We start from the raw sequence: 72,089 nt of genomic DNA, 5'->3' as shown, positions 1-72,089 counted from the left end.
ATAAGACTCAACCTTGAAGAAGAGTCACTATGATGATCCATAACCAACCAAACATGATATTTTTAGACATAAATGCTTAACTAAAAGATGAGAGTCGATCCCTTATTGGACAAAGTAACTAAAAGATGAAAGTCGATCTCTTATTGGACATAAATGCTTAACTAAAAATTATATTACTAATATTTCACAATTTTAACTACATAAAATTTTAATTCTTTTCTCCTATATATATCTCTCATTTGAGTAAATAAATATTAAAGTAATTTTTTATTTATAAAAATCAAATGCATATATAAATAGATTTATAATAACTCACACATATCACTTAATCAATTAAATTAAAACTAAGCTAGACCCTTAATAGATAGCAAAGTAATAATGTGATATAAATATAATGCAACTTCATCACTCTTATTACTAATCCACACACATATCAATTAATCAATTAAATTAAAACTAAGCTAGACCCTTAATAGATAGCAAAGTAATAATGCGATATAAATATAATGCAACTTCATCACTCTTATTACTAATCCATTTTTTTAGCGGTTGTCCATGTGAATTTGAAAACTAGATTTGTCAAAGTTATCAATTTATAATATGTTTGGATTGTCGTAATTACGATTGTCGAAAACTATATTTCAAGAAGCAACACCATCCAAACACGCGCTTAACCATACAAGAAATCTTAGTCTTGATCGACTTTGTCTCCCAAAATATTTGCACAATGGGGTTAGACATGTACGGAATTTGAACCAATAACAATGCCAGTTCTACCGTGCACAAGTTTATTAGGTTTGGTACCGTGCACAAATTTTTCAAACCCTTGAATATAACAATAAAATAGTCAAGGGTAAAGATTTTGTGGTTCTACCATGTACACCAAACATTGGATAATAGTTTTTTTTAATTGATAATTTTTTTATGGCAAAACTCTCTCCCTCTTTCTTTCGTCATTTTCTCTGTAATTTTCAAATTCCTTGCAGCGCAACCCTTTCATCGGCCCTCTCCTCCTCCGCATCGACCCACCATCGCCGGAAAATTTCACCACCACCACGCCCATGACCTTCTCTATCACTGCCAACCACGCTCATTGCCCTCCATGGTGGTGTTCGACAACTGGAGAAGTGAGTGAAAAAGGATGTAGCTAAATTTGTATCTAAATGTCTAGTGTGTCAACAAGTTAAAGCAGAGCATCAAAAGCCCGCAGGCTTATTTCAATGAATTGATATACCGGAATGGAAATGGGAAAGGATTACTATGGATTTTGTGACGAGGTTACCTAAAACCTCAAAGGGTTATGACTCAGTTTGGGTGATTGTAGATCGATTGACTAAGTCAACACACTTTTTGCCTATGAAAACTACCTACTTAGCAACTCAATATGCCAAGATTTATTTAGAGAGGATAGTATCCTTGCATGGAGTTCCATTGTCTATCATATCAGATTGGGGCCCTCAGTTCACAACTCAAATTTGGAGATCTTTCCAACAGGTCTTAGGGACTAGACTAGATTTGAGTACTGCTTTTCACCCTCAGATTAATGGTCAATCAGAAAGAATGATACAAATCCTAGAAGATATGTTACGTGCTTGCATGCTTGATTTTGGAGGTAGTTGGGATCAATACTTGCCTTTGACAGAATTTGCTTATAATAATAGTTATCAATCTAGTATTCAAATGGCATCTTTTGAGGCCTTGTATGGGAGGCGTTGCAGATCATCGATTAGATGGTTTGAAGTTGGAGAGCTTAGGTTGGTAGGCCTAGATCTAATTCAAGAAGTTATTGAGAAGGTCAAGATAATTCGAGATCACTTGCTGACTGCTCAGAGTAGGCAAAAGTCTTATTCAGATCAGAGACGTCGACCTTTAGAGTTCAGTGTAGGAGAACATGTATTTTTGCGTGTGTCTCCCATGAAAGGTATCTTACGTTTTGGTTGGAAAGGTAAGCATAGCCCCAGGTTTATTGGTCCTTTTGAGATCCTAAAGAGGGTAGGGCAAGTGGCTTATCGTTTAGCCCTTCCGCCAGATCTACCGAGTGTTCACCTGGTATTTCATGTGTCGATGCTTCGAAAGTATGTTCATGACCCTTCTCACATTATTCAACTTCAGTCGGTGCAACTTGATGAGAATCTCAGTTATACAGAACAACCAGTGGCTATAATGGACAAACGTGTCAAACATTTACGTTCTAAGGATGTTGTATTAGTGAAAGTGGCTTGGAAAGGACCAGCTGGTGAGGAGATGACTTAGGAACCAGAAACTATTATGCGTGAGAAGTACCCTCACTTGTTTGAGACTCAAGGTTAGTCATAGATCAAATTTAAGGACGGATTTTTTTTTAGGGGGGAAGAATGAAACACACGTTTAAATAAAAAAGGGGAGAAAAAAATAATATAATAAAACCCACCCCCCTCCAGCATTTTAAAACTCCCGAGAGTCCCCCCATTTCCCAAACTTTTTTTTTTTGCAGCAACCCACCCCCTCTCAAACCCTATCTCTTCTTCCCCAAAGATTTAATCTCTCAATCTTTCGCTCATCTCCTCCCATGGTTCCGAAATTTGCAAGCTATTTGCATCCTTGGGTCTTTCCAAGCACGAGAAGGTGGCTAGAGAAAAGGGGAACACTACTCATTTTCTTAGATTTTTCTATTTGATCTCTTTAAGGTAAATATTTACAACCAACTGTGTTAGATGAGTATGTTATTGCACTGATTAGTTATGGGCTGTGAGAAAAGGGTTAGAAACTAAGTATTAGGGAGTATTGTAGTTTTCTCAAAACCCTAGGTTTGCTAAAATTGAGGATTTTGTCTAATCCATTGTTCTATTATTTTAAATGCTTAGATTCTGTGGAAAATACAGTGGTTGCTCTTCCTAACAGCAGTGGAAGACAGTGATTGCATTATTTAGGTGAGTAGCTAATATACTTAGCAATGTTTTTAAAGTTCATTTTGGAGAAGCAAGTATACTTCAGAATATATATATCTTTGGTGAGCTTTGAGATTTATTTTGAGATTTTGATAATATATATAAGGATGAATGTTGAAGTATTTGTTTAATTTTATTTATGGTGAATTCATGAATGATATTGTCGTTTGCTACAACGAAGAGATAATGTAGCCTATGAGTTGAATTCTCATAGTATAATGACATGTGTCGTTTGCTACAGTGAAAAGATAATGTAGCCTATGAGTTGAATTCTCATAGTATAATGATATGTGTCGTTTGCTACAACGAAGAGATAATGTAGCCTATGAGTTGAATTCTCATAGTATAATTATATTGTCGTTTGCTACAACGAAGAGATAATGTAACCTATGAGTTGAATTCTCATAGTATAATCATATTGTCGTTTGCTACGACGAAGAGATAATGTAGCCTATGAGTTGAATTCTCTTGGTATAATTATATGTTTCGTTCACTGCAACAAAGAGATAATACAACCTACGAGCTAAATGCCATAGTTATATAATTACCATTCACCACAATGAAGAGATAATGTGATCTATGTGCACATAATAGAATGAATGTTTGATTTTAAAGTAATTATTTTGGATATCAGGTTATGAGAAGTTCTGGAAATTATATTGTTTGTGTACATTGATTTCTAAAAGCAAGTGTATTTTGTTCATTGTTTATTTAATGTCATTATAACATTTCTTGGGATGGAAAGACTTATGTTAAATGGTGCTCTCTTTCCTGTCCGCTTTGTATATTATGCTCTCACTAAGTCCTTGTGACTTACCCCTTATTTTATTTCTTTTCTCAGATACACAGTAGTGGAGTAACTGATTTCTTGGGATTTGCTGACACACCCAGGAATTTGATTATCTTTTTGGTAGATCCTCATTGTGTCTGATGGATATTTTGTTCATAACTCCAGTATAATGCAGCTATAGGGGCCAGGATAGTAATAGATTTAGAGAGAGTTCCTTTATTTTGAAATTTAATATTATGTGTTCCTTTACAGGTTATTGTGTATAGGGTAAGCTGGTCAGACTAAGGAAGTCATAGTCTGTGCGTCGGTCATGGCCCAAGGGTAGGTCGTGATAGTGAGAGTAGGCAAGGAGGACACCATTTTTAAATCGAAAGATCTTCTAGCGGCGGTCACAGATCTGGTTATGGTGGTTGCACCAGTGGTGGTGCGAACCAGTTATAGGAAACAAAGAATAGGTCGTTGTTGTACACGGTGACAGGAAAGGGCTGCTGGCGGTGTTTCATGGAGTTTTCCGATGACTAATGTTTTCTTTTTTGTGTTTTTTTCCCTCTATTTATTCTCTCTTTGTTAGCACATTGTTATTGTGATTTTCTGATAGCAATACCCAGATAACAGACCCAATGACTAAAGCCAGCAATATCAGTTACAAACCAAAGAGGGAAGTGAACAAGCCCATTTACCTAAAAGACTTTGTGTAAGGAAGATGCGTCCAACAAGGCTCCACTACTCTGCCCTGATTTCGTTATAGCAATTCCATCACGTGCTTAGTTTGTTATTTCCAATTTTGCAATTCTATTATCAATTTGAATTTGCAATTCTGTTATAACATATTAGAGTAAGATAAAGCTTTGTAACTCTATAAATATAGTGATTTCAGTAATAAAGGGCCTGAGAAAACTTATCTGAATTTTGAAATTTCCTCTTCAATCCCCATTATCTTAACAAGCATCACAGGCCTTGGAATCTCGTTTTGCTCCGTCATTCTATGATGACCCCCAAGGAGCTTTGTTCAAACTCCAACAACATGGCACTGTTAGTGAATACCTCACTGAGTTCGAAAGGCTCGCAAATCGCATCGTGGGTCTCGCCCCTTCGTGCTTGTTAAGCTGCTTCATCTCTGGGTTTTTGCCCGAACTTTGTCGCGAGGTTCAGGCGCTTCGCCCCCTTTCGCTTCCTCAAGCGGAAAAAATTGTCAGGCTTTAGAAGGACAAACTCTTAGATTACCATCACGGCCAACGCATGCCACCAGTCGCACCAGTGCTTCCTCCTTCGAAGCCTGCGAGTCCTTCGCCCTCTACCCGCCTCCCCTTTAAGTGCCTCACCATTGAGGAAATGGTCGTTCCCAGAAACCAAGGGCTATGCTACCACTGTGACGATAAGTGGAGGCCCGGCCACCATTGTAAACCGCATTTGCATTTGATTATCGTCGATGAGGATGTAGTTGTTCCCGTTGACTCCACCCCTTCGGATTCACCTTCCCCGTTCGCGGTGGACCTTTTCTCGACTCCCTACATTAGCCTGAATGCCATGGAAGGCACCTCGACCCCAAAGACCTTTCGCCTTTTGGGGCTTCTTCGCAACCACCAGGTCGTGATATTGGTGGACGGCGGCAGCATGCATAATTTATCCAATCGTGTGTGGCCAAGTTTTTGGCCCTACCTTCATCGTCGACAACACCACTTTGAGTCATGATCGACAATGGAAATACCTTGGACTACGATACTTCATCTCTCCAGGTTCCTCTCATAATCCAGGGCCATTCGTTTACTATTGACCTTTTTCATTTACCTATTTGTGGTGCAGACATAGTTTTAGGGGTCCAGTGGCTTAAGCTTTTGGGCCCAATAACAACGAACTATACTACTTTAACCATGACCTTCTCCAATTTAGGCCAGCAAATAACCTTGCGCACTGACGCTCCTCTCATCCCTTCCTCAGCTTCAGCCCACCAAGTTAAGTGCCTCGCCCAAACACAGAGCATATCCACCTTGTTCCATATCACCCCAGTGCCAGCCCAAACCTCATATTCTTCCTCCCCGCACCACCTACTTCCCTCCACACCCTCTTCCATCAGTTCCATTCTTGCCCGTTACCCCGACATCTTTGTCGAGCCCACTCACCTACCCCCCAACTGTACCATCCAGAACCACATCCATTTTCTTCCTAACACAAACCTTGTCAATGTCAAGCCTTATCGTTATCCTCACTTTCAGAAATCCGAAATTGAAAAACAAATCTCCACCATGCTCGATGCAGGTCTCATCTAGCCTAGCCATAGTCCATTTTCATCGTCGGTCCTTCTGGTCAAGAAGAAAGATGGTACTTGGCATTGCTGTGTGGATTACAGGGCCCTTAACACAATCACGGTCAAAGACTGTTTTCCTATGCCAACCGTGGACGAGCTACTTAATGATTTAGGCCATGTTGCCTGTTTTTCGAAGCTCGATTTGCGCCAAGGTTTCCACCAAATACGCATGGCCGAGCAAGACATCTTTAAGACAGCCTTTCGAATACACCAGGGTCATTACGAATTCAAGGTTATGCCATTCGGACTCTGTAATGCGCCCTCTACTTTTCAGGCTGCCATGAATGAAGCACTCTAGCCATTTCTGTGCAAATACGTGGCGGTGTTCTTTGATGATATTCTCGTTTACAGTCTCAATTTGGTTTCGTACGCCGATCACTTAGACTCGGTCTTATCCACTCTTTTAGACCATCAATTTCTACTCTAGCATTCTAAATGCGTCTTTGCACAGAGTACCCTCAATTATTTGGGCCACATAATTTTGGCCCAAGGTGTAGCACCAGACCTCGACAAAATTGCAGCAATGTTGGCTTGGCCGATGCCCACTTCGCCAACCGCTCTTCGCAGGTTCCTCGAACTCATCGGATTTTATAGAAAATTCATCAAGGGGTACGCGACACTAGCCGCTCCACTCACGAACCTTCTCCAAAAGGACCAATTTCAGTGGTCACCAACTGCGGATAGTGCCTTCCAGAATCTCAAGTTGATGATGACTAGAGCCCCTGTTCTTGTCACTCCTAATTTCTCAATTCCATTTACGATTGAAACATATGCTTCAAGCTTCGCCATTGGGGCTGTGTTGATCCAGGATAAACATCCCATTGCATATTATAGCAAAGTTCTATGTCCGAGATTGCAGAGAGCTTCGGCCTATGTCTGGGAACTTCACGCCATCACCTCCTCGGTCCGAAAATGGCGCCATTATCTATTGGGTTCTCCCTTCACTATTCTCACAGATCATAAGAGTCCCAAAGACTTTATGTCTCAGGTGATTCAAACTCTTGAACAACAAACATATTTATCAAAACTTTTGGGATACGATTATATGATTAAATATAAACCAGGCACTACCAACGTGGTTGTCGATGCTTTATCTCGCATCTCACCGTCGGAGGGTACATGTTTTTCTTTATCAGTGCCCCACTCTGATTTTCTGGACAAGCTTCGTTCCACCCTTTTTTCAGGATGATAAATATGTTGATCTTTTAAGCCAAATCCACTCTAGCCCGGCCTCCCATCCTGACCTTTCCTTGCATAAGGATTTCATTATTCGCCAGGGCCACATTTGGCTTCCATTTCCTACACCTTTCACTGACATACTCTTAGAAGAATTTCATTCATCTCCTCTCGGGGGCCACACCAGCATCTCAAAGACTCTTAATCGCCTACGCCAGAACTTCGATTGGCCTCATATTCATGTCGATGTTCGTCGTTATGTTTCGTGGTGCCTCACATGCCAGCAGACGAAATATGAAACCAAGAAGATTGCTAGACTACTTCACCCTCTGCCAATACCGTCCAACATGTAGGAAGATTTGTCCTTGGATTTCATTATAGGACTCCCTTCGTCTCACGTGTTTACCGCGATTTTGGTGGTTGTCGATAGATTTTCAAAAGCAGCTCACTTCGGCGCTCTTCCAACACAACATTTCGCGTATAAGGTCGCTCAACTTTTCCTTGATATGGTTTGCAAACTTCATGGTTTTCCATGAAGTCTAGTTTTCGACAGAGATTCCATTTTTATCAGCAGTTTCTGGCATGAACTATTTTGTTTAAGTGGCACAAAGCTCTGAATGAGCACGACTTATCATCCACAAACGGGCGGTCAAATCGAAGTCCTCAACTGGATTTTGGAACAATACATGCGCTCATACGTTCATCACCGTCCTTCCGATTGGTTTCGATTCTTGTCCCTCGCCGAATGATCCTACAACACAACCATACATTCGAGCACAGGTGTTTCGCCTTTCGAAGTGGTTTACGGAAAACCACCACCCACGATAACACGGTACTTATAGGGAACTTCTCCCATTGATGTTGTTGATCATATGCCGACAACCAGGACCGAGCTGCACACGACTTTGCAACGCAGATTACGCAAAGCCCAGGAGGCCACGAAAACTGCAGCTGACAAGCACTGCCGAGATGTACAGTATGTCGTTGATGATTGGGTCTATGTCCGCCTTCGTCCCTACCGCCAGACATCGCTGGCTTCCAAGTACACCAAGCTTTCCAAGCACTTCTATGGTCCCTTCCAGGTGCAGGAACATGTGGGACCTATGGCTTACAAACTTCAGTTGCCTTTTTTATCTCGCCTTCACCCGATTTTTCATGTTTCCTTCTTGAAGCCTCATCAAGGACCATTACCAACCACATCAGCAATGCTACCACCCATCGCAGACAACCATAACCCTCTTGTCTCTCCGTTATCCATTTTGGATTGGAAGTGGGATAACACTTCTTCTGCCTTAATTCAAAAGGTTCTCATGCAGTGGGATGGTCTAGTGCCAGAAGACACCTCCTGAAAATCCTAGGATGACTTGCGTGTTTCTTACAACCTTGGGGGCAAGGTTGTTTTCAGAGAAGGGGGTGTTGATAGCAATACCCAGATAACAGACCCAATGACTAAAGCCAGCGATATCAGTCACAAACCAAAGAGGGAAGTGAACAGGCCCATTTACCTTGAAAGACTTTGTGTAAAGAAGGCGCCTCCAACAAAGCTCCACTACTCTGCCCTGATTTCGTTATAGCAATTCCATCATGTGCTTAGTTTGTTATTTCCAATTTTGCAATTCTGATATCAATTTGAATTTGCAATTCTGTTATAACAGATTAGAGTAAGATAAAGCTTTGTAACTCTATAAATATAGTGATTTCAGTAATAAAGGGCATGAGAAAACTTATCTGAATTCTGCAATTTCCTCTTCAATCCCCATTATCTTCACTTAGTCTCGTATCATTTTCTTTTTTAGCAGCACAATGTTTCTCTCTCTGTTTTTTTTTTTTAAGAAGAGAATACAAAAGATATATCTTTTTTATTTGTTAAATCTAGATAGGTGTTATTATTTAAATAAAAAAACAAAACAAAAGGATAATTAGCAACATTACCCCACTGTAAGGCCTTAAATTGAGTTCATCTATTTTTTTAATCACAGATCCCACGGCCTAACACACTTGTGCACGGTAGAATTTAAAGATATCTTCGTCTCTTATTTATTTTTTTAATAATTTTTGGGCTCTGATTCCTCATTCAAGCCTGAGCGTGATGGGCTTATATAGCCCAACGAATTGACGTCAATAAGCACTTTGCTACTTGTATTCCTTTTAAACATTTCAAAATTCAGAACAAAATTTTTCTCTCGTACTTTGAGTGTGATCATATAATTTTTCAATCAAAATTGAAATTTGAATTCAATAACTCGCATTATAAGCAACAATGTTACATGGTGAACAATGATAATTAAAGTACTAGACTTGTTGTTTTTCTAAAATATAACACAGAAAAGAATGGTTGAATACTGTTCACTTGCTCTATCCAACAGGGTACCCTCCTCTTAAAATGGACGTTAATCGTCTGATTCGTTCTCTTTTTGCCCTAGAAAAGTGCCCTTTGAATGGAAATGATAATAAACTTTGAATCCCAGAGGAATATTATTCGGTTGGGGACCATACACTTTGAAAAAGAATGTACTATAACGCAATAGAGGACATAGTGCACAAAAACCTCATTCAAATCGATCAGGGTGCTGGTACCTACCAGTACTTCTAGGATAAGTTACGTGTCGAAACCCTGCATGGCTTGTGAAGATTTCCATGCCATCTTGTTGCTAAATTTTGAGTTTATGTTGTCTTTCTCTTGCACCTCCATTAACAAAATAGGCAAGGGAGCTAGCTATAGTCCTTGCTGCCAAGCCTTTGTGTCCATCATGTCATATGTATGAAGTTAAAAACATATAATGATTGAAGTCACTAGCAAGTTGCAATTTGTTAAATAATTGGTGGGGGATAAGTGTATATACTATAGTATATAGCAATGCATTATTATTCTCCCCCAGAGTGTGTTGTGCTCAGGAACCAATGAGATTTGGGAATTGGGAATGAAAGAAGAGGCCAAAAGACACTTGCTAAGGAATAGGAACTTTGGCAAGAAATTCGTGTCCTTGTAGTACATATCGCACGGGTAACACACCATAACAGTCACGTTAAGGGGGCAGAAGAATTTTGAGTTGCGACACGTAGAACATTTTAGATCTCCTCATGCTAACTTTTTACATCACACTCACACCCCATTGTCCAGTTCTCTTCCCATCTTTTACAAATTTTCTTCACATTGATCATTCGTATTTCACTTTTGGTAGTGTAATTGTGTTGGTATGGTGATATATAGCATGTATGCTGTCATAGGACAAGGTCCAATCACACGTGAAACTTACCTATGAACTTATATAGAAAAAGTTACACTTATTTTTAGTTTATTAGAAATATGAGGGTAGGTCACATTGACCAAACCACGTAAAGTCTGTGTTTCCTTTCTTTCCGCTTTTATTTTTTGTTTACACCATAACAATTAGCATAAGAGCCGTAGTTATTAAGGTTGATTTTGTTGTTGCTCACGATGTCTTTGTATAAATTAGATATTGAGAAATTCAATCGATTGAATGATTTCATTCAATGGAAAATTAAGATGAGGGCAGTTCTAGTTCATTAATGATGTGCAACAGCGATATACGAGAAGATAAACTGCCTACGAGTATGAAAAAAGGAGAAGAAAAAGATTTTAAACAATTGCTATGATATTATAGAAGATGGATAGAAAATTCCATAAGAAATCCCTAACTATTCGGTTATACTAGAAGCAACGTTTATACACCTTGAAATGATGTAAATCATGCAAGTAAGAGACCACTTTGATAATTTTAACCAAATCATCTTAGATTTACAAGGTGTGGAGTTAAAACCTGATGAAGATCAAGCTATTAATTATTTTGTTATGCTCCTTGCCAAAATGGTAGAGATATAATCTCTATTAGAACTGGAATGTATTCATTCATTTAAGAAGAAAACAAAAAAAAGGCAGACTCTTTATAATAACACATTTCATATATTTGTGAGAGAAGGGGGGACGTTAAAAGGAATTGCCTACTTGTTGGAGACCGTCTTTCATGTTCATCTCCTTCATTCAATCGATGTATTCCTTTTTTTTTTTTTCTAGATCAAAGATCACGAGTGTTCTCTTATTCACTTGGTTAAAAATAAATCTCACTTACAGATAGGGGTGAGAATAGACCAGGTTAGACTTTAAAAGACCTGAACCTGATGAATTTTTTAGGCCTGAGTCTGCCCTGTACAAAGGCTTTTATTTTGACTCGACCCGACCTTCTTAAAAGCCTAGCTTGACCTCATAGCCTTTTTAAAAGGCTTCTTCACATTAAACCTTTAATATTTCTTTTATAGTTGTTTTTACCAAAAAAAAAAATAACGCACCTTCTATAATAGGCTAAACAAGGCAAAATTATAAAATTGGTTCCCCATTTTATCTCCAATTTCGGATTTGGTTCCCGAGTTTTTTATCTCACGAATTTGGTCATCCTATTTTGTAAAATCGTGCAATGTTGGTCCCCATGTCACAATTGGACGTTGACTTTTACAAATGAATGTTGACGGCCACGTGTCATGATCTTATTGGATGATCACTGTCACGTGTCATATTCTAATTGGTCAATGAAAATAACAATGCATTTCATCTTGCATGGAATTAACATTCAGTCAGAATATGACACGTGACAGTCATCATCCAATAAGAACGTGACACGTGGCAGTCAATATCACTTGCTAACAGTCAACGTCCAATTGTGGCCGAGACATGATTTTACAAAATAGGGAGACCAAATTCGTGAATTAAAAAACTGGGGGACCAAATCCAAAACTGAAGATAAAGTGGGGAACCAATTTTGCAATTTTGTCATATATTAATAATATAAACAAAAATTAACAGATGATATAAAATAATCCAAGACAACATATTAACTATTACAAAAGAGAACCTCATTCATGAACCATGATGGCAGTTGCAATTATTTCCCTCATCTTTTCGTTAGAGTATCTAACACCAACACCTATAATCATAAAAGGGTTATTTGAATTTGAAGGCATGAGTCATTGTAATCTTATGCATGAGTCATTGTAACCTTATGAAAATCAGGGTTTGTATATTGGAAGACCCACATCCAAATAGAATCCTCAACATCAGGGTTTGCATATTGATGTCCCAAAACTGCATTACCTCTGTAATGAAAAAGCTATCTAAATATAATAGTTACAGTGACATGCAAAAAAATATTGATAGAAATCATATATCACCAAGTAACAAAAAACCAACGTGAACAGGCCTAAATCAAGAATCATAATGAAACTTGTTAAAGGAATAAGAAGATGAAAGAAAAAAAGACAAGATTTTGAAGTTTTACCTCTATGAAAGCTTGAAGTGAAAAGGATACGAATTCTATTTTACTTCAATAGTGAGAAGCGTACTAGGGGAAGGAAACGTCAGAAGGAATAGGAAAATAAGCCAATAAAAATATAGAGGAATATAAAGGGAATGAACTGAATCTCTTACAACTAGTAAAAAAATCAGCACATGACTCACACTACTTAAATTGTAATTAAAGTCTTACTTGATTATAAGAATGAAAGTTATGGAGCAATAGTGTGTAATCAAAATCAAAGTCTGCTAGTTCAAAAAAAATATTAATTATAGTGTGTATTCTGTTCAATGCAATGACACATATATATTGGTATCCAAAAAAATAATATAAGTATATATACATATATATAAGTGTCTTTCAGACTTATAAGACTTTTTAATAAGCCTAAGTCTGGTCTATTTAATTTAATAGGCTTTTAAAAATGCCCGAGTCTAATCTTTTTATCAAATAGGTAAGTCCATACCAGACTTTATGTAGGCCTACGTCATAAGTCCCTGTAGGTCTGTCTGACCTATTCTCACCCCTACTTGCAAATAAATCTCACTTGCAGTGTATAATCAAACACGATTATCCTACTAAATAAATGGTACAACCCACATGCGAGCATCAACCTTATAGATTATCCATTTTTTCAGATATTTTATCAACATATAAAAATTACTGCACATGCATTTCCTGATTAGCTTCGTACAAGTGAAAATAACACGTAAAAGGAAGTAACTATAATTTCCAAAATTGAGATTGTGTTTGAAATAATAAAAATTAAGTTAATTTTTTTAATATTAAAATTAACTCTTTCATTATAAAAAAATGAAATTTGAATTTGTTCCTGACTTCAGTCCAGCCTATATCCGAATCAGCCCAATAGGCCAAATTCCCCCATATGCCATATATGACCCACAAAAAGAGAATCCCTTAACTAACTACCATACGAAGTCATCATCTCCTTATCAGATAATCAAACACCTTATCACCCTTTTCATTTAGGAATTAGGATTGATCAAAGACTCCCATAGTCCCGTATATACAAAGATCATACATGTAAAATACATTAAAATGAACTAAAATTCTATATTATTAATTTATTACCTTTATTAAAAATAGGTTAAATGACAAGTAATAAAAGCAAAAATGTCAACCCAAACAACTAAAAATAAATTAAATCTTAGGAGTACAATTTTTGACCGAATTTCATCTGTACATGACTGAAAAGGTTTCAAGATTAAATTATTTTATATTTTACAAATCAAACAAGTACCTGAAATATTTAATTCCAAAGAAACTCCATAAGAGACATCAGTGTAATTACATCAAATCAATGTAATTTAACCTTGAAATATACTAAATGAAAATCAATTTGAAAACAGACACGGACCACAATCATATTTTTGTAGCTATATAAAAAGCCGTTATAGCAATAAAGATAAATGAAATTAGTAACACTGTACAAAAAATATATTCTAACTTAAAGTTACAAGTGAGATTAGTGTGCCCAATACTGAACACGAATCCAACAGTTAATTTAAGTCGGCTCTGTCAGTATAAAGTTTCTTGATGACTAACCAGAGGAATTCTTTCTAACTGCATATGCACGACATGCTGCCAAACCAACAACTGCCATAGCAGTTCCAACTGTAAATTCAAAACAGACAGCTATTTCAAAATCAACACTTGAACAAGACAAAAACGGATATTTTTTCAAATTTGTGGTTTATGCATCATGCATCACGCATCAAGTTCTGGTGCGAGGTCGCTAAGAGAAACACACCTGAGGCAAAAACAAGAGAGTGCTGAAGAAGCCGATGACATTGCTTTCTTTTCCTCCCAATCTCAGTTTCTGGAATGCTTAAATGAGGGTGCTCTGCAGCATTGACAATCTTATGGTACACGTTACTTGAATCGCCTAATTTCATACTTACATGAATAGGTGCCTCTATTCCCAATTCCTGAGTAACCTATAACAAAATTAAATAGCAGGTTTAACTATGAAATTATGCATAACAATAAAATATATTCAATGATGTCGCAACGCTGAGTTGATATTGAATACCTTAACTGAATCTTGTAATGCCCTTGGATATGGAGTTAAATCATCCTTAGCAGCAATAAGGAGACAAGGAACTCTATAACCAGTTAGATCTCCTTGTTGAGCAACCTTCTCAAGCAAATCTCTGGATTTCTTCCATGAATGTTCATCTGAGCTGGAAAACAAAGAGAAAAAAGCAAAACTAAGTTACAGGAGCAAAATGCCAAAAATAAATAACCAAATACATAACTACGAATTAAACTAGATTATTTCAATTAAGGAAAATTTATTCCACACAAGGTCTTGACAGGATGGACATGTAGTAGAGCCTCAAAATCTGGTATGGTGATACTAATACAAGCATCTAAGAATCACTTTTTTATAATATAACATGAATTTGCTAGAGACAACAGCCTTGCCTAAAAACAAGTACATACAATGATGCAAAAGCTTTTGGTTCCTGCTTTAAATATAGCATGTGTACAAATCGCCTCAGATGAAAATTTTCAATTAAAGCCATGCCCATATTGTTGAGAAGTCCCACATTGCCTGCCTCATTTCTCAGGGCACAACTTATATATCTGTTGGGCAACTTCACTTAATTCCAATTGGTTTTAAGATGAAATCTAACACATATAAGCCATCTTGGTCTCACTCATGCACCTCTCTTTTCTCTCTTCAACCATCCCACTCATCATCTCTATATTCCACTCTCCATGATCCCAGCATAACTCTCAGAAAATTCTGTTACTTTTCCTTACAAACATCTCTTCAATACATTATTTTTATTGACTACCCATAAATATGCAGGTTACAGCAAAGCAAGAATGCAAAACACCATTCCAACAGTTTAAATGTAGCAAAGCATATTGCAAAACATTTTGCACCATACCTGTCATACACAAAAACAGCTACATCGCATGCTGCCAAATAATCCTTATTGGACAAAACATTTGATATTTCACTCTCTGGTATCTCCCGCAACACAAGAGTTTTTCTGGTTCCCTATAAGTAGCAGCAAACACCAGCATCATGAGTATAAAGACTGCATATTGTACCCAATTTCCTCCACAACATCTATGTGACTCCCATATTTACTAGTAATAGAGCATATTAAATTGAGGCAAATCATGAGAGAAAGACAATATCATTTTTCAAAATTATTTAAATAATAGTAATGCTTTCCAATCATGATACTCACCCCTATTAATTCAATGGAATTTGCTGCAAACCTCTCAACTGTTGTTGGAGTATAATTGTTTGAGAAAGGCCTGTGAAAAATATAGGAGTTAATTGTTTCTTTGAAGCCAAACAGATATAAACAGTAGGAGAGGATGAAATACACTTACTGATAGATCAAAATATATTTAAAGACAAAGACTATGGAGATTGGTTCAGAAGCACACCTTCCCAATGATGAATCCAACAGAGCAGACTTCCCAGCATTTTTAGAACCAAAAACATAGCATTGGAACACATTCCTTTCTGTTGCTTGCTTCTTGCGATCTACTGCTCTTCTACGAGTAACACGAAGAGCAGCAGCAGGATTACCACTATATCCAATGTAAATCAAATTAGCCAGGCTACATGGTGGATCAAGTAATGTCATAAGGGCCCACTGCATCATACAATTTAAGAGATACATTAATAACTCATTCTGAAGAAAAAAAACAGCATATGTTAACCCCACCTGTGCCAGGAATCCATTAAGAGATATGTAACCCATGTCAGTTCTCTCGGCAGCATCCTTGTATAGAGCATCATCCCATGGACTGCAATTCACAACCATGTACCAAACCTAAGATGGACGACATCAAGTGGAAAAACTAACTATAAATCATTTCAAGATTATCACAATTGAAAAAGAAGGAAACAAAGTGAATAATATACAAAGAACATACCACATTTGAACAATAGATAAAATTAAAATCAATACTACTAATACTATCAGATATGCTTCAGCTGAAAAATTGTAAAATAGTAATGTTTACATAGATAGCATTCTTTCTGCATAGGATTATGAAAAAAGGTTGTGTTCTGAGCTCTTATTATGCAGTAAAATAATTAGATGCTTCATGCTGCACAAACATAGACTTTGGCAAGGACAGTAAAAATAATCCTTCTAACATAGAATCTCCTGAATTGCCTTCCCATATCCTGAATTTTGTTAGTGATGTATTCAATATACTAATTGTACCAATCAACCCTAGGCCCTATTTAGATAAACTTTTCCTTAAGCATTTATAGAAGAAGAAAATACGATAAAATGAATTGAGCTTTTCCCATAAGCTAAACTCAACTTATGCGCTTAAGTTTTATAGAAGTTTTGCTCATCTAATTTCTCCAAAAAGCTAAGATGCATAAGTTGATTTTAGCTTATGGGAGAAGCTCTAATGGAAACTGAGTTAGGGGCAGACAGAAAGTTATGACAGTTATGTGTACAAAATAACATTTTAGAAATCAGTTCTGCATTAGAAACTTAGATAACTGTTTTAGATAACAGTTTTGCATTAGAAATTGCAGAGTGGTAGTTATGTGTAGAAAATAGCTGTCAGTAGTTATGTATTAGGAGTATATATCTGATAGTATGTTGTGTAATTAGTACTGTGAATTTATTAGTAATTTGAGGACAGAGAAAACTCTCTGTAGTAGACATTTGTCTCTGGGACACCAATTGTATTGTTGTATTTGTGTAATAAGAGACTTCCATCTCTGGCACAGCAAGTGTATTGCTGTATTGTGAGTGATTTCAGTGTTCAACATTTATATTTTATAACTTTTATCAATTGGTGCTCTATCAAGCTCAATACAATTTACCTTCTTATTTTCTTCTCCTACAAGTGCTTATGGAAAAGTTATTCCAAACAGGACCCTAATTAGATTTCTAAGCTTCTTGATATACAAAAATTGGTTTATACTGAATTACAGATAAATCTGGTAAAGGCAGTATAAAATAATCCAGCAAGAGCATGTTCTATAAAAAAAAATACTAAATAAAAATTCTTACTCATTCTTTTCTCAAAAAGAGAGCAAAAAACTGGCTCAAAAGCAAATGTATTTAGAGATAGAACACAATATGCAAATAAAATACTTGATGGGTATATCTATCAATATTTAATAGTGTACTAACCATCTGGAATCTAAGATATAGAATTAAAGTAGCATAAGTGGTTTCAGTTTAAAAAAATATGGCTGCATAAAAAATTAACAAGAACAATGCTCAGCCAAGCCCCCACCAAAAGAAAAACCTCAAACTAACTGGTTTTGTGGAATCACAACATACAAGAATAAGAATCACAACACATTTTTGTAGGCTCCAATTTCTCTACTCTCTAGTAATTGAAACTATCTATTCCCCAACAGTAAGACCAAAAAGATTTTCAAGCACAAGCAGTAAGCAAAATGACAATGGCATTTGTAGCAATGGTATGATGGGTTAAGATTTTCTTTCAGGAAAATAATTGCTTTTTTTCTTTCAAAAACTCTCTCTCGAAGCTGTGAAAATAAAAGGGTTATTTCCTTAAAATAAACTAATCTAAAATACAGTGACAATCTACTCGCAATCAATTAAAAAAAAAAGGCAAAAAAAAAAAGAAGAAGCTACAAAAGTCCAAAAGAGCTGGATTAAAAGAAAGGGAAAAAAAAGCCAAAATCCCTACATAACAGGGCTACTAAAAAACTATAGAGCCCAGAAACCAAAAATAAATTTCCGTTGTAGTGCAATTAGCACTACCAACTACAGTTGTAAAAAATTATGACTGCCAAAGAACTCAACTGAATTCCAAAAAGAATATGACTCACTAGCACTAATACCCAATCAAACAACTACTGCAGTTTATACTTTATAGGTTGCCCCTTCTTTTTCCCTTGTAAAGTAAGTTTAATTCCTTTCAGTCTCTCTTAGAGAAATCATGATATAAGTATAAAAACAACAATACAACATCAATCACAACATCATCACAGAATTGCACAAAATCTCCAACCAACAACTATAAAGGGCTAAGGCTTTTAAGAGGCAAGACATTTATGACTTAAACTGAACACTTTACAGGAAAAAGGTCTATTAATTCTCAGTGAGCATAAGAACTATGTTATACAGGATGTTTTCTTCTCTTTGCAATGATTACTCAGTTTTGTTGAATCTACAACTTATATTAAAAGTTTTAGAGACAGTCAACCAATTCTAGAGTTCTACATCCTCAATATGAAAAAGTAATTTAGTTATGCAACTAATGAGATACTGGTTATATAAAGGACAATCAAAAGATGAGTTCACCTTTTTATTTTTCAATACGTGGAAAGTTTAGGCAGAGAGAGGTAGCAAATTCACCTTTCTGGTGCAGTGCAAAATAACTTATCAACTTCAGCAGGTTGTAGGGCTCGATCCTAGAGAGTATCAAGGTTCAAAGAAGTGAATAGGAAAAAAAAGTATATTAGATATGGAATACCACCTAAAAAGAACACACAGAAGTAGGAGGTTAAAGTGAATAATAGAGGTCAAGGAAGTGATGATGAAAATATTACTACATACTTTATCTGTATCTAACAGTCGAAAGATACCATTTAGAAACTCTACAGCTTCACCTGTCAGCTCCACACTCTGTAAGATTATGCATACAAAAGTAAATACTTCATATCATTTGAAAGTTTAACAGGAAATTTAAAATAACTTCACCACAATTAGAAATGACTTGATGACCTAAAATGTTGGGAAGTGCAGTATTTTGGAAAAAATGCATGCTGTTATACTGTATTGTGCTTCTTTGAAAACCATTTGACTCAACAAACATGCATCATAAAGTCAATACCACAAAATATTAGCATCTCTCTCTCCATCTCAATATCAAGCAACAAGAAATAAAAGCATTCCCTCTGTTCTGTTTTTGTTGTCCTCGTAGAAGAAAATTTTGGTTTCTATTTACTTATTCTTTAATTTTAAAAGTTCAACAAAACATTAATTACTATTTTCTCAATTATACCCTCATATTTACCTTTCCTTAATTATTTTACACACCTATTAAAAAAGAGAGAAGCAATGGTAGAAGGAATATGAGTAATATATGAGAGAGAAATTAATTAATAAGAGAGATAACAAATAAAAGAGACAAAAGGCATAGTTAGGAAATTAAAAGCAATTTTAGTACAAATGAGAATATTAATTATATTTCTTAATATGTGCACTATAACCTGAAAAAAACAAATATGAAGAAACAGAGGGAGAATGCTATATCATCTAGAACAATAAAATAATTACAATCCAAAGCTACAAATTGCCATATTTGTACAAGACGAATGCCAGCAGGCAGCAGATAAGGAAAGATTTGGAAAATAACGACATCTTGACATCTAAGAGTCATTTTTCATAACAGGTATAAAATCCAAACTTGACTTCTGCAAATCACCAATCCCAGAGACATAGGTTGTTCACGGCTAATATTTGCAAACCTACTAGTGAATAGCTAAAATTACACTAAACAAACAAGTATAACCTATACGTAACATTCTAGTCTTCCCAATTTAATAATCTCATACATTTTCTGTTATTGTTAATACCAAGACTGAATAATGTACAGTTAATTCGTAGTATCACTACTCTAATCTCTTCTATTTAAACCAGACAGGAGGACAACATAGAACAAAGAAGCTATCTATGACCTGATCCAAAGCACGCTTAGATGGAATAGGAAGGAAATCATCCATGAGTTTCAAATTATTATCATATCCAAAGTCTCTTAGAACAGCCCATAATGTCTCTGGACGCCCTTTTTTGAGGAACATATTGTGGACATAAATAAATCCTGGAAAAGTAAGACCATGTGAGTTGAATCCTTCAGGTACTTTCTGCTGTACAACTGTTTTGACTCCTGCTATTTCAGAGGATTGCAACGGTGCATTAAAGCATCTAACCTGTTGATATATTTACACGTTTTGAATAAATAGGCCACACTTGGAAACAATAAATATTCAAAGCATATTAAATAATAAAATAAGGAAATTTAAAAAAATCCAAATTCAACAAAAACCTGAAACTCATTTAGTTCTGTGTCATTGAGGGCTTCATCCATGTCACGATCACAAAGAACAAATATTCTTCTCAATGCCCTAACACATCGATCCTTTAAAGCTTGACTTTCATGATCATACAAAGGATCCACTGGATGAAGTACCGCTTTTTGAGCAAAATAAAAAACTTCAGGGACCTAAAAAATTTTAGAATTAATATTAAATTTCAGACACTCACATTTTGCAAATAATAATAACAATATTATCAAGAGTATGTCCTTATATAAGTAAACCAAAACAACTGTGATATTACATAGATTCATGAATTTCTTACTTTACACTTGACTTACTTGTAAAGGAGAAATGAGAACTCATTTAGCTGTTGTTTATTTTATTTTTTTCATCTTTTTCACTAATTGTATTTGATGATTAATGATCATTTTGGCCTTCAATGAACCATAGGCTTGTATTTTGGCTATGCGAAGAGCTCTTGCTGTATTGCAGAGTTTCTCTTTGCCTTGTATTTTGTTTCTGCCTGATGTTTGTTTCACAGCTTGTGATTCATCATCTGGGCCTTTTATATTAATAAAATATATTCTTTGCCTTCCAAAAAAAATAGGCTTGTATTTTGGCATAAGGGAAAAGTATTAGAAGCTTACTTTACTTGCAAGATATTGTCATAATGAATGGCCTTGAAATACTCTATATATAGCAGTGGTTGATAGATCTTGTTTACTAACAATGTTGTTAAATAATCACTATAGCGCTATTGCATTGCAAAATTCCAAGGATCCCCGATCACAACTCTGTCCGCTATTGCGACCACTATGGGTGTTGTGGTTGTGGCAAGCATCCTACATCCTCTTGTAATCTCTGGCAAGTCTCCAGCCAATTGAACTTTTTGAGTTAATATTATGCTAATTTTTATTCACTTTTTTTATTTGCATACAACTTTATTTTTTATCCATATATAACTGATATACATCATGTTTCAACCACTATGCAACTTTGCTATTTGCCAGAAACACTATTCGCTTTATGACATACTGGATTATTGACTTTCTGCCATTTTTCCGCATCCACAATTGATAACACTGTTTTCTAAAAACACGATACAACATCCATACATCGGTAAGCATCACCAAGTAACAATAACGGCAACGCAGCAAAGCAAAATACCTGGTATTGTGTAGCAGCAGAGCATTCAATGCAGGTGACAATTTCCTTGAACTGTTGCAGGAGCTGTGTCATGACGCGCTCCAAGCTCACTTCCTGGCTTTCATCCCTAAGATCCAGCTTGCAACCAACCACAATTACAGGCACCTTCACCTGCATCAGTGTACCACCCAAAAAAATAACAATCATAAATAAAAGACTATTTGTTTACCACTCACACTTCATTCCTCATTGAAAAATGCATAAAACCACCAACCTCCAACTTCTGCAGCTCCGGGAACCAGTAAGAACTCAACCGCGAAAATGACGCGGTGTCATTGCAAGCATAGGTTAACACCACAACATCAGCTCCTTTCAATTCCTCATTACGCTTTCTCTGCTTCTCCAAGCTACACAGAACAAAAGCACGCGTTCATTCGGAGTATAAATAATCAGAGACACTTCAATCTAGCCATCAACGATCATCACAATTAAGAATATGAAAAACGCATAACTTAGTTCAGTCAAAAGATGCGATTCAGTTAAACATAGGTCGCGACTTTAATTGATGAATTGTTTCGTGAAAGAACGATTGCTTCGAGAAAATTTCAATGAAATTAATTGTGGAATTTGAAAAGTGAAAGAGGAGGACCTGGAAGGTGTGTCAACGACGGTAAGAGGAACGGCGTCGGGGTACAAATCGGGGGGCAGGAGAGTAGGCGGAAGGACCGGCGGAACCGCCTCGGCGAATGACTCCGTCGCTATGGCGGCTATCAGGCTTGATTTTCCGGTTGCGCGGTCGCCGGCGACCACCACTCGAACTCCACTGCGACCGCCGAAGCTGCTCGAGTGATTCGCCATTGATGCGATGCCAGGTAACAGAACGTGAACGGGAAATAATAATAATAATAATAAAGCATCAATAATTAAAGGATCCAACAATGTTTATAAAAATGGAATTTAATGATTAAGTAGCGAGTTTCTCTTGTATCCTTTCATCAATATTATGGTTAAAAAAGTATCTAACCTATAAAAATTAACAAGAAAAAGCAATATCTTACCTAATAACCTATATTCTATCCTCCATATTTTTTTTTTACTATTTTATTATTTAACTAACATTATAAACTCCAATATCATTATGTTTTAACTGCATATAAAAAGTATTCATATAAAATCTAATTTTAAAAATAAACTCCAATATACTTCTTTACAAATAATCTATCCTCAATATTTTTTTAACTATTTTATTATTTAACTAACATTATAAACTCCAATATCATTATGTTTTAACTGCATATAAAAATTATTCATATAAATATAAAATCTATTTTTAAAAATAAACTCCAATATACTTCTTTACAATCAATCATAAAGCTTAAGAAAATTATGAAAAATTAGTTAAGTGAGCCAACATTTCTGTGTGCCCCGCTGATAAAGTGCTAAAAGTTACTCTATCACTACTCTATCGTTGCTCCTAAGCAAACACCATACAAAACTATAGAAAACCCATGAAGAAAATAAAATAGCAACTCATATTTTCATTAATTATTTTTCTCACGAAGGAATACATTTATATAACCTTAAGATGTTAATCAATGAAAATTATTTATCCATACATTAACATTTCATTATTTATAATAAAAATAATTAAGATTATCAAACTCACAATTTTAAGTAAACTCATGAGTTTATTAAATATAAAAATATATTAATATTCTTATATATAAAATCATAATTAAATATTTTAATCCTAAAATAAATCAAAATAATAAACTTTAACAATAATTCAATAAACTTAAAATAATTCATACTCAATCAAATATAAATTCATACAATACAAAACATAAGTTCCTAAAATAAAAATATTTTAAAAATATAGAAATAATTCAAATAATTGTTCATCAATCCTGTAATTAAATCATCTCCAATATCATCACCATCAACTTCATTTCCATCATCTTCAAACTCTTCCGAGTTTGATTCGATTCTACCGAGTTTGATCCGAGTGTCAAAAAATGATTATGTGTATGATTCAGCTCTCATTGGGATGTGTTAACTTATAAAATGATACAGTTTTATGATTTTAAACTAGAGTTTAATAACCATAAAAATAATAATATAAATATCAACATGAGGGGGTTCCCACCCTCCTCTCCATTTTTTGTCAAATTAAATTTGTGAGATCATTTTGTAGTTAATTTGTAATATTTAAATATCAATTTGACAACAAGTTATATTTTTAATGACCAATTTGACATTATGGTGTAAAGTTTAAGAATCAATTTATCATTAAATTGTCTTCAAGACTAATTTGTCACATTTTTAACATATTCAAGGATTAAATTCAAATTCTTTATCTTTCAAGATCTACTTTCTAAGACGAATTTGATTATTTACCTATTTTCAAAATTCAAATTATTATGCAAATAGATTTTTTCTCTTAAATTTATTTTTTAAATTATAAATAAATAGTAATATTTTTTAGAAAACCATATCTCATTATTATATTTGATCAAATTTTAGTTATTATATGATATTTTTATCTCCTAACTTTTTAAATTATAAAATTAATAGAACTTTTATCCTCTTTAAGAAATTTTATTAAATTTTAGTTATCGTGAGTTTTTTTCTTTCTTAATATCTAATTGTTAAACTCTATTTTTTTTTTGCAATTGGATGAGTTTTTATTTTTCAAATCTCATATACACAAGTATCATTGGATTGATTGAAGATTGTTAGACCGCATGCAATAATTTTTTTTTTTAACTTAATGTCTTAGTAATAAGATTACATTTTGGAATAAGATGAAAGATAATTTTTTTTATTGAATACTTATTACTATACATTGAAAAGAAAATTTATATTGTTGAAAGTAGTAATTAATGATTATCTTGCAACATATTTTTTTAGAATAATTCTTTTTGCGACATAGAAGAAAGACGTTACGCGTGTTTTTTTTTTTTTTTGATAAAATGTAATGTGCTTTAATAGACTATTAATGTAATTTAGCGTATTGAAACATCAAATTATAAATATTTTGAATAAAAATTAATAATATATAATTATTGGATGTATTTATTTGGAAGAAAAAAAAGTTATTGAATGTATTTTATTTTTTGTGTTTGCCTCCCTCCCCGATCCACTCTTACTTTTAACCACTTTAATTTTAAGATATATTTGGGTCTCTTAAAAGCCAAAGCAAACACCGCTGTTTTAATTGATTTTCGAACCAGCAGTGTGGATGAAGAGCATCTCCCATTAACCATGTGTAACATAATCTTTCAGTTCTTTTATGTTTTTATTTCTCACAGGTATTCTTTTTCATGATAATTGTTTTCGAGACAGATTAAACACTAAATGTCGATACTTTTTCTATTGAAAATTTCACCTTGATTCGGCACATTGTGGAGAAGTAGCCTCTTTTACTGGACCAAAAGTAGCCTCTTTTACTAGACCAAATTCCTGTCATTAAATTATTTTTATTTATCTATAGTTTTGGTTACAGAGTTTGGTTGGGAGAACTGCTTAATTTTATGTAGTTTTGAATTTTAAACTCATCAGAGATGAGAGTTTTGGTGACCTAAATCACTTGAGTTTGGATATCTGTAATATAGTTAGCTCGGTTTCTGATTTTTCTCAACATACTTGACCAAAAAATAAGAACCCTGCTTCACCAACCATAATCTGCATTAAATACATTATGAATAATGAAAGTTATTAAAAAAATTACTACTTTGTATATTCTTCTGGTTTGTTCTCAATTGCTCATTAATCGCATTGATAACCTGCTTCACACAAATCCTGCACATTAAATAAGTTAGAAATGAATAAACAACAAAAAATTAAGCTTGACCTTTGTTCTTAATCAAGCATTTACTTTATTTGAATAAGGAATGGAGTAGGGGTATTGTATGCTAGTTTGTATCAGAAGCACGAGCCCCCACATGTCAGCATCATCAATCCATCATATCCCTCGAGCTCACCCACCTGTAATCACTTTTATGTCTTGTTGGGTGAAAGAAAAGGGAAATTATACCCAAAACAAATAAAAAAATTGCTAACCAGGTGAAGTGTTATAAGAATGGAAAGTGATTCTTTTGGACACTTTTTTGGTGTACGTATATACCTGGGAGAGATAGGAAATTATAATAAATAACTGATTGATAATATTGATGATATATATATATATATATATATATATATATATATATATATATATATATATATATATATATATATATATATATATATATATATATATATATATATATATATATATATATATACTTTGGATTAAATTTATCTCCTAATAAAGTTTTATTTTGGGTGGACAAAAGGATTGGCGCCCCTAAGAAAATTATATCAAAATCCACCAGGAAAACACGCAGAAGTTATGTCAGCAAGCACCGAACATAATCTTATTTTTCAGTTATTAAATCCTTCATTTTTTATTTTTACCAAGTTTAATATTAATAAGATTAGTAAATATTTATTTGTTTGGATGCAAAAATAAATTTCTATATATTAAGTAATTTTATTGGTTGGATAATTGATCACACTTTTTTTATGAAATGGATTGAATTTATATTAATTCACATACAACAAACTAATTCGATTAAATCTAACATAGCTATTCAATCTAATAAATACATTATGTCAAAATTCAGAAATTCTGGAATTCAAAATTTCCTTTCCTTCCTTTTATCAATTTTAATCCTTTTTCACAAAAAAATGAAAAAATGAATGGATGTCTTTTTTTTGGGGGTTGCAAAAGGAGAAAGAAAACCAAAAACTTAAAAACCCGTCAACCCAAGGCATGTCTCCTAATAAAGATGAAGATGAAATAAGCTCAAGTGCAATTCTAGTATATACATTTTAATACATTAAATATTCTGATGAAAACTTTTGTTGTTGATAATAATTTCACGTAATTTGAATAAAATTACTTTATGTGAAAGATACTTGTGATCGATCTCTATAAAAAAAATTATAATATTTTTTATTTTTAAATCTTTAATTAACATGTATCTTAGGATAGATGCATGTTAGTTGTGAGCATGTAATACAAAAAAAGAGGACAGAGAAGCCTTTGAATTGATGAAGTCGTTATGATTGTTTTATGCTTATTGCTTCTCTTACAAAGATGTTGAAAGGATTTGGTAAAGTGGTTAAGAATAGTTGCTATAAGCTTCCACATACGTACATATACAAGGGCTACTGTACAGATAGCATATGCACCAGTTTTTCCACCCTCAACAAATTATGCATCAGATCAGTTTTGTTCCCTTTTGAAAATTTAAGCTAGCTTTGGATGATTACCAACAACTTTTAGACAATGATAACTAAATTATTGTATATTAAGAACAATTTAACATCCAAAAAATAATTGTTAAAAAATAATCCAACGAGGCAACGATAAGAGGCTTTGACCAAAATAAATTATCATGAGATTATATGTGGAGCAAGCAGCAGAGCATATTATGTGAAGAATAGATGGAGAGGTTTACCGAACCCAACCTACGTCTGATAGTTTTCTAGTTAATTAGCAGTACTGCAGAAATGTCCCTCATGTTATTCCACAGTACCAAGGGGTTGACATGAAATTAATCATTTGAAAAGCTAACATAAAAAAACAATCATATATATATATATATATATATTAATTTCAAAAGCTAACATAAAAAAACAATCATATATATATATATATATATATATATATATATATATATTAGAAGTTAATTAGCACTAGAGCACATGTTTGGGAGAATTACTTTTCAAGAAACAATCATATAACTACTTTTTTTTAAACTTTCTTTCATGAATATGATATATACACTAATTAATTAAGAATCTTGATCATTTTACAAAAAAATTTCATTTATTAACAAAGACTTTCTTTTTTAACCTTTTTTCATTCTCTTTTTTAAGTATGCTGGATATTTGATAGTAGTATTTTATAAGTATTGTAATAAAAGAAATATAATAAAAATGATATGAAATGATTATTTTTTAAATTTTAACTTCAACGTTGATGGTGAAACTTTTTATATCTTAACAGAAATTTTAAGATCAATCATAATAAACCTGCCTTCATATATTAATTTCTTTCAGGGTGCATAGAAAATTAATTGCAAGGCAAGATAGTAATTAATTAAAAGAATTATGGAATTATACTTTTTAAGACATTCTTTTAAATATATTATTGGTTGAAATTTATTAAAAAATACATTTTTTAATCTTACATATTATCTTATTTAATAAGTCTCTTTCTTGATATTATATTTTTTAATTGTTTTTTAAAGGATTTTTTAAATAATTTTAACTAGTATATTGAAAAAAATGTATAAAAGATTCTTTTTATAATATTTATTTTAGGAGTGTATTGAATTAGAATTTTAAAAGATTATTTTGAAGTAAATTTTTTTAAGATTTTAAATGATTTTTGTAAGAATGTAATGATTTTTAAGATTTTTGTAAAAGTTTTTTATTTTATGATTAAGATTTTGTAAAGATATGAATTCATGAAATTGAAAGGGTAATGTAATTTTTAAGATTTCAACGGGAATTTTTCTCACTTAACATTTTAAATAAAATTTATCATATACAAAAAATCATAAACATGTTACACAACAAATCAATTTCATTCATATATTTACTAGCACAATAGGATTATTTTCCTTCAATCATCAATCATGTTAATTTTATAAAATTATATATCGTAATATCTACCTGTAACATGTATACTTATAGTCATTTCCTGTTAAGTCAAAAAAACATTATGTCTTAAAGACAAATCAATACTTTTAATTATATGCAAATAAATATAAATGGTAAAAGTTGTGTATGATGTATTACATCTGTATTTGTGCATTTGTATTTTCAGATGATATATTCATAAAATGATTTGGTATAGCAATAAAGTAGTGCATTTGAGACATTCATTTAATACGTTGTGTTTAAGATTTTTTCATGCAGAAAATATTCTCTTAGGATCTATCAAAGTTCTATTAAGAATGAATGAAATTCACAGAATGAAAGATGTTGATCCTCATCAAAAGGTGCACTTGTTGTAGACCTATTATGACAAAAGAAGTGACTTTTCTATTAGAGTACAAGGCATGCTAGCCTATTAGCATGGACTTTGTATAAAGAATGGAAATACATTTAATGCAAATATTAAATGTTTCAACTAGCTCAAGACTTCAAATGAAGAGCATAATGTAGAATTAAATCGTTGTGAGATAACAAATACTTAGAGATGAAGACTATGTATAAAAAGTTTCGAAGAAATAATATACGAATCATTTACGTGAACATATTCTTTCATCATTTCTTGTAAAGATACTAAGCTCTTAAAACACCATGTATACCTCGAGAAAAAAAGATTAAAAGAATTGAGTGATATATTCATCTGCAAGATGATCACAAATTTAGCCCGTGTGCAAACTTCTAACAAATCTTATTAATTTGTTTAGAGCTAACAGTGATTTTGGTAGGACAAAGAATACTGAGTTTAAGTCAAGTTTGGGATAGAGCTTGCAAGTGTAAGTGCCCGAAGTGACAAAAATATTTATAAGTTTGTTAAGTTAGTGGAAACTTGGTGGGTTGTCAATAATTGAACATGGTTTTGAGTTTGAGACGAACCAGTATAATTATTTGTGTGCTTCTCTCTTTTGTTTTAATGACAAAGAGTTTGAATTTGTTTTTAAATCTTATACATCAGACGATAAACATGTTTTTAGTTTTATAAAAAGTTTTAAATTTATGAAAACACAATTTAGTTCCCCTTCTTATGTTATTTGCTTTTACATTCTCACAATAATGATTCCATAAAACAAAAACACATGTCTAACAATTGTTTCAAATCCCATTTATATATTTATTCACCTATACATGAGTCAACTTCTCACATTCATTAAAATTATATATTTCTCATATTCATATATATTCATGTTTATTTATATGTATAAACATGTAATCAAGATGTCTCAATTGCAAATTCAAAGAATTGAGAAGATATCTCATATCACATGTTTTACGGCATGTTATCCATTGGTCAAAAGAGAAAAAAATATGAATGTCTATTAATTTCAACAAAGAGACAATAAATTATGTATAATGGAAAAAGAAAAAACATATCAACTGGCAAGAAAATAAATAAAGAAAGAAAGTCTGCTGGAATTTTAATGGTTTATGTGAGATTGTTTGATGTATATTTTCTACTAAAAAATCTCATGAAATTCATTAAAATCTACCCTAGAAAAGAATCTATCAAAATTTGTATACTTTTGAATATTAGAAGACTTAATTGTAAATTTTTTAATTGAATATTAATGGATTTTATAATTCCTTAAAAAATCCTAATGATCTTTATTGAATGACACAAGACTTATTTCTGTTATTTAAAAATCTTGATCGAATATCTCAAAAAAAATTTATATAAAAGGGTCTTTTAAAATCGTAATTGAGTATAACCCCTTAAATTATTTTTTGAATTAATTATTATTTTATCAAAATATTTTTATTATTTTTTATATTTTTTTAGTCAACAAATAATAAGTGATGCAAATTACTAATAAGGTAAACTAATTTTCTCTATCATAAGAATTGAGGAATATAAAGCCACAAATGCATAATCACTACTGTTTTCTATCAACACATAAGCAAGTTATTGAAAGCGCATAAAAGAAAATTATTATTTATTTTGTGCACTCCATGACACGCAAGTAATTTTAGTTGAGTTGCAGGTGGGAAGCTGGAGTTTAAAAAGCCTCTCTCCGTCTGACATTCCAGAACGATTCATCACAATCATCAATATTAGTTTTGTAATCTTTTGTGTTCCGCTCATGGCTTCTGTTCATGATATTGCTGCTCATGAACTTGGTTTTGAAGAAGGCATTTTCTGGCTACCTTCTCATGTTATGGACGAGGCATGTGACTCCAAGGTTAGTAATACTACCTTCGGTTTCTCTTCTTTATTTCTTCATATTCATCATACACACTCTTATATGGGTATAATGATAATTTCTATTTTTCTATACAGATTTGAGGGGTAGCATATAGTTTGGTTATAATTATTAATATTTTAATAAATGTTATATATATTTGAAATTTGAAGTCAAATGTTTGATTGAATTGATATAATGCATTTGGCTTCACTGATTGGATTTTGTGTAATTTAATTAATAAAATAATAACATATTCTTCTTCGGCTAATTAGTGTAATATATATCTGAGCATTCCTACAGATACATATGAGGAACCGCCACCAAAAACTGCTGCAACACTACAGATATCCAAGGGAAACACAGTCACAGGTACTGTTCTATGTAATTCAATTCAATTAATCACTCTCTCTGCCTCTGGTTGTGGCTTCAGGAGATGCAATTAATGTTTGCGTAGAAGTTTTGGTAGGTATAATATAAAATATCCTTTTAGTTAGGTTTAGGTATTAATCAGGCTGCAATAGCTTTAATAATATGTACTCTAAAAGTGTGAGATGACAAATATTCCAAAGCTGAGTTAGGCACACTTTATATACAAGTGAAGTTACTAATTAAGAATGCAAAAAAAGTGTAAGGCTACTATTTGAAGTTATCATTATATGTGGGATTTTAATTAATTAATCACTTTAGCATAAGGAAATCTAGCTACCTTAGCCGTTGGTGGGTCGAACAGAAAATATATGTTTTTGCACTTCGATTATTCATAACTTGAATTTTTAGGAGATTTTTATAAAATATTAATAAGCATAAAAAACTCATTATATTATATTATCAAAGTTTTAGAAATATCTAGATACATAATGATTCATCAAACAAACGCGCTGGAATCTAAATTCACAGAAAAATAATGATTTCATAATTCTTCCTTAATCGAAATCTCTTTATTTCTTAACAGAATCTTCTTAATTCTTTAGATGCAGAGAAAAAACATTATATGTAACACCTCAATATATTATTTAATTATTTAATGGACTCATCATATAAGATAAAATTAATTAATGATAAATAATTAATATAATTAAATTATAATTTTAATCTACGTTAATTATTGAAACAGAAAAATTCCAACGACCTTTTACACACAGTTTTCCTTTGAAACAAAAAGGGTCTTTAACTTTGCACGCTGCAGATATTCCTAGCCTTTTACCCTTTTTTAATTTTTATTTTATCCTTGTACTTTCGGTAACATTCTTTTTGAGTTCAAAACAAAAGGCCAAATATAAAGCAGATCCTAATTAATTGATTTAATTGATATGGTTGATGGCGTGGCTCAAAATTCAGCTCCCTCTAACATGACCCAAACAATAATAAAATTATAAAACGGATGGACGTTAACGTGTCAGTTGAAAATTGTCTCAATCTAGCTGGTAAAAATTGAAAAGGAGGACACTTATATTATATATAATAGGTTAAAATATGTTTGTAATTTTTAATAAATATATGAATTTTATATTTATTTTTTAATATATTTCTTTTTCATAAAACAATAATTTTATTTTTAGTTTGTGAAACTTTTTTTTAATTCCTATAAATTAAATTTTTTTCTTTGTTTCTTGATAAAAAAAATTCATTTATTATTAGTTTCCTTTGAAAAAGACTAATAATAAATGAAAAATATATCAAGAAACAAATATTGAGTTCTTACATTAAAAAGAAAATGAAAATTTCAAGACTTTAAATATTTTCATTCGCTATTCAAACCTTTATATTTTAACTCCTTAACCAAGATAATGAGCTAGTGCCTTAAAAAAATTGGCGCAGTGTCTAATTGTAACTTCCTCTGTGCCAATATCTGGTGTATATCTGGACTTCTGCACTACGGCACTATGCAATATCCACACATCATATAGGCAAATAGCAATTAACTAATACGGCGGAAGGAGAGGGAAATACTAAACATATTAGTATTAGTATTATGGGTTTAATTAATGAAGTCGCTTTCAGATTTGGAGTTTATTTGCTGAATACTTTTACTGATTATTTCCATTTCATATATTTGATTTTTCTTCTTTTATTGAAATTACAATATGTATATGTACTTCAGTACTGCTCAAAATTTTCTACAAGATCTTCATATGATCAAAGGCCGAAACATGCCACTGGTGGACCTGGAATGCAAGCTGTTTTCTTAGTTTCGGGGCAAGGATCATGTGGTACTGGCGTGTTCTTACCCCAAAAAGCAGGCACAAAATCAATCAGGAAACCAGGTTAATTAACTTTGCACTTTTGTATTTCCTAGTAATGAGATGTATGTTTGTGACAGTATGACTTTTTTTATTATATATCCATATGTAGTAATAATTTAATGATTAGATCGATCAAATTCATATGTTATTTAAAGTTATTTTTTTTAGAACTGTTATTTAAAGTTATTGAAATATATTGGTGTGAGTTACATTGATATCATTTTAACCTTAGGATTACTTTGCAGCGTGCGCTCCTGTCCTTCTTCCAGCTCGAGTAGTTCAAGCTCTAAATCTTAAAGTGCACCAATTAGGCCTGCAGATTTCACCTTCTCAAGGTCTCGTATCCTAGCTAGCCCTTTATTTAAGAAAAGAAAAATATGTTACATATCGTATTCCAATAATATTAAAATGTTTTAAAATATACATACAATTTTCAGCGCATGGAATGTATACCCTAAATTTTAAACTTATACGATACGATATAAAAGGAAAGTTACAATGTTCTATAATGCCATGATCTTATTGCAGCTCCCAAATATAGCCCGAGAAGCGGAGAAGTATGCACCAGTGAGTCAACAAAAAAGAAAACGAATCAGAAAGATGCTCTCAAGCAATGCAGTGTTGTTGTTTCTCATGAGAGTCAAAGTTCTTCTCCTGAGATATTTCTTCCAAAGGAATGGACATACTAACTAGCTCTCAAGAAAGAACACAAAAATTGAGCTGATGCTGTATATGTATGCAGTAAGTTATAGGCAATTCCATCATAAAGCCGGGGTGTTAAATTATTTGTGCAGCTATATTATGATAGGAGCCATGGCCCTGTAATATATATTGTTAATTAATTTATAATAAAACGAAGCACAAAGGTCCCGGTTCAATATATTGCACACTTTCTGTTAAATTTTTTTTAGGTCGCACATTCATTTTAACATGCTCTTAATTGCGTGTAGAAGCAGCTTATTTTTCCCAGGGGAAAAAGAGGAAAACATTTTGTTTGAGTCTTTGAGGTGAAGTTGAAGAATTGATTTTTGAGAAGAAAACTTATGATAATAACAAAGTCTTATGGTGTTAAATAAAGTCAGTTATATTGATCACTCAACATCATTCTATTTGATTAAAGATTAAAGTTTCATCAGTGTTATTTATAATGAGATTCTTATTAATCACTTCCTTCAATGTGCTTTTTAATTAGTCTCTTTTTCTTCCTCTTCACAAGATTATAAAAATCATATAATTTACTATTTTCTTACTAGTGGATGACAAAGTATTTTTTACAAGTATCCAAATTACTTTTAATCAATTTTATGTTACTTTTTTTCTGAATTGGTGCTACATCAATTTTTTTATACAATCAGAGATGAATGTAGGAGGGGACACCTAGGGGCTCTAGTCCCCCCTCTATCAGAATTCTTATAATACTCCTATGTTACTACTGAATACTCATAATGGGTCAAATACTTTGCATGAATTTGTTGCTGAAAATTGGGTCCAAAGTTTAATAACTAGAGTCAACAAATTATAGTATTTAGAATATCTTTAATAGGGGTTCTTGAGTTCAAGAACTCTTATCCCTTAGATCTATCACTATTCTTCTTCAAGATTTTTTCATGTTAGGGTTAGGTTCTAGGAGAAGAACTCCTGTTTTTCAAAAAAAAAAATATTTTTAATGTCATTTGAGAGAAAATAAAGGTTCTTTTTTTTTTCTGTGCAAGTAAAATCCAAGAACTTGAATTGGGTTCTACTACTAAAGCAAAAATGATAAAAGTTCTTGTATTCTATGTGACATCATGAGACCCATAAAAAGTGATCCAAGAACTCAAAATGAGTTTTTCCACTAGAGATATTTTATGTTGTTGAAAAGCCTTTGAATTCAAATACGCATGTAGAGATCTGTTCCAATTTTTTATGAATATTAGAGCTCATGCATTGTTTTGTGCTTGTCTCTTGCATACTGTGGATTTAACATATGTTATTATATATATATATATATATAAGAATCAATCAAATTATTGTAACTTTAACTTTTCACTATTAGAGCTCATGTATTAATTAATTATTAATATTCTTTAATAAAAATGACATCTCTATGACTTTTCATTAATTGTTATTACTTAAACTAACTATGTTTTGTGTATTGTTATAAGTCTTTATTTATCTATTCATATACACAATTATTAACATTATATTATTTATTGTCCTAGATCAAAGACTAGGAGTATTCTTCAACTCGCTGGATAATAGATTAATTCCACTTGTAATGTATGGTTGTCGCTAGCTTAAGAAAATTTTACACGCAGTAAGAATTGAACACAAGTAAATAGATCGTTCTCTCTCATATTATTAACATTATATTATAAACATATTTATATATTATATATAATTATTTTAACATTTGATGACTTTTAGTTATTATAATTATATTTGATGAGTTTAAATCCTCTTCTTGATTTTTCATACTATTATTGTGAGTCCTGGTTGATTGTTATTATGCTTGTGAGATCAAAAAATCTTTTAAAAACTTGAAACAAAAAAATTAGTACGGATTATCACATATAAAAAAATTAGCAAGAATCTTTTGAAATAAATTAAGACATTTGTTTTCTTCTTGTATCATTTAAAATAAAAATCAATTTTAGTTTTAAGTGTAAAACTAAAAATAATTTTATAGAAAATATTATATATTAAACATTTATTTGTTATAAGCTAAATATTTAAATAGTTAATGTATGAAAAAATCCAATCCCCCCTTGGATAGTTTCCTGGATCCATCCTTGTATACAATCATTATCTATCTTATCTTTTCATGTGTAGTCATACGTTTATCTTTTCATTTTCATTTCTATTACTCTCACCTTTATCTCATGTCATGAGATGTAAACTTAACCATAAGGATATTTTTATTGTTTGAGTGACCAACATAGATACATCGATCCCTTAACATAGCACATATCACCTAGCCATTGGAGGAGTCTATAATTGATCCTATACAATTCCAACACCTTTCAAATTCTCAACACAATAAACATGTATGTGTGTCATCAATTCCATTAACACATAGGTTACAGTTTTTTTTTTTTTTCTATATAATCACCAGTACGCCAGAGAATTCCAACGTAACTTGGATTTCTACTCAACACACCAAGATTTTGTTAATCGTCTCTTATACTTAATATCATTCCAAAACAAGTTCTTTAACTTTCAAGAAGACTTTTTAAAAAGAAAATTAAGGATTGCCATGATTTTTTTGGAAACATATAAATTCAATTAAGAAAATTAAGTTTTGAACATTTTGCGCTTAGTGAAACCATAGCTCGCTTAGAGAAAACTTGAGGCAAAAAATACCTCAAATTCTTAGGAAAGTTTTCACTTGGTGAGAGAAACTCTCACTCATGGAATTCTATAAACTTTCAAATTTGTTCAAGATAAAAACTTTTATTCACTCATCAAAAACTAAAGTTAGAGATGTACTTAACTTTAGGGATATTTTTGCTCAACAAAGTTTGAGCTTGCCTTGCAAAAACATAAGGCCAAAAGCACATTTGGCTTCCAAGTCCCTTTTCACTTAACTAGAATACTCTTGTCATGTGAATCCCCAATGATTCTAAATTTTGGCTAAGCAAAATCGGGTGACTCAATGTGTACTTACCAAAATCTGGAGTTGGCACATGTCTGGGGGGACCTAGCCAAAGTGAGTTCCTGGACTTCGCACGTTAGCTTTTACAAAGGTTTTTTGTTAAGAGAACAAGAGAGGAGATCTGTAAAATAAAGGACTCTGACACTCAAGTAAGTATATGAGTTAGGAGATAAAGCATGTATATACGTAACTGTAAGCTCGAGTGAGCATTCGAGAGTAGTGCACAGGCGTGTTTGCTCGTGTGTTGGTGTGTGTGGGATGTGTTGAAAGTTCGATGGAACCTGGTATTTATAAGAGTGGAATAGAGCTACGAGTCCTTGTTTGTAGGGGTTGTTATGACCCTTGCAGATAATTATCGACTTATAGATAATAGTTGATAGCTTATAGATAATGTCAAAGATAATACGTAGCTTAAAGATAAAAGCTAGTAGATAATTGTACCTTGTAGATGATGTGTAGTTTGTAGATAATTCAATACCTGTGAAGAGATAAAGAGGTTCAAATATATTCAAATATTAAGAGGTTAGAGATAACTTGTCAGTTAGGGATCTCAGTTGTTAAGGGTCGAACGTCTGTGCTCCTGTGTCAAGGCTGACATGGAGGGTTGACACGTGTCTCGGAATGCCACGTGTATTTTATGGACCTTGGATAGTACATAAGTCCCCCAAGCTCTAAGTCAGCTTGCGAGCGAAAGAGGTTGTCCAGTGTTGAAGATTGTCTAATGTCCGGGATAGTAGCCTTAACAAGTAGGAGGGTGACGACTTTGTCAAGCCCCCAAGCATGGACAAGTGTTTGTTCGATGTCGGGTGTGGTAACCTCGATAGGTGAGAGAATTGCAGGTCGATGTGGTTTGTTAAGCCCCCAAGCTTGGACAAGTGTTGTTTGGGTTACTTTTGTCAAGTTGTCCGAGGTGGACATGCTTTTGATTTTGCAAGCTAGATCTAATGTGTTAAGTGAGGGAAGCCTCTATATTTGACAATTTTTCCCTCTTCTGACCGTTGGAGGGTGCATTGTAGACAGACGTTACGTTCTGTTTGCTACCGAAGAAGAACAAAACATACAAAAATTTTAAGAGAGTACAATTCCTTACAGAAAGAAAAGGCTAGAAGTAGGAGAAACAATCATTAGTAGTCATTTCTTCCTTCCAATCCTTTTCTCAATTACTCCCTTCCCTATTCATTATCCTCTTGCAATTGTAAAGCCTCCTATGACAATGAAAGATTAAACCCTTTTTTGTTGGGAGCTTAACAACCAACTGCTCTTGATGTAGTTACTTTTCATATCTATTTATGAATATTACTTTTTCATTATCCTTTTCTATGTTTAATTTCATTGTTTATGTTTTGATCACCCATTTGCATGGTAAATTTTAAGGATAACATTAGGAAGTGTTATTCTCTAAAAAAAACTGGAAATGGGTATCTAGATAATTCATCACTAGGGATAGGTTGATTTTTTTAGCCTGTTATGCATCTCTATTCTTAATGAAATTTAACTATTTTTACCTCTTAAAGGAATTTGGGAGAAAAAATAGATAAATTAAGTCTTTCACTTGAGGGATCATGATTAGAGTATATGAGTAGATGCAGATGAAAATTTGAATAAACATAATAGAGAAAAATCATTAACATTACATCAAGAGTAGCTCTGGTAGGCTAAGCCCCCAACATTCTCATCCTCTAAATTAACTTCTACAATAATATTGGCTTCTTTCATCTTTTCTGTTTTAATTAATTTATTTATTTTTATGTTTGTTTTTCTCTCTTATTTAATTTAAATTAATTTTATGCCAGTTATTTTACTATTATTTTCACAACCTTTTAAACCAATTTATTTATTGCTTGAAAATTATATATTCACCTACCTAAGTACAAACAAAGACCCTATGGATTCGACACTTGGACTTCCATTTTACTTTACTACTTAGGACAATTTGGTACATTTGTCAATCATTTAACAATGACGCAAGAAGCAAGACCTTGTTGATGTAGAGGTAAGATCGTGATGGTCTTGTAAAAAGTAGATGACATAAAATCATCTGAGGTTTGATTTCAACCTAGTTAAAGGTCTTGTCACCCATTTGGTGGGGCTTCCTTATGCTTTGTGGAGCTTCTCCCCTGAAGCTTGTGAGGAGTATGTTTGACTTGTCCCTGGTTGAAGGTCTTGCCAACTAGTCTGGGGTAGGTCGCTTAACCTGTGGAGTTTCTCCTCTGATGGTTATGAGGAGTAAGCATGAGCTGCACATGATTGAAGGTCTTGTCACTCAATCTGGTGATAGGTTATTTTGACCTGCGAAACTTCTCCCTGATGATTACGAGGAGTAAGTATGACTTCCACCCGATTGAAGGTCTTGCCAAATAGTCTGGTGGTAGTTTGTTTTGTTGAACTTTGACCTTTGATGGTGGTGTCATAGTTGCTATGAGTGAGCGAACCAAGGGGGTGTCTTGGGTTTTGTAGGCGTGCGTACCAAGGGTAGACCTTGGGTTTTTTGGTACCAAGGGTGGACCTTGGCTTTTTTATTATTCCTGCACATATAAAAATTAGGAATAGAAAAGATTGTCAAGGGCAGACCTTGCGTACCTTGAGTTTTAGTGGAGATGAAACTTAGTAATAGAAAAGACTCATGATAACTGCGAAATTTGAGTTAAACTGATAGTCAAATTTGGCTAAGAATGATTAGAATTTCTTTACTTTACTGTTGTTTTTAATTAAATAATGAAGAAACTAATATCATTGTAATTTTTTATTAGTAGAAGTCAAAAGAAGAAAATTTCAAGTGTTTTGGAGGAAACTTGAAGAAAAAGCCTTGAATAAAAAATTGAGGAAAGGACAAATTGCTTAGTGCACAAGCTAGGCTCAGCGCACACCCTCGCTTAGCGGGCAAGCTCAGGCTTAGCGTGAAGAAGGCCTATGAAGAAGCCCAAATGCACGCTTAGCACGAAATCCAGTGCTAAGCGCGTGACCGCCTCGCTAAGCCCATACGTGTCGCGCTTAGTGCATGATCACCTGCTAAGCCCAGAAAGGACGCACTTAGCGTGAAGTCAGCGTGAAAAGTAAGCTACCTTAGGCCTATAAATGGAGTAGGAAGCAGAAGGGAAACACACACCAAGTCTCAGAGCTATCTATTAAAGATATCCAAAGCCTAAGCATCTCTAATAAGGGAAACCCTCTTTCTCTAGTCATTCCTCCCTTATTTTCTTTCTTCTATCCATATCAGCCCCTAAAGTGTAAAGCATCTCATGACCATGAGAGGCTAAACCCCCTCTATTGGGAGCCTAGCAGCCAACACCTTTGTAATATAACTTATCTTATTATCTATTGAATGTAATTTTTGTTTCTATTGTCTTTTTTCTGCTCTTCATTTTTATTGTATGGTCTGATCATCCATGCATTTGTTTTAGGTGTTATATATTGGGAAATGATAATTTATAAAAAATTGAGAAAATGCATCTAAACAACCCATTGCTAGGGATAAAGTGACTTTGTTTTGTCTTTGCATACATCTTCATACTTCATGCAATATACTATTCTATCTTTGCAAAGGGATTTGAGAGAAAGAATAGATAAATTAGGCTCTTCATTATGAGGGATCAGGGTTGAGTATCTTAGTAGATGTGGGTAAAAATTGGGATAACATTAAATAGAGAAAAACATTAATATTGCATCAAGGGTAGTTAGACATGTTAGGCTCCAACATATTTAAATTATGAAGTTATCATTTGCATTTAATCTTGTTTATTTTATTGTTCTTGTCCTTTTAATTTCAAATTCTTTCCTGTTTCTCTCCATTGCAATTCTTTATCTCTTGCTTACAAATTGGATATTCGTTAACACAAGTACAAACAAAGTTCATGTGGATTCGACACTCGGACTTCCATTTTAACTTTACTACTTGTGACAAATTGGTACACTTGCCAACGAGTTAACAACTTAGCAAGGGTGAACCTTGGGTTTATCGAGCCTTGGACCAGGGACGTATTTTGCCTTAGGTTTTGAAAAGCTTGTAGAGTTCTGTCAAGGCTTACCAAGGATGGGCCTTGGATTTTGTGAACCTATGAGGATCACCAAGTGTGAAGCTTGGGTTTAACGAGTCTTATATGCAACGTGTGTGTTGTGCTCTTGCATACATGTCACTCATCGTGGGTGGCATGTACTAGAGACGTAGTTAACAACTTAGCAAGGGTGAACCTTGGGTTTATCGAGCCTTGGACCAGGGACGTATTTTGCCTTAGGTTTTGAAAAGCTTGTAGAGTTGTGTCAAGGCTTACCAAGGATGGGCCTTGGATTTTGTGAACCTATGAGGATCACCAAGTGTGAAGCTTGAGTTTAACGAGTCTTATATGCAACGCGTGTGCTGTGCTCTTGCATACATGTCACTCATCGTGAGTGGCATGTACTAGAGACGTAGTGTTGTGAATCAGTAGGATCCACTAAGGGCAAACCTTGGGTTTTGCGAGCCCTTTGGAGGATAGACCAGAGAATTGTTCAACTTGGGTTTTGGGCGCCATGCTCTTGCATACATGTCACTCGTTGTGGGTGACACGTACTGGGGGCTTAGTGGTGTGCTCTTACATACATGTTACTCACTGTGGGTGGCATATACTGGAAACTTAATGGCATATTCTTGCATACATGTCACTCATTGTGAGTGACATGTATTGGAAACTTAGTGGTGTGTTCTTCGTACATGTCACTCGCTGTGGGTGGCATGTATTGGAGACATAGTGGCGTGCTCTTGCATACATGTCACTCGCTGTGGGTAACATGTATTGGAGACTTAATGACGTGCTCTTGCATACATATCACTCGCTGTGGGTGACACATGCTAAAGACTTAATGGTAGAATGAGGGCTCACCAAGGGTGGTCCTTGGGTTTCAAGAGCCTTGGAGCTATGACTATGGATGATCTTGTCTTGACAAAAAAATTATGAAAAGGAAAGGGTGTCGAATTTTTATTCAATGTATTTGATTAAGTATAAATTCCCTTCATTATCCTAAATGTGCTTCGGTAAAACTTCTCAAGCCAAAACCCTGATTTTTCTATTTTTGGGACAAAAGACTTGAGTAGGAAAAAGAGTACAACATTGGGTTTGCATTTAGGCTTACTAAAGTAGAACTTCAGGTGGGTGGCGTTCCATGTTCTTGGAATTACTTTGCCATTTAGTTCTCGTAGTATGCATGCTTTGTTGTCAAGGCTTGTTATGGCCCTGAATGGGTCTTTCCAGTTGGGGCCAAGCTTTCCCGCTTGGGGATCTTTTCTAGCTTTACCTCGGACTCGCCATACAAGGTCACCAGGTTGAAATGATCGTGGTTGAACCTTTGTATTGTATCTCCTCGTTGCTCAGAGTTTAGTGGCTTCTTTCCTGATTCTTGCCATGTCTTGGACTTCATATGTTGTTTCGAGTTCTACCTTTATATTTTCTTCATTTTACTATTGCTGGAACAACAGTCTCCTTGTCGATGGTTCCCCAACTTCAATGAGGATCATGGCGCTTGTGCCGTGTGTGAGTCGGTAAAGAGTCTCGTTGGTTGTTGTTAGGGTAAACAATTGTAGTCCTAGAATATACTGGGGAGCTCTTCTTTCCATAGACCCTTAGACTTGTCAAGTCTAATACACAGGGCCCTGAGGATGACTCTGTTAGCTGCCTTTGCCTGACCATTGGTTTGAGGATGTTCGACAGAGGTGACAAGGTGCTTATGCCTAGCCTTGCCAAGAAGTCTTCGTAAGTCTGGGCTTTGAGTTGAGTGTCATTGTCCGTGACAATGACATATGAGAGGTCGTACTTGCATATAAGGTGTTTCCAGATGAGAGACCCCAGGGTAGGTTTTATCGCGGTCCCACGGTGGGCACCAAATGTACTCACCAAAATTCGGAGCTAGCACACATCAGGGTGGACGTGGCTAAAGTGGGCTTCTGGACTTCGCATGTTAGCTTTGAGAGTGGTCTTTGTAAGAGGACATAAGGGGGAACCTGCAAAATAAAGGAGTCTGACGCTCAAGTAAGTATATGAGTAAGGAGATAAAGCATTTATATGCAAAAATGTAAGCTTGAATGAGCGTTCAAGAGATAATAAGTGCACAAGCGTGTTTGCTCGTGTGCTAGTGTGCGTGGGATGCCTTAAGAGATCGATGAAACTTGATATTTATAGGAGTGGAGTGGAGTTGTAGGTCCTTGTTTGTAGGGATTGTTATGGGCCTTGCAAATAATTACTAGCTTATAGATAATAGCCGGTAGCTTATAGATAATGTTAAAGATAAAAGTTGGTAGATAACTATACCTTATAAAATAATGTGTAGTTTGTAGATAATTGAATACCTGACAAGAGATAAAGAGGTTCAAATATATTCAAATATTAAGAAGTTAGAGATAACTTATCAATTAGGGATCCCGACTGCTAAGGATCAAACGTCCGTGTTCTTATGCCAAGGCTGACATGTAGGGTTAACACGTGTTTCAGAGTGTCATGTGTATTTTGTGAACCTTGTACAATACACAATGAACTTCAAAATTTTAAGAAATAACTTTGTGACCAAGAGCCTTTTTTTGCTCAATAACCATTTAGTCACTCAACAAAAAAATGTAAAAATGTGCTTTTTGCTTGGCAAATTTTATTTGCTATGTAAAAATCAAAGAAATGATTTTGGATGATATCTTATCTTGTCAACTAAAGCTATAATTTTTATAATCATAATCTGTCGTATATGATAAATTTTTTATTTTTATGACAGTTTCCTAAAAAATCATAACAATGATTATTTTTAACTGGTTGACAATATGAGCTTTTTATACTGATGAAAATTAAACTCAAACATATATTTGAGATACTATAGGGTAAACTATGATGTTTTGTCTCTCCAAATTTTCCAAAGTTAAGTTTTAGTTTCTCTATTTATTTTATTTTTCCAATTTTCGTCCCATCTAATTTTGAAATGGCCATATTTAGTTTGAAAAACTATCTAAATCATTTTTCGTCCCTCTATAAAGCGTTATCTAAAACATCTCGAAGGATTAAAAAAGGGCATATTTCAAATTTAGAGGGACAAAAATTGGACAATTTTTTTTCAAAGAGACTAAAATTAATCTTTAAAAATTTTAGAGGAACGAAAATCATATTTTACCGCATACTCTATCTAAATTTTTCTTAATAAAAAACAACTAATTTACAAATAATTTATTATTTAAATCTTAAATAACTGAAAGCATATTTAACATTGAGTAGAAAATATTTCACTAAAATACTTTTAATCCTTTAATATAATCCAAAACATGAATGAAAAAAAAAGTATTTTAACCTAAATATTTATATCTTACACCTTTTTACTAATCTTTTTTTCTATACACATGTAAAAAACATTTCCCTCGAGCTTCAATGATATGATAAAAGTTGTCCTAATTTTATCATAATTATTTTTTCCTCCAATTTATAATAAAACTTCACCTAGAAAATAAAAAGAGTACATATGTGAGTTCAACTCCTCATACGACTCCTACTAAACCAATCACCCCCGCCACGTATGAAGCTGGCTAACACATCGCGTCATGGTCCAATGAAAATATCCTCAGAGATCGTGTAAATATAGTGCTCGAAACAGAGGATCCATGTCACGGATGAGGGTTTAATTATCGATTTTTAAAGCACAAAAAAGCCCCGTCTTCCTCTTCCTCTTTTCCACTCACTCCCATTTTTCCAAGTCCAACCATGGAAGCAACGCGATTCTCCCCTAATCACTTTTATCCACACCGCTTCCAAACGAAACCCAACGCACTCAGAGGTAAGTTCCCTGCTCTTAACGCTAATGAGAAAAAAAAGAAAAGAGAAGCTATTAATACAAAGCATTGTAGCCTCTTATTGAACGTTAATTATGCAGAAAGAAGATACGTAAAATGTATCAACGGAATTGGAGCTAGGGTTTCCCTTTTCACAAATCCTGCATTCAACGCATCGAACCGGTCTTTGTTTCCGAAGCTGAACCGGACTCTCTCCGTTAGCTTCTCCGACCGGCTCCGAGGTGATTATGCACGCGTTGATGAGGAAGTTGTTCCGGCGACACGCGGCGATGGGGGGGAAGCGGTTATTTCGTCGTCGTCTCCGAGTGCTAACAGCTCGGGAACCCTGCAATTGAAACCTTTGATGTTCAGGAACAGGTTTCTGAACTTTGCGCGGTTGGGTTCTGTGATTAACGGCGCCGCGGAATCGTTTTTTAAGAGCGAGATTCGGAGGAGGCTGTTCGTGACGGCCATGTTGATTGTGATTAGTCGCGTCGGTTATTTTATTCCTCTTCCCGGGTTTGACAGAAGGTTGATACCGGAAGACTACTTGAGCTTTGTCGCAGGATCATCCGTTGGTGAGTTGCATTGCATTGCATCATTTGTTGCTGCCAGTTACTCACACGCACTTTGATTTTAACTTTGTAGCTCTTATTACAACATGTGATCACGTTTTGTTTTTGCTCATTGGCAAATAGGAATTGAGTGATACTCGTTTTTTAACTCATAATTGAATGTAGAAACTAAAGAAAAAGAAGAGAGAGGATAAATGTTCGGGTGAATTTGGTAAGAGAAAAAAAAGGCTATGCAAGTGTAAAACAGTTTTGTACTGTCATTCAATCATCACATGATGTAGGATAAGTTTGTTGTCTTTTACAATAATTCAATGATGATTTGTGATTGAATGACAGTGTAAAACTTAAATTTGACATATTTGATCTCAAATTGAGTGTTAGCTCAAGGTAGCTTGTGAGAAGCAAAATTTGGACTGTTGTCTAGTGTTTTTGCTATAGAAAGTAGTGGAAGGATGATAATCTCATTCCAAAATTGATTGTAATTGTACATGAGATACAAATAGAAATCCTAAGAATAGATAGAATATCTACAATTTGAATTTAAGTAAATTCAAATATAAGATACATAGAATTTGATAACTGAGTTAGGTCAACAGTCCAATATTTGCTAGAGCAATTTTTTGCTTGGATATTTTTCTGAGTTTATACATGTGAACAGTCATTCATGTAGCTTCTGGCAGATGAACTTGGTGACTTCACTGCTGAGCTCAAGCTATCTATTTTCCAGCTTGGAATCAGTCCTCAGATAATAGCATCCATTATTATGCAGGTATGCCCCCTTTGTGTACTGATCTTGTTAGACAGATATTTGATGCAAAAGTTTACTTTCTGTTACTTTGAAGACCAAAGGATGTTCAACTTCCTTTAATTATATCTGATTTTTAATTCTTTGATAATTTTGCTAGTGTGTTCATAAAAGTATGCGACATATATCAATATATGAAACCAGTTGTGCTCCTCTTTTAAAGCAAAGTAGATCTTTGGAAGTGTTGCTCTCTGTGCTTTAGATTATGTAAGAAAATAAGTCTTCTGTAAATAAGTATCTTTGAAAGAAGAATGTTTTTTCTCCTTATTTTTACTGTGAACTGTGAAGTACTTGGTTGTAAAGACTAAAGAACACTGGGGTTCTCAACCAGATACCCATTTTTCTTGTGTATGGTTGATTTCTTTTTTGATGTTTCAGCCTTCTATGAACTGAATTTATACAAGATATTCATGTGCAGGTACTCTGTCATGTTGTCCCTTCTTTAGTAAAGCTACGGAAAGAAGGTCTGGATGGGCATGAGAAAATTAAGAGTTATATGTGGGTCTATTTATCCATCTTGAGCAGTGACCTAATTTCTAGCTAAACATTGTTTTTCTATCTCCCTTTATATGAGATTTAAGGAATTTCAACTAATGAACTGTTCACTTGTTCCGCACATTTCAGATGGTGGATGTCATTTGGCTTTGCAATTCTGGAAGCTTTAATAGTTGCTTGCTACTCACTTCCATATTCAATTTATGCTGCCACTTATAGGTAATTTGTATAGAAGAATATTTTACTAGAAATATTTCATTAATCCAACAAATAGTTGAACTACCAATGTTATCTTCACAAGTTGATATCATGTGTAAGGTCAAATAGATGATTTTTCATATATTGTAATTTAAACAGATGTATTTAAAAATAGATATCTTAATAATTGGTGAACATACCAGTGTCATTGGCCTTCATTACGTTATGACATTACCTTTTTTTATAAGCACATTATAAAACTGCCATCCTATTTTTTTTTTGTTTTGTTTTATGCTTGATAATATGGTTTTCATTCTTTTGGATTGTTGCCATAATTTTACTGAGTCATAAATTTGGTGGAAAATCTCGTCATATTATATATTTGTTGTTAAAATGTTTGCTACTTTTGCAGGGTCAAGCATGTAATGGTGACATCTATTTTATTGGTTTGTGGTGCAATGACTATTACATGGATATGTGATACCATATCAGAATCTGGATTTGGTATTTTTCTTGCCACATAACTGTTACTTTATCACTTTTGATTTGAGTTGTGGAAGTTAAAATTTAAAAGATAACCAGAGCATTTGGTGGGAAATGTTATGGATGAATATCAACTTTGTATTTGGAAGAACTTATGCAAATAATAAGTCGATGATCCTCAATTGACTTGTCTTATTTATTAGTTAGGAGTCACCGAGTCATATAATCTTGAACAATAAAAGATGACAATGAATGACCTTTTACCTATTTGCTTTTGTCGTTTTTCCTATGTTACTTTGCAATTTCATTTGCTATTCTTTTTTATTGAATTTGTCATGCTACATAGATAGAACCTTTGTAAGTATTCAATCTACTTTACGACTACAATAGAAGGAAGATTCTTTCACATGGCATCCAATCCCTCTTCTCCGAAAGCCTAGTATTTTGTTTAATACAATTGAATAGGAAGGAGAAAATTGTCTTTCCACATTGATGGCTTACATCCACCTCTTTCACCCATTTCCTACTTTCAAGTTTTTATTTAATTATATTTACAAATTGCATTTTTAAAGCCAGTTTTTATTCAAAATTTGAAATTTAGAGGGAGAATTGTCCCAATTTTAATATTTAAATGAAATTTATTTACTATATAGTATATACCTGTGTCAAGGATCTTGTTAGTTTGGTAAAACTGAAAATTGTAGAAATGTTGGAAAAACACCTAAATCATAATTAATCTGAATTTTAGTTTTAGGTGATCTGGTTGACTTCAATGTTATCTCTTTGCCACACTGCAAAGGGATGGGAGATGTTGATTATTCCCTATACTTAAGTCAGTTATGTGATTTGGAAGACCCATCAGACGTTGTATGTCTGCTTTAATCATTGTTCATTGAATTCATTCTGCTGTGACTAATAATACCTTCTTCAGGTCAAGGTTCGTCTCTAATCATATGTGTGGGAATACTTACGGGATATATGGAGACATTATACAAAATGCTTACTCAGCTTTCAGGTACTTGTCTGGATGCAAATGAAGGCTTTTGTAATTTTACTTCATCTCCCTTCCCTATGTTCCTCACTCAAGCTTAAATTTTGACATATTAAAGTAACATGTATGATATCTAGAAAATTGGGTTTTCATGCTCTACTGAAATTTTGACTGGTAGCATGTTTGGTAACTATTGTTCAAGAGGATTAGGCACTATTTTGTTTGAGAAAATGTTTTTTTATTTTACTCTTAATTAGAAAAAAATTACATTGTTTTCGCATTGTTTGTCACTTTCAAAAGTTTGTACAGGAAACGGTGAGAATAACTTGTTTTCACAGTTTCTTACATAAATTTTTGAAAAAAGAACATGAAATGAAAGCTAGGTGACATTTTTATAATTAAAAGATAAAATAGAACATTTTCTCAAAGTTAACAGTCCTTTTATTTTTTTAAAAGCTTTCTCATGAAGCAGACAAAAAATAAGAAATTACAAACAACAAACAACAACAACGCCTTATCCCACTAGGTGGGGTCGGCTACATGGATCAACTTCTGTCATAATGTTCTATCAAGTACCATACTTCTATCCAAATCATTAAGTTCGAGATCCTTTTTGATAACCTCTTTTATAGTCTTTTTGGGTCTTCCTCTGCCTCGAATTGTTTGTCTTCTCTCCATCTGGTCTACTCTCCTCACTACAGAGTCTACCGGTCTTCTCTCTACATGCCCAAACCACCTAAGTCTATTTTCCACCATCTTCTCTACAATAGGCGCTACTCCAACCCTCTCTCTAATAGCTTCGTTTCTAATTTTATCCTGTCGAGTCTTACCACACATCCACCGCAACATCCTCATCTCCGCTACACCTACTTTATTCTCATGTTGGCTCTTGACCGCCCAACATTCTGTTCCGTACAAAATCGCCGGTCTTACCGCAGTCCGATAAAACTTTCCCTTTAGCTTGATCGGTACCTTTGCATTACATAACACCTACGATGCTTTTCTCCATTTCATCCATCCTGCTTGAATGCGATGATTCACATCCCCTTCAATTTCTCCATCATCCTGTATTACAGACCCAAGATATTTAAACCGTGTGACTTGAGGGATAATATGGTCTCCTATTTTCACCTCTGAGTTAGAAACCCTCCTTCTTTTGTTGAACTTACATTCCATATACTCCGATTTGCTTCTGCTTAGGCGAAAGCCATGTGTTTCTAGAGCTCGTCTCCAAGTTTCCAACCTCTCATTCAACTCCTCCCTCGACTCTCCAAGGAGGACTATGTCATCTGCAAAAAGCATGCATCTCGGCGCTATCTCTTGGATTTGTTCCGTGAGGACATCCAGAATTAAGGTAAAAAGGTAGGGCTAAGGGTTGACCCTTGATGCAAACCAATTGTGATGGGAAAATCGTCTGACTCTCCACCCTGTGTCCTAACACTAGTCGATACCCTATCATACATATCTTGGATAGCTCGAATATATGCAACCCTAACCCCTTTCTTCTCTAGAGCTTTCCACAAAATCTCTCTAGGCACTCTATCATACGCTTTCTCCAAGTCAATAAAAATCAAGTGCAAGTCTTGTTGGGCCATGCGATATTGCTCCATCACCCGCCGTAATAAATAAATCGCTTCCATGGTCGACCTTCCCGGCATGAAACCAAATTGATTCTCAGTAACTTGAGTTTCCTTTCTTAATCTCCGTTCGATCACTCTTTCCCATAATTTCATGGTATGACTCATGAGCTTGATTCCCCTATAATTTGCACAATTTTGTATATCCCCCTTGTTCTTATAGATTGGCACTAACGTGCTTCTCCTCCATTCCTCCGGCATGCGTTTTGACCTCATAATTTCGTTAAAGAGTTCGGTGAGCCACTCAAGACCTCTATCTCCAAGAGTTTTCCACACTTCAATAGGTATGTTGTCTGGCCCCACCGCCTTACCGTTACTCATTCTTTTCAACGCTTCCTTTACTTCCTGTTTCTGAATCCGACGATAGTACTTATAGTTCCGGTCCTCTTCTCTTGTGTCTAGACTGCTAGAGTCATATCCATATCCATCATTAAATAAGTTGTGGAAATACGCCTTCCACCTTTCCTTGATATCTTTTTCATGCACTAAGACTTTGCCTTCTTCATCCTTAACACACTTTACTTGATCCAAATCTCTAGTCTTCCTCTCTCTACCCTTAGCAAGCCTATATATAGATCTTTCTACGTCCCTGGTTCCTAGAGCTTGGTATAGTCCATCAAAAGCTTGGGCTCTTGCCTCACTCACCACCTTTTTGGTTTCATTTCTAGCTATCTTATACTTATCCCAAGTTTCAGAATTTCTACACCTAGACCACTCCTTGAAACACTCCTTTTTTACTCTAACTTTGCTCTGAACATTTTCATTCCACCACCACGATTCTTTACCCCTAGGTCCAAAACCTCTAGATTCACCCAACGTCACAAAAAATAAGAAATTATTTCTCTAAAATAAGATGAGCCAAACACACTTAATATTCTTTAGAGATGTATATTCAATTATTCAATTTTTTGTTTTGATCATGTCAAATATATCTGACATACTTATACATGCCCAAAAATAATGGAAAAGGTCCATAAAAGATGAGGAATGGATAATTTCAGAGGATCTGTTGTATTGCCTCCTGATTTGATCCACATATCAATATGCACAAAATAGCAGTTGGAATATGGAATATGCTTAAATCTGCAATTAGTTTTGCTTGTAGGAGCATGTATGCTTAGAAAGTTTGAATAATATATTAATATTACAAGAGTGCATATAATTTTTTTTACTATAAGAGTGTTATACAAATTTAAGGTGAAAATATCTAAAACAATAGTATTATTTTATTTATCTCACGGAATCATTTATAACTTTAGTGATTTGTATTTCTTAATATTGCAGTGAGTGCTGTAAGTTGGTGGCCATATGTGCTTGCTGTATTGGGTATCTTTACCATCGTTACTATGTGGGCAGTTGTAGTAACTGAAGGTTGTAGGAAAGTAAAGCTGCAGTACTATGGTTTTAAACTTGCTTCTGCTGCAAGGTAATGACATTGTCCTTGTTCATACAGTTGAATCTTGTTCTCCTTCTTGAAAATCTAGATGTTTCTAGAGTTTTGATATTCTCTCACTCATGTAAAAACATTGTACTTAACATTTTCTATTATGGTTGTTCTTGAGGAAAGTTGTTTGTACTGCTGGATGAGAAAACAGTATATTTGATTGTGCTACACTCTACCTCTGGCTTGAATATTAACTTATGTTGGACTTAGCTTATATATTTAATAGACTTTATTTCCCTTAATTATTATGGAAGATCCAGATAGTTTCTACTTTCTCTCTCTTTCTTTTGGAAATAAATGATACTACCTCCATTCCTATATATAAGAAACAAATACCCAATTCATGAAGACCAATAAAAAGTAGTTAATTTGGATAACTTTAATTAATAATATCATAAATTTGAATTTTATTCCAAAAATACCCATTGAATCAAATGGTTTAAGTGGTGGTTGCATTTAATTACACTACTCATCTTTTAAGGGATAACTTTTTCTACCAATGAGTATGACTTATCTCATTAGTAGTCTTTACAATAAATAAGGGTATAGAAGGAAATTAGCAATTAATGCATTTAAAGGTGGTCATATGTTTCTTATATATAGGAATGAAGGTAGTGTTTTTGAGTATACCGATGTTGACAATTGATACTTTCATTTCTTACAATTTGAAACAGAGAGCACTCACCTATTACTGAAGTGGAGCCGTATATTCCTTTCAATATTAATCCAGCAGGGATGCAACCTGTTCTTACCACCTCTTACCTCTTGGCATTTCCAAGCATTCTTGCAAGGTTTGTATATACTGCTTTGCAATATTCAATTGGTATTCTTGATTCAACCTCGTCATTTAAGTTTTGGCTGGTAAATTTGTCTATAAATTTCGGATACATATGATCTTAGTGCCTTGGCTTTCTTGCTCTTTTCTCTCTGGCACATGTGCTGTGTACAAAAGTGACATTTTATTTTTTTGTTTACTTCTAAATTGGTATTATTGGCAGTCTGCTGAGGTCACCTTTTTGGGAGCATGCCAAGGAAATGTTGAACCCTGAAACTTCTGTTGGTGCTGAGCCATGGGTTTACTATTCCATATATGCTTTTTTTGTCTTCCTGTTCAATATATTCGATATCGTAAGTTTCTCTTTGCTGTTAGTTTTACTTCTGTCGGTGCTGTTGATACATTTGATATAAAGAGTTTCCAGTCTGTATTTTGAGTTTCATCTTGATATAAGCTGTTAGTTTTACTTTACAATAAATCAATAATATGTGAAAGAATAGTGGATGAATAAATTTAAGGCTGGAGCAACACTTTGTCTGAAGACAGATTCTGTTCTGAAATCAAAACATTACTGAAAAGTTTATTATTAAAATGAGTTTTGACCAAGTTTCTATGCTAAGTCCCAAAATGTCACTATGACACAATGTACGGATGTAATCCATTATTTCAAAATTTAGTTACCAAGACATATTTATTTGACTCCGAATTATGCAAAACTCCAACCAAAGTGTGCAGTGTATAACTGTAAATCTAAACTAAAATATTGTATGGAGCCAAATGGTTCTCTCCTTGGTGTTGTAGACCAAATTTGCTTTCTACTGAGGAGAATATGGAATGGAACAAGAGAAGCAGTGTCAAAGCTGTTTTCTGTGTATATTTGCAATTATCTGATTCTGAACTGCTTATTCTGATTATTTTCAACACAATTGAAATACATTTACTGTAAATTGGTTGAATTGATGCTCATTAAAGTTTTTCCATACTACATTAGAATATCAGAATGACTAGTATATATTTTGTAAATGGTCTTACATGTGGATTATGTACAGGCTAACATGCCAAAGGAAATTGCTGACTATTTAAATAAGATGGGTGCGAGAATACCAAACATAAAGCCTGGGAAGGCTACCATAGAGTACCTCTCCAAGGTTCAGGCATCCACACGATTTTGGGGTATGTTACTGGTGAATGACCTGTAATTTTAGATACATTTTGATGTCTATCAAATCTAATATTTTCCAGTTACTTGATGTTAATTCACTACCTGGTGGAAAATTTGCAGGGGGGCTATTGTTAAGTGTTCTGGCCACTACATCAAGTGTTCTTGACCACTATTTACGGCGTGTCAATGCTGGATTTGCTATTGGTTTTACATCAGTTCTAATTATTGTAAGTGCAAGACGGATTCTTGTAATTATACTTTGCATGCAACTCATTGGTAACACCACATTATCAGGCAAGAAATTCATGCCAGCTGCACTTACCTGGCCTGAATTGCTTTTTATGTAATTCCAATTTTGGGAGCACATAGCTGGCATGTCACTAGTACTGGTAGTATAGTACTAATTTATACTTTCTATTTTGGTCACCCAAAAAAGAAATGAATCATTTACCTTGGGTATAAGGGGATTTAGTCGAACACTTTTCCTTCTATAAAAAATAATGGAATTGGTTCAAGTGTCGTACTTGTATACAGTACTGAAATTTGAAAGACTTTCCTTAAACATAATACATAAACCATCAAATGCTTTGTTCAACTTCTTAGTCTGTTGTATAGATTCACTTAGTTCTTGGTTTTGTTGATCCAGGTCGGTTCCATTATTGAACTCAGAAGATCGTATCAAGCATATAATGTGATGCCAAGCTTGAGCAATGCTTTGAGACGATATGGTGTATGACTACTGGGAAAAGTTATGCTGTCACTACCCTGTGCCAATTTAATTTGAACCTCTGGGATACCTTTGGTCAACGACTCAATGTTTGTATGTGGTGAGTAGTATAATTTTTCTGTCTGCTGATTTTCCAATTCTGGTACTGATAATTGATCAGGACTGCCTATTGTTGAAATTTTTTTCAGGAAGCATGGTTTTTCGGGGACATAGATTTACAGTCTAGTTTGTGGGTCTAAGAATGTTGAGGATAGCTAGTGTTGTGTTGCTAGTAAGGAGGTGGTAAACGCTGCCTGTCGATACATGATAGTAGCTGATTCAGAAACCTCATCTTCTGGTTTCTACCTCGAAGATATTTGTTTTATGGATTTAGGAAAATATTTATTTAGGTTATAGTTGTAGCTGCAGCAGAAATTTGTACAGGAAATTCTCGTGTTACAGACGTGCTCTGTAATATAAAAACGAGGTTTTCGGATATAGGAGGTTAAATGCCTTGATAGGGAGTCGTTTTCCCAAAAAAAGTGGCCTAAATGGTAGGCACTGATACACTAACAATGTTGTAACAAGAAGAGATTCACCCTAAGCATTTTAGATTACATTTCTATACTACTTTTTTGCTTCTGGCACCCTTCAACAGTTTGTTTTATTCTTTTCCCCCCGTTAAATACGGCTTAACTTCTGGAATTGGCATTTTCTGACTTCTGGAGCTTTGGAAGCAAAAAAAAGAATTCTAGGACTTGGGAGTTTCAAAAAGTATATTCCTGATTTGAATGATTTTACGATTCTGAAACTCCCTAGTTGTAGAATTGATTTTTTTTTTCTTCTTCCCGAATTTGGACCTTCAAAACTACAAGGCTAAATAACCATTTTGTCTTATTTTATAAATAGTTTATTGTCTATCCCGTTGGTATAAAATAGTTTTATACTGTCTTTTAATAATAAATTATTATTTGAATTTTTTACGATAATTATTTTAAAAGTTAATAAATTTATTTTAAATGATGAGTTGTGATTGAATATATATAATCATTTTTTCTCTTTTATAAAATAGGGTATTTTTAATTTTAATTCTTTAAATTTTTTTAGTCCAGTATATAATGACATTGATAATTGATTAACTTATTATTATGTTAACTAACACATATGACGATTTTATTTTGGAACTTATAACATCCCTTCAATCATACAAGATTTTTCATGTAAATATGTAAATGATTAAGGATACTTATTATTTGTGCCTTACAATGCAATGGAGTAACTTGTTTTTCCTTTCCTTCCCTCCTCTCCTCTTAATTAAAATTCCTTTCTTACTTTAAACTAGACAATATATTGAATAACACAATGATTTTGTGAAAGTTACTTGTAGATAAAAGTAGTTGTTGCATTTTAACACATGCAATTTCTTTTTATCCAAGATGAGAGTTGATGACATGCTTCGTTGGGTGGAAAAACAAAGTGAAAAGAAAACACAAATATTTTTAATTTTTTTTCCAATTTAGTTAAAGAGAAAGTAAAAGTAAAAGAAAGAAAAAATGACTTTGAAAATAAAAAAATTCATTTTTTCCCGTATTTTCAACATATGTTTGTTATTTAACTTTGGTCCACAGAGTGGGTTTTATTTTCATATTGGGCAGCATGAGCCCACTGATTGGCGGGTCTTTTGATTTTGATTTTCGACATTTGAATCGAGCAAGAACATAGCCATAGATTTGAATTTGAGAACGGAAACTATGGCGAAGGCGAGCTCAGAGCCGAAGATTGATTACGCAGAAATCTACACAGCATCCGATACCTTTGACGGCTCCGCCGTCTTTCACACTATCTACGACGTCGTAGGGTTCGTCCTCTACATGCACCAGCAAATCCCCTCGTATGTCCTTTTCCTTCTCTTCGAAACGCCCATCCAATTTTCCTTTATTTTAAAAAAATCTCAATAACAGTTCCAAGCACGTGGAATTTGATTCTTCAATTTCAATTTTTTGCCGCTGATGACACTTAATTTGTGCAGCACGGTGCAGGATATGAGCGTCGAATTTGACGCAATGCATTCGGAATACAAGCAACTGGTAGTTTATAAATTCTTAGTGTAAATTTTGAATTTCTTATTGTGTCTTTGATTTGCATGAACCCTAAATTTATCATTAACCTCAGGAGATGGAGTTGGGAACTGAGGTGAAGCCATCGTTTCGGAGGAAGCACGTTAGCAAAATGAGGGATATCAAGGTGGGAATCAAGAGATTAGATAAGTTGATGAATTCACTCTTGAATGTGCAAACCGCGTTTAAAATTATGATCAGCGAGATTCCAACCATAGACGGTGTCGTTTTGGCGCTCGGAGCTAGCCCACTTCGACCAAAGCATATTTATGTCTTGAATTTTTCCCATGAAAGTGGTGTTTCCAAGGTTGATGATGATTTTGCAAGGAGTAAAGCGGCTGACACTCTTTCGAGAAAGGTTCCTTACTGATAGTAGTATTTTTATGTTCCGGATTAAGATGATGTGTGCTTTGTGAGAGAGGAAGGAATGTTGGATGTTATGTTTCCTGTTTTCTTTAACAGGCCATTCGGACATTGATATCAAAGGATGCTGGCTCTGTGACCTATCCTGGTACTTATTCACTTTTTTTCTTCTTTCTAGTTGATAAACATTAAGGTCCTGTTTGCTTGGTAAGCACCTATGAGAGAAGAATATAAGAAGGTAAAATGAACTGAGTTTCTTCCATAAGTTAAATCAACTTATGCACTTCAGCTTTTAAAGAAGTTAGAGGAGAGAGCTTCTATAAGTTGATTTTAGCCTATGGGAGAACTGGAGAAGTTCAATTTCTTTTTCCTTCTTATTTCTTTTTCTTCTCTTATAAATGCTTATGAAGTAGTTTATTTAAACAGAGTTCAATATGAAGATTAAATACTCAGATTGGTCCTCTAAAGATACATGATTGATGAGTTTTAAAGATAGTCCTTCAAAGTTTTGTTCTTTTGTAGTGTGAAATAAGCATCAATTTGGGACCAAATTGTTGTTCAAAGACAATTTGAGTTGCTAAATTGGTATTCATTTAAAATTGGGGGATCAGATTGATGTCTGAAATCTTTGTTTGATCAACTTGATGTGCCATGTATTTTTGAAGGACCAATTTGAGTATATACTCTTAATTTGAATGAATTTTCTTTATGTTATTTCCTACTTTTTTTATATGTTTTGTTCTATAATAATGCCACTGTTATACTTTACCCGCTTTTGTCTAGGTCCTATCAAATTGTTTGTGTTAATAAAGGCCCCTTCTTCTTTCAATCAGCCTATGCATTTTCTGCCTAAACGTGACTTTAGGTATAACAGAAAGGTAAAATAGGCTACACGAGGACATGTTGAATTTATGATTGTCTTTTATAATGTTAGAAGTATGTGATGGTTTCTGTTTGCATAGGGAACCATGTGCTGTATTTGTTAGTGGAGCCTTTGTGATGTTCATAATTCTTTATTTGGTAAAGAAGATAGCAAGTGCTATTTATATTTGTTACTTCCTAGATTCAAATGTGACACATTCTGTTTCATCAGATACTGTGATTATTATTTTGTACAAAAATATTGTTAAGGGGATAAAAGCTTGTGAAACTTGTGTCTATTTGCTGATTCAATTTCAACTGAAGACCAGATTGTCTCACTTCTAATACCTTTTAAGTATTTATATGGTTGTTGTTGTTGTACCTATTCTATTGATTTCCTAAAAACTAGTTAATAAGCAGCCCTACTTACTTCCTGGATATATTGCTTCTTTGAAAGCTGCCAAACTCGCTGTAGGACTTGTATTTAATATAATTCATAAATGCGATATGTCAATGATTTTAGTTTTGCTTAAATTTGTTATACATGTTGTTTAATAGTAGCAGCCTAATAGGATTTCATGCACCATATATTTCTATGAAAATGATTTTCTTTGTTTTTTTTTTTTTGGGGGGGGGGGGGTTGTTGTATGAATAGCTGGCAACTGAACTGCATTTCTACCATAGGTTGTGCCTCTCGGGCTACTGTTCAAGTGCCGAAACCAGGATCAGGAAGTGACTGCTACTACTGAAGATTTGATCTGGTATCTTTCACAAATTATGAATATGCATCTTATATAACAATAATGTTTTTGTTTATATGAATTTCCTTGATGCTGCTTACCAAATTTCCTGTTTTTTTTTTCTAGTCTTGACTTAGGTTTGTTGGTAGGAAGGGAAAAATTCCGGCAAACATGTTCCTTCTAAACATTCTTCATTTGCTACATTATAGTTTTAGTAGTGAATTCTTTCATTGTCAGGTTTTTTACATTTATGTCTAGGCTGATCATTACTGTTTGCCAGAGGACAATAAATTTGCCATGCTGTTTGACTTTTGTTACCTCCCTGAATAGCATTCCATTTTACATCTAATTATATAGTTTTCCTCACAATGCGGTCTTTTTCCGTCCACTTTATGACCCTTATATTATTTGTTGTTGCTTACTTTTGAATGATTTACATCCTTCTCTTTCTTACAGGTTTCAATGTCGACATGTGATAAAAGGCCTTGCAATGAACCCGATGCCAGAAGAATGAAATCCTCTGTTTCAAATTAAGATATAAGAAAAACAAGTTGTAAATATGACTCATGGTTGAAGCTAATGTTTCCTTGTTGTAGTTTCATTAGATGTGAGCTTGTTAAGCTTGGATGTCATTATTATAAAACAGTTTGGATCAAGACTATGTTATAATACAAATGTTTGCCTGGTAAGAAATATTACGCATTTGAGGATTGTTGTTATATTAAAAAAAGAAAACACAGTAAGGAAAAACAGTAATTGCAACTTTTCACATATTTTGAACCCCAGGAATATGGAAGTTGTGATCAAATTCTATATAGGTTTACTATGATGTAGCTCTAGCGTTATTTTTAGCACAGGTAGCCAGGGGTGCTTCCATTGGTAACTGGTAAGGGGTGATTTTTTAGCATACGTAACTGGAAATGGGTTGGAAAGCACAGTCTGCACCACCCACAAGGGTAATCAATTTTGAAGGTAAATTTTTTAATTATTTTGGATTAGGACATCTGCACTTATGTGAAGATGTAGTTGAATTTAGTGTGACACTTATTTAGAATTTGAGACTCACAATATGCTATATAATCACCAGTTAATGGTGTGACATTTCAGTTCTGGTGGTGCTACAACATGTGGCATAAGTTGAAAACATTGTTACGGAGGGGACAAGGATGAGAAGTTTGTAGAAGTGAGATCAAATCTATTATTTTCTCCTTTCCTTTTTCTTTTGATCTTCCTAATGGGTTTGAAATTCTCACCAAAAGTTCCTATCTGAAGTGCATTTTTTCAAGTGTATCTTTAAATATTATGTTAGGAATTCGACTTATTTTTAAGTGTATTTTTTGCTTACAAATTAACTTTATGGATGTTGCATTAGGTCTATTGTTTATGAATATATTTTTGTTAGCATGTTAGTTTATTATGAAACATATTAAGTTAAATTTAAAATTATATTTATTTGATCTCAATTAGACAAGAACTCACGCATTCAATATTCAATACAACAGATATCGCACATGGTCAATGTTCACGGTAACTTTCCTAACAAGATCATTCACGGTAATATTCAATACATTATTTATTTGTGTAAACTATATATATTACGTGCAGAGGCTAATTAAGGAGGACAATCATGGGTATGGCACAACCCTCCACCCCCTGCAAGTCCATGATATTTTACATGATCAATTCGCGTACTTAATTGACCAAACATAGAATGAGTTAAATTCTTACACAAACTTATTCAATTAACATTTAACACACATCTTTCATGTTTGGCACAGCCGTCTCACCTTAGTCCAAAAGCATGGCTAAAAATGATCACTGGAAGCAAGTGTGTATGGTTCATGACGGGGTATGATCTGATTAAGGGCATTTTTCACTTCAATAACACTAGCCTTTATCCCGTTACCATTTTCCCTCACCATGGCTCTCATCTCCGCCACAAACACTCCATCATCCTTAACCCAAGACTGCACCATCATCACTTCCACCCCTAACTCCCTCAACTTTGTCATCAGATCCAACAACAACCCTTCCCTATGCACGCACTCCACCTCCAACAGCGCCTCGCTCTCTATGATTGAAACCTCCACCTGCCTCATCCTTCTCTTTCCCGTGAGGCGCTTACGCGCCTCAAGGCTCTCAATCTTATCTCTCAACTGTTTGATGTATTCGATGGTGTCTCCCAGGATAGACGCCTTGTCCATTCTTGTCACGGAAGGCACCATCGAACGCAGAATGAGAAACCTCTCATTCAACTTCTCCCTTCGGTGACGCTCCGCCATCACGTGACTGGTCTCGTATGGTGAAGTGCCCTTGCCCTTGAGCCAGTTGGTGTGCAAGTAAGGGACGCTGAACAAAATGTACTTGAGGAGCCACTGGGAGGTGACGCTGGCCACCGACACGTGGAAATGGTGCTGGTAGTCGTCAGCGCCGGAGTTCCATTTGTTGAAAGCTGATTGGAAGGAGTCAGTGAGGAGGTTGAGAGAGGGTGATTCCGGCCACCTCCTGGAGTTCTTTTGAAGGATGCTGGACACTGTTTGAGAGTAGTGTGTGTCTGTGCCGCCTTGTGCTAGGTTTTCTGTGGGAGGATGTGCTACAAAACAAAATATATTAAGCCATGAATAAATAAGGGAAAAGATTGACGAACCTTCAATGCTAATGGACTCTTTAAGGAAGAGATAAAAGATATAAAAATATAAATATGATAGGTGATATAACATGATTAGAGAGATAAGAGAAAAACAAAAGTGGTGTTGGTGTATGAATATGTCATACTCTTAAAGGTTTTTTATAAAGTGAATTTAAAGTATAAATTGATATTATTAATGTACTAAATTTAAGCATAAATATAACTTATTTTAGAATTTAATGAACTCACTTTAAAAGGATTTTTTTTACGCAATCTATCACAGATATTTAATAAAAACAGATATTGAAAGAGTTTAATTTTAATATTTTGTTAAAATAAAGATTTTTACAATGTGAATATCACTTTTAATATTATTTTTTAATTATATGATAATTTATGATAGAACTAGAGTGTAAGAAATCTTTATGTTGCTAATTTATATCTCTATTGAGTTTGATAAAGAAACGGTATGTTAAGAAATGAAGTTCTTAATTTTCTGAAAAAGTTAAGAAAATATTATCTTTTTAATAATTAATATCTTAATTTATTCATACATATTTTTAAGTATTTTAATAGGAGTCTTCTCTCACAAACATATCATTTTATCATATCAAGTTATCCGATCCAAATAATATTTTATCAAAAAATATACATTATCTTAAGAAATAAATAAGGAAAATACTAAACATATGCCTCAGTTTTTAGGAGTACTATATATGAGTGGAAGGAAGAGAAACAAGAGAGAGAAATATGAAGAAAAAGATAGAATGAAAGTAGGAAGAAAATGAATTATAAGAGAAGTGCATGTATAAATATAATGAGTGAATAAAAATGTAGCAGTTTAAGTTTAATTACCTGGAGCTGGTGGAAGTTGAAGTTGAAGGAGCTCCAACCCTGCTGAACACAGTGCCATAGATTTCTCAGTGGGGAATGAATCCAAGTGGTTGGAGCCATCTCCAGATGATCCAACCCTGAATTCCTCCAAGGTGGCATCCAGTTCCATTAGCTCGCTCGGTATGAAACTACTGTTAGGGACTGCTAATTCTGCTTCTTTGGTATTATTATTCAATATTATAGCTTCTCCTCTATCAACAATGTTTTGGATTGGAATAGTATTATTGGCAGTGACAAGAGGGTATGAAGAAGAAGAAGAAGTGGGCTTGGAAGTGGAGTACTGTTCTGATAGTGCAGGCTTTGCCGTGAGAGCAGGATGCTGCTGATCTATGAAGAAGCTCTTTATGTGTTGGATGAAATTTAGGTCTTCCTCCATCTAATTAATTGTTTGATGAAGAAACATGTGATGTAGTATTTAATTAAGGATCGACATTATTTGTTCAAAAAATACAACACACATGAATATTATTAATGACTTACGAGGGATTCTTTTTTTGTTATTAAATGTATTACTATTACCTTATCGGTTGTGCCCAACTCAACGACGCCCTCCAACACTGGAATGCACACCACTGTCTGCAGTTTACATGGCAAAAACTTGAGCATGTAACTAAAAATGTCTTACAGTATGTTTTAAGTACTATATTACGTTTTTGTCCCTACAAAATTATTCAATTTTGATGTTTCTTATATAAAAATTTCATTGGATAATTCATATGCGTTTAGTCGGGCCGACTTAATGGCATCACAGTCCTAACATATATTTTATTTACTGATATTATTTTTAAAAATTAAAAATATTACTTGATAAATAATATTATTTTATTAAGAATAACTAGATATTTTTTATTAGAAAATGCATTTCGATTTCATTGATGAGATTTTCTCTCTTTGTATAAATTGGCATCTTTTAATTTTCTCAACTCATTAATACCATTTTTTTTATACATATCAGTTTCTTTTTCATTCATGTATTTCCCTATCATCACACAGTTATACTTCTTTTTTTTGTCTGTTTTTTTCCTGTTATGTACAAGTTTAAATCTTATAGTTTAATATTAAATAAATTTGATTATTGTAATAGATTTAGTAAATTTGAATCTCTAAAATTTTACGAGAAAAAATTTAAAAAAATCATAAATAAATTCTTTCATTAGTTTTTAAAATGTTTATTTTAAAATGTTAGGCGGACTCTACTTTTACTCTATATTAGATTTGTTCCATTAAGCGGTGAAATTAGGTTATTTCATGTCTTAATAATCTATTTGTCATGTTTTTTGCTTAATAGATTTTATCTGATTGATGACATTAGAAATTAAAAATATGTATTACAATTGAATTATATATAAAATATGTTATAAAAAGACCAAAATAAATAAATAGTTTTTTAAGAAACAATCTTTTTTGTTATTGTTCATCTCTTTTCTTTTACTTTGATGAATTCCACTTTATTTATCAAAAAAGTCTTTTTCAAGAAACAAAGAATTTATCAAGCTATGTCTAGGAGAACTGGACGAGTTGGAAAAATTCTCACCTGTATATGAGCACTCTGGCAGTGGAAGATTTTGCCGTCATTGAAAAAGGAGAGAGAAGAAACGCTGGTAATTAGTAAGTGAAGCTTCATGCATGGAAATTTTTTGCAATTTTAAATAACTATGGTAGTACAGAAAACGTTCGGGAGAATTTGAAAAGCAACTTTAAGTGGTTGAAAATCAATTATGTAGTTAGATATCTTGTACTGCAATCATAGAGTTGGAAAAAAGGATATATTGCTTTTTATGCTTCTTATTCTCTTCTGTGTCTCTGCAGTGCCTGGGAATTGTGCCCAAAAGTCAAGGATAAAGTGACCAGTGTGAATTACTACTGTATTTGGTAAGTACCTTGGCAAGAATAGCTCTTGAAAATGTTTTGCTGTCTACTTCGTTCGCTCCACTGAGCCATAAATGCTGCCTTCTAGCATATGCTGTTCCGGGCAACCTTATTGTGCATCAATCAGTTATAAGTCATTAATTTAACTCATGCTTTGTTAAGTAAATAGTGTATTTAATATTTCCTTAACCTGTGTGCTGGGATTATAGTTCACAAAACTGATATTATTTTCACATATCAATGTTTTCATCATTCTTGTACCACTTGTTTAAAGTAATAATTAAAACAAGAGAATTGAACCCTTCAATACACATTCTTTAAAGAATGTAAAAAGTCAGTATAAAAATAATTTCCCTTTTATCCAATCACACCTTAGTTTAGTCTAAAGACAAAGATTTGGGCGAAAAGAAGCTACACTTACATTTATCGATCACCTAAAGCTGTTTGAATATATCATCGAAACTTGGAGGCCCAGTATACTTTCCCAAATGAAAAGAGTAGTGCGAAAACTATTAAGCTAAAGATGAGAGGGAGTGAGGGAGAGAAAATTGCGATTGGAAAGTTTAAACTAGAACTAATGAATTGACTACCAGCTGAGAGAAAGTTAATAGTAGTTGGATATGAGGTTATATTTCAACATGCAATCTAACAGTTAGTTGGATATGAGGTTGCATGTATTTCAACATGAATAAGTTAGATTGCATGAGCACCAAATCCTTGGAGCGTGCATGAAGTTCACTGGTGGATCATAGTGCACATTTTTCATCTGCGCCTTGGGGAAATGAGGTTATAGTTACACTTTGTTTGGAACGGTTGATTTAGGAAAAGACAGACATAAATTGCATATTTGGGGCCCACACAAAAATTGCCCCCTCCCCAAATTTGTGAAGGAAGTGACTTTTTCTGTTAAACGTCTTGACCCTTTCTACAAACCATTGTATTTCGTCAAAACAAATAGGGAAGCCATGAAAAGGACGAGTGGTGGTTCTAGAACAGTGTGGCCATGCTGTGCAGTGACAATCATGCATTGTGTGGTGAGGGCTACTGTGCAAGGAGCTAGGACGTGGTGTTGCATGTGGTGAAACATACGTACCGCAAAATAGTTCGAAGCCTAGAATGTCCCCACACAGCAACATAGTGATTAGTGAATGAATGAATGATACAATCATACAAATATATGAAAAGAAGGATGAAGAGGGTGTGTGAGGTTGAGATGAGGGTGACTTGTTTGTTTTACTTTTATTTGTGTTTTTTTCTTTTTTGATTTGTAGTGAGGGCGAGGGAAAAATAGTGATGATGAGATTGACAAAGTAGATGAGGACTATTCCCTTTCTTACCATTTCTGCTTTGTGAGCTATATATGATGAATTTAGGTTTACCCAAGGTTTCTTTTGTTATTATGTTTTTTTATTTTATTTTATTTTGGTTTGCAAAAAGATATTTGTGATGGATTCTAATGTTTAAGGCATGATCATTTCAAGGTACTTGCCCTATTTTTTATGGATTCTAATTGGTTTTCTTTCCTTTAGGATAGCGACTATATTTTAATTCTTGAAAATCCGTCATTTATCTCTTAAATAATCAATTATTATGACTTGGAAGACTTGACATGATTTTGAGGTTCAAAGCAATCAAAGAAGTTTAAATTTTTATATGTTAGCACAACTGGCTGCATATTAAACTTTTGCAGCTGCTATTCAAAGTTTTGTCTTTCTGCATATTAAACAATGGTTAATTAATTTGTTAGTTTTTGTTAACATATGATATTTTATATTTTTTTTAACCATCTAATACATTTTATATTTCATTTGTTTTCCTGAAAGTAGCTATACACTTTGTAAGGGAAGTGATGGAGTCTCGAGCTGTTATTGATATTTGTTTTATTTTTTTTATTGGGATTGTATGTTTGAAAAAAAGAAGAGAAATTAAAAATTATATTTGCTTCGTAAGATTGAGCATATCAATTATAGCAATTCCCTTTTTCAATTGGCTTTAACTAAAGTTAGGGCTAAACAACAGGATCTGTATCTGTCTTTTTAATTCACCGAGAGTAACTTTATTTTCAGTGGAAAAAAATAAAGCAAGTAGAAAGAAAAAAACAAATGTTTGCTTCGAGTGCTTCAAATCATCATTGCAAATTTCTTTCTCTATTAGCTTTAACTAAAGTTGATCCTCGACCGACTTGTAAATGAATTAAATTTAGATTGAATTTTAAAAATATAAAGTTAAATATATTCAGAAGGTATTTAAAATTAAAAGAATGATTAAAATAATGGGTACCGAGTTTTTTTTTTTTTGAAGTAAATCCCGAAATTAGTTTCCAAGATATGTGTGATTGTGTAAAAAAAATATCGTTCTTTTAATTTTTTTATTATCATTTTGTGAAAGAAAAAAACATTAAAGCGAATGATATTTTATAAAATTAGGGACAAGTGAGAGGGTTTTAAAATCATTAAGATTAGAATGTTTGACTCAAAAAGTCTGAAGGATTAATAGGTTTAGTAGTTTGCTATATTTTAGAAGAGAACATAAGACATCAGTTTCAAGGAAAAAAGATGAAATTTTGTTTTAAAAGAATAAATTTAAAAGTAATTATTTTAATAGTTTATTTAAAAATGAAGAAGTGTTTTATAACAAAAAAAAAGTCATGCGTGATAATGAGGAAGATAATATAATAAAATATTATTCGATCACTCTGAAAAGTGAGATTTTCATTTTTAATATATACTTTGAGAGTCTTTAAAAAAACTTCATCAGTAATCAAGTGTTTTTTTTTATATATAAATGCAATAAAAATGATTTCACTTTAAAAAAATTAGGATTTTATAATATTTTCTACGGTTTATAAGTCTCTTATCCAAAAAAAAAAGTATAATAAAAGTTACTTCATTCCAAAAAAGTAGAAACTCAATTTTCTTACAAACACAACTTCTTTATTGATATTTGATAGCATTATTATTTAATCGAGTGGCAAGAGACGAAAGCGTTAGATCTAAAAAATGAATCCTAGCTATAGCTAGGCTGTATGTTTATATATATAGCTGCACTTTATGATGATCTATATCATGGATCCCTCTCTCAGTAAAGATGAAAAAAGAGGAAATAGTTGATACAAAGAATGCATGATCCATGGACACGAAGTTAAAGACCAAAAGTAGTAGTGGTGAAGGGTTGATACTGATAGTTAAAAGAGAAATTAAAGGAATTAATTTTCAAAGTAAAAAATGTAATTAGATGGAGTTGACTTACCCGAGACCAGGATGAAAGGAGAAAGAGACACACAACAAATAGAACCATTCGGTTTCCGTTAGATCCTCCGGCGACAAAGAAGCACATGGTCTTCGTGTTTTTGCGTTTGTCTCCCCACCAGACAACGATTCATATAACTCCCTAAGTTGCTCGCTTCTTTGCAGAGACGCTTCTTCGGTGCTAACTTCCATTGCTTGAACTGTCTTTCGTGTCTTAATTGCTCCATTGTAGTATCCATCACCCCATGTTAGAATCCTATCATTAATCATCATCAATGCCACATACATACATTCCAATAAGTAATAAGGCTTAGGTTAATTATGAAAAATAAAGTTAATTTGATCGCATAAATTTATTTTGCTTTTTTAGATAATTATATTCAAATCGAGATATTTTTGTAAGAGACTAATCTCTTCTATTAGATACAGTCTCGTTTCTAGTTGATATCATAATATAATTTTTGTTTTTTTGGGAAAGCAAAAGTTGATCTCTTAGATATATAATTTGTGTAACTATACCCAGTTAAGGAAGCAAATAATTAATTAATTAATTAACAAGTAACGTGCTTACATACGTACCCTTTATGAGGACAAAGTTGCCAGAAGAGGCTGTAAGTCCACTGAACAGATTGCACTGCAGCCCGCAACATGGTCTGAAGGCTGTTATTTGGCGGTGGTGTAGCCATTGTTCGTTCCCAGCAAGGTTTTCCACTATAGCAGGTCCTTGATATTGTTTATCTCCTCCAAAGAAGCACAAATGAGAGAAACATTGCCTTTGGGGTTTCCAAAATAAGGGAATAGTCGATGGATAGGGGTTTGTCGTTATCGATGCGATCAAAACCAAACTATATATTTAATTAGCACCTGCAACAACATTAGGAGAGCAAAGAATTAAGGCCATCTAATCTAATTTAAGAGAAGAGAATAAAACAGATTATTTGTTTTGAAGGAAGAGAAACAGAAATAAAATATCTAAATATGAGTGGAAAAATAAAAGTTAGAGAATTTTTTTTTAATTTCCTTATTTTTAACTTCTCCGATTTTTAATTATAAAGGAGATTTTTATTAAAAATTCTATTTCTCATTTTTTCGTAATCCAACAATATGTACATGGAATAAATTTTTTCATGTTTCTATAATAAGTATTCTAATTTTGCAGTTATGTTTATATTGGAAAAAAATTATTTTCATTTTAATTAAAGAATTAAATCAGAAATCGTATTAAAGTATATATTGTTATTTTAAGAGAAGGAATACATAGAATGACAAGATTGAAACGATTTCCATATAACTGGCGGATAAGTTAGTTCTAAATAGGGAATTGGGGGATGGAAGCACTATATATATATCCTCCAAATTTAGTGGAAGGGTTCATATAGCCTCGTACATGGTCGTGTTTTGACTGGTTGCTCTACCAGACAGTTTCGTATAGATGTTTCTGGCCATGTATGTGCCAATTTGTTGGCATTTTTTCTAGATATTTTTTTATAAAAAAGTTGAGTATACTTACTAGTATGAAATTTGAGTTTAACTTTTATGTATCATGCGCGTGAAAAAACTTATATTGTGAACGAATACGAAATTATATTATTATAATAGATATTACTTTTAAGATAATTGTGGCATAAGTTTAAATTTATCATATATTATAATTTATAGTTAAATGATAGTGTGAAAAATTTTATAAACTTTAATGTACTTAAATTATTAAACTAAAAAGAGATTATAAATAAAGTTTAATCAATAATTATTTTCTGTAAGAATCGATAATACTTAATCATTTAGTTAATTAATAAGGGATCTAGCTTAATTAGTTTAATAATGTATATGAGTGTTATAAATTTTTTGGTACTTTGACGGATAAAAGAATTTGTTAACTTATAATTGTTTTGAAATTATTACTTAATTATCTTAAGAAAGTATATGTTAGGTTTGTTTATTATAATAATAATAATAATGAAATATATTAATTTTACTAAATAATATAATTACATAATTTTTAAAAATTATGCTTAACATTATATAAAAATTAAATCAGCTATATATTACGTATGAAGTTTATTCAATCACTGGAAATATGACTCAAATAGAAATAAAAATAATAATAATTTATGAATAACATTTTTTTACTAAAATTTATGAATAACATAATGATTACATATCGTGTTATATATTAATTCGTTTAATTTAAATATCATATAATAAATTTAAATTAAATATACTGCGTAATGATGCCTATGTCACCGGAGAAATAAGAGAATTAGGTGGTAGTAGCTTGACTAGGTGTTGGGATCTTGAATAAGAAATATACTGCATATTAGTTTGTTCTCTTTTTAAAAAATGACCCAATGTTATTCTTAACTTCTTGTTTATTTTTAAAAATATATATTAAAAGTATGCATATATGTTTAAAATTGATTAAAACTAATTATATATTTATGTTATAATTATAAAAATTCTTAATTATTTTTAGTTTTATCTAAATTTAAAAATGCTGATATAATACAAGATATACTTATTAGTTTTATTGATTTGAATATTTGTTCAATAAATTTTTTTGGCATATTTTTGTTAAAAAATTTAAATATTTTCAAATAGATTAAACAACAATATAATTAATTGTTCGGAATTTAATTTCCTGATAAAAAATTGTTCGGAAATTTTTTGTTATTACTCTCTCCTTTCACTTTTTCTTGATAAACCACCTGCAGATTTTTTTTTATTGTTGAATGATGATGTATTAACTAGAAACCTCTAGAAAAATAAGTACAAGCTAAATTTTTATGTCTGTCATTTTTCATCCAAATAATATCTTTTAATATAAAATTATATCACGAATATTTATTCGGTTTTGACGATTCTCTAAGTTATCTTAGGACATTTTTTTCTCCTTTTTTTCCTTCCTTTTTTTTGAGTATTGAGTAGTGATAAGTCCATCCTTTTAAAGTGAATTGAGATGAAAATACGAAAAAAAAAAAAAAAATTGATAGATGTAATAAATAATGTAATAAAAAAAGATAAAGATTTAAATTTATAATATTCCTTCTTCTAGTAGCCGACAAAATGAATGTCTGAATCTATTATTACTATTTTATTAGACCATCATGCATCTTCTATTAAGTTCTGAACCATACTCATATTTATTATTGCTTTTTCTTATAAACATATATGTTCATATTTATTGTTTAGTTTTTATTTATTTTAAAACTACCTTTCTGTTTTTTATGTATTCAAACTAATATAGCGGCATTTTAGTATTCGTAATTTATTAATTTTCATTTTGCCATTAAAAATATCAAGACAAAACTGTAATTAATTCATCTGTTAGTCTTTTTGCAATTGGAAGACAAAACCATTATGACTATTTAATCTATGTTTCATCTTTATCCCATTAGTTCACTCCTCTGAACACTATAAAAGCAAAAGATGTTCCACTCTTTGGTGTTGAAACTCTTTTTTCACTGTTCTTCCTTTTTCTCCTATCCCACTGCCATAGTTTTCTATCATTATTTTCTCCTCTTTTTTAACATTATATAGTGAAGGCTCTATTATTGCGGTTTTCACTTCAAGTGCACGTGCATGTTTACAGGCATTATTGTGTTATCTTTAAAGTGAAAATATGGTTATATAGTTGTATTGGAGATCTATCGAAGTTTTGCTTTCAAGATAATGATCATACTACAGCTCAATTATTCAGTTCTACCTTATATTTCTAATAATTTGAAAATAAAATTTATTCTTCTTCCGTAACTCTCTATAAGCAATCAGAAATCGTAGAATTTATTAACCGTGACAGGTACAGGTAAATAATTGTAGAATATATGAGTGTAACTGGCTACTTTTCTTTGCATATATTGATTTGCTTTTCTGAGAGACGCCATAATTAATATTATTTTATGCCTTCTAATTTGTGGGCATTCGTTGGTTGGAAACTATAAAAGGAAATGATTGACCAGCGTAACGCTTTCACTAGGTAGGGGAGTCTTGTCATTTGTCTCTGTTTTGACGTCAGTTTCTACAACATATTACTGTACCCTAGTATTATATATGATGGATATGAACACTAACTTCTGTTGTATCTTCAATTTTTTCGGGCAAAGACTAGGGATGCATTTCACCTCTGCAATTATCAGAGCATCTTAAACATTGACACTACTCCAAGGTTTCATCACTTTGATGTGAACTTCCTTAATGAGTATACCTAAACATTATTCTCTGATTGTGTGTATGTGAATGTTTTGTTGATCAGAGATAAGATTTTGGTGATTTTCACGTTTAGAAGAATTAATTTCATCTTTTTTTTTTTACTATGAGAATACTTTAATAGAAGGAAAAAAATTATCATTTAGTTAAATTTTAAGAATTCTATTTTTTTCCTGAACCCCTTCAAATAGGAAGCCAAGTACAATTTATTTTAAAGATTGGCATAAATAAAGTGTTTCTCGTCATAAAAAATAACAAGTATTTCCTCTTGGATACTTATTTGTTTATTAATTTTTTTATAAAATACAAATTTGATAAATCAGCTATTTAATCGTGCGATATTATTTTAATTATCATGTATGCTAAAATTTAAATAAATAGAACATTTATTGGTATCTAATCTTATAACTAAACATATTTATGTATATTTTGAAACTATATTATGTGTTAAAATATTATTTCCTTTGATTTTAGAGTATATTTTATAAATACGTATATACAACGAAAAGTAGAAAACTAAAAAATAGATGATAGATAAAAATAATTCCACATGGGCTTCCGAATAGAACGTGATGTGGGGTGTTGCTATGGGCACTATGCAAATTAATGATACATTCGGTATAATTTTCATTTTGTCCTTTCTTATGATGCTTACGGATTATCCAATACGTAAGAGATTCAAATAATTTTTTTACAAAATATGTATGTTTTACAAATTAATTTAAAATTAATGGCTCATGTAGTAATCAAACCTATAACTTTTGTGTTATTAACATAATGTTCTAATCAATTGAGCTAATAGGTCAATTATGTTATAAAATAATTAATGTCATTATATGTAACACTAAAATTTTTAATGTATATTTAATGTGCATGTAAATTTAGATAATAAATTTTGTAACAATTAATTTTGATCTAATAATTAATTTGTTTACATATATAAATTATAAACAAAAACCATAGGTTTATTAACATAAATCTACTAATGTATTTTTTGATCTTATTATAATTAATTTTGATCTAATAATGTATTTTTTACATTAAATTTTAAATAAAAATTATAGGTTTCACATAAACTCATATATGTAAACATATTAATTATTAGATCAAAATTAATTGTCAAAAAATTTATTATCCAAATTTACATGTGCATTAAATATACATTAAAAAATTTAGTGTTATATATAGCGATATTAATTATTTTATAACATAATTGACTATTAGTTCAATTGATTAGAATATCGTACTAATAACATGAAAGTCACATGTTTAATTTCTGTTTAGGCCATTAATTTTAAGTTAATTCGTAAAACACATTTTTGAAAAAAAAAATTAAAAAATCGTTTGGGTCACTTATGGATTGACCAATCCATATCAATTTTAAGGAATGACAAAATAAAAATTGTACAAGTTATGTTAGGTGTACCAACAAAATACATGGTGCGCATAGCAACACCCCGGGATGAATGCTGATCTTGTGAGACACCAAGGATGTAACCTATAGAGGCCCCATCAGCAAGGAAAGAAGCCCATGGGATGTGAGGAGTAAATTCACTAGCGGATTTAAGCTGTTGCTTCCTGCACATTCAGGTTGTTTCCTGCACCCT

The 72,089-nt window shown here is 33.0% G+C and overlaps 5 protein-coding genes and 1 pseudogene across 7 annotated transcripts; 4 read left to right on the top strand and 2 right to left on the bottom strand.

Annotated features, from left to right (window-relative positions):
• Positions 1 to 4,920, top strand: part of LOC113001221 (uncharacterized) — a 16,781-nt pseudogene extending 11,861 nt beyond the window's left edge.
• An 8,853-nt stretch (positions 4,921 to 13,773) lies between these two features.
• On the bottom strand, positions 13,774 to 22,633 carry LOC100803790 (mitochondrial Rho GTPase 2). Of its 2 annotated transcripts, XM_003520518.5 has the most exons (14): positions 22,344 to 22,631; positions 21,969 to 22,101; positions 21,716 to 21,865; positions 20,557 to 20,733; positions 20,189 to 20,440; positions 19,065 to 19,133; positions 18,864 to 18,919; positions 16,224 to 16,305; positions 15,940 to 16,151; positions 15,735 to 15,804; positions 15,426 to 15,538; positions 14,558 to 14,708; positions 14,276 to 14,462; positions 13,774 to 14,139 (listed from the first exon to the last, which is right to left on the bottom strand). In XM_003520518.5, exons 1-14 carry the CDS (start codon positions 22,550 to 22,552, stop codon positions 14,066 to 14,068), a joined length of 1,935 nt encoding a protein of 644 aa, XP_003520566.1. In that variant the 5' UTR covers positions 22,553 to 22,631; the 3' UTR covers positions 13,774 to 14,065. The 2 variants fall into 2 exon arrangements, with proteins under 2 accessions (XP_003520566.1, XP_040870008.1); XM_041014074.1 differs by having other exon boundaries at positions 15,940 to 16,305; positions 22,344 to 22,633.
• Positions 22,634 to 30,430: 7,797 nt separating this feature from the next.
• On the top strand, positions 30,431 to 33,763 carry LOC100796168 (uncharacterized). The gene is made up of 5 exons (XM_003521197.5): positions 30,431 to 30,639; positions 30,943 to 31,011; positions 32,744 to 32,906; positions 33,131 to 33,220; positions 33,414 to 33,763. The coding sequence occupies exons 1-5, from the start codon at positions 30,541 to 30,543 to the stop codon at positions 33,572 to 33,574; spliced, it is 582 nt and encodes a 193-aa protein (XP_003521245.1). The 5' UTR covers positions 30,431 to 30,540; the 3' UTR covers positions 33,575 to 33,763.
• A 10,245-nt stretch (positions 33,764 to 44,008) lies between these two features.
• On the top strand, positions 44,009 to 54,183 carry LOC100803256 (preprotein translocase subunit SCY2, chloroplastic). The gene is made up of 14 exons (XM_006576829.4): positions 44,009 to 44,292; positions 44,389 to 44,865; positions 45,543 to 45,631; positions 46,086 to 46,165; positions 46,292 to 46,381; positions 46,773 to 46,864; positions 47,775 to 47,858; positions 50,756 to 50,897; positions 51,590 to 51,706; positions 51,914 to 52,043; positions 52,740 to 52,863; positions 52,973 to 53,079; positions 53,499 to 53,679; positions 53,768 to 54,183. Exons 1-13 carry the CDS (start codon positions 44,220 to 44,222, stop codon positions 53,586 to 53,588), a joined length of 1,695 nt encoding a protein of 564 aa, XP_006576892.1. The 5' UTR covers positions 44,009 to 44,219; the 3' UTR covers positions 53,589 to 53,679; positions 53,768 to 54,183.
• Positions 54,184 to 55,180: 997 nt separating this feature from the next.
• Positions 55,181 to 58,328, top strand: LOC100795646 (uncharacterized). 2 transcript variants are annotated; one of them, XM_006576828.4, is made up of 7 exons: positions 55,181 to 55,449; positions 55,588 to 55,645; positions 55,731 to 56,033; positions 56,138 to 56,186; positions 56,822 to 56,916; positions 57,555 to 57,660; positions 58,096 to 58,167. In XM_006576828.4, the coding sequence occupies exons 1-6, from the start codon at positions 55,310 to 55,312 to the stop codon at positions 57,633 to 57,635; spliced, it is 726 nt and encodes a 241-aa protein (XP_006576891.1). In that variant the 5' UTR covers positions 55,181 to 55,309; the 3' UTR covers positions 57,636 to 57,660; positions 58,096 to 58,167. The 2 variants fall into 2 exon arrangements, with proteins under 2 accessions (XP_006576891.1, XP_003521244.1); XM_003521196.5 differs by having other exon boundaries at positions 55,182 to 55,449; positions 57,584 to 57,660; positions 58,096 to 58,328.
• An 843-nt stretch (positions 58,329 to 59,171) lies between these two features.
• On the bottom strand, positions 59,172 to 67,172 carry LOC100802733 (basic helix-loop-helix protein A). The gene is made up of 7 exons (XM_003520516.5): positions 66,859 to 67,172; positions 66,281 to 66,535; positions 63,043 to 63,139; positions 62,697 to 62,711; positions 61,682 to 61,738; positions 61,124 to 61,538; positions 59,172 to 60,232 (listed from the first exon to the last, which is right to left on the bottom strand). Exons 1-7 carry the CDS (start codon positions 66,963 to 66,965, stop codon positions 59,445 to 59,447), a joined length of 1,734 nt encoding a protein of 577 aa, XP_003520564.1. The 5' UTR covers positions 66,966 to 67,172; the 3' UTR covers positions 59,172 to 59,444.
• Between the last annotated feature and the right edge of the window lie 4,917 nt (positions 67,173 to 72,089).

This window comes from Glycine max, chromosome 3 (genome assembly GCF_000004515.6).
Source record: "Glycine max cultivar Williams 82 chromosome 3, Glycine_max_v4.0, whole genome shotgun sequence".
Lineage (NCBI taxonomy): Eukaryota > Viridiplantae > Streptophyta > Magnoliopsida > Fabales > Fabaceae > Glycine > Glycine max.
This window is presented reverse-complemented; position numbering and strand designations above follow the sequence as displayed.

Bases quoted from the DNA above. Each gene is read 5' to 3' on its own strand.
- LOC100803790 (XM_041014074.1), bottom strand. From the start codon at position 22,552: ATGGCGAATCACTCGAGCAGCTTCGGCGGTCGCAGTGGAGTTCGAGTG. The intron at 20,734-21,715 runs GTATTTTGCTTT...AAAATTTTTTAG, and splicing joins CTGCTGCTACACAATACCAG to GTCCCTGAAGTTTTTTATTT. The intron at 18,920-19,064 runs GTATGTAGTAAT...GATACTCTCTAG, and splicing joins GACTGTTAGATACAGATAAA to GATCGAGCCCTACAACCTGC.
- LOC100796168 (XM_003521197.5), top strand. From the start codon at position 30,541: ATGGCTTCTGTTCATGATATTGCTGCTCATGAACTTGGTTTTGAAGAA. The intron at 30,640-30,942 runs GTTAGTAATACT...GCATTCCTACAG, and splicing joins ACGAGGCATGTGACTCCAAG to ATACATATGAGGAACCGCCA. The intron at 33,221-33,413 runs GTCTCGTATCCT...ATCTTATTGCAG, and splicing joins GCAGATTTCACCTTCTCAAG to CTCCCAAATATAGCCCGAGA.
- LOC100803256 (XM_006576829.4), top strand. From the start codon at position 44,220: ATGGAAGCAACGCGATTCTCCCCTAATCACTTTTATCCACACCGCTTC. The intron at 46,865-47,774 runs GTATTTTTCTTG...TACCTTCTTCAG, and splicing joins CATATCAGAATCTGGATTTG to GTCAAGGTTCGTCTCTAATC. The intron at 47,859-50,755 runs GTACTTGTCTGG...TTAATATTGCAG, and splicing joins AATGCTTACTCAGCTTTCAG to TGAGTGCTGTAAGTTGGTGG.
- LOC100795646 (XM_003521196.5), top strand. From the start codon at position 55,310: ATGGCGAAGGCGAGCTCAGAGCCGAAGATTGATTACGCAGAAATCTAC. The intron at 56,187-56,821 runs GTACTTATTCAC...GCTTTTGTCTAG, and splicing joins TGGCTCTGTGACCTATCCTG to GTCCTATCAAATTGTTTGTG. The intron at 56,917-57,583 runs GTAAAATAGGCT...TTTCTACCATAG, and splicing joins ACTTTAGGTATAACAGAAAG to GTTGTGCCTCTCGGGCTACT.
- LOC100802733 (XM_003520516.5), bottom strand. From the start codon at position 66,965: ATGGCTACACCACCGCCAAATAACAGCCTTCAGACCATGTTGCGGGCT. The intron at 66,536-66,858 runs GTACGTATGTAA...GATTAATGATAG, and splicing joins CAACTTTGTCCTCATAAAGG to GATTCTAACATGGGGTGATG. The intron at 63,140-66,280 runs GTAAGTCAACTC...ATGCACAATAAG, and splicing joins TCCTTTCATCCTGGTCTCGG to GTTGCCCGGAACAGCATATG.